General features: G+C 37.0%; 1 protein-coding gene across 2 annotated transcripts; it reads right to left on the minus strand.

Annotated features, from left to right (window-relative positions):
- Nucleotides 1–22387: 22387 nt before the first annotated feature.
- GALR1 (galanin receptor 1) lies at nucleotides 22388–39974 on the minus strand. 2 transcript variants are annotated; one of them, XM_026100739.2, is made up of 3 exons: nucleotides 39206–39974; nucleotides 32123–32188; nucleotides 22388–28771 (listed from the first exon to the last, which is right to left on the minus strand). In XM_026100739.2, the coding sequence occupies exons 1-3, from the start codon at nucleotides 39905–39907 to the stop codon at nucleotides 28454–28456; spliced, it is 1086 nt and encodes a 361-aa protein (XP_025956524.1). In that variant the 5' UTR covers nucleotides 39908–39974; the 3' UTR covers nucleotides 22388–28453. The 2 variants fall into 2 exon arrangements, with proteins under 2 accessions (XP_025956524.1, XP_025956525.1); XM_026100740.2 differs by lacking the exon at nucleotides 32123–32188.
- Nucleotides 39975–72089: the final 32115 nt, after the last annotated feature.

The following is a 72089-nucleotide window of genomic DNA, read 5'->3' on the forward strand; positions in this document are numbered from 1 at the left end:
GGAAATGTTTGCAGGGGAGGTTCAAGGCCATAAAAAACAGACAGCTGAGAAGTCAGGTTTTTTACGTTGCAAAGCAACATTTGTTATGATTCAGGAGCGTATAGAAAAGGCACACAGAGGAACACAGAGGAAGATGCTAGAGATCATAAATAACCTTTGCTGTAGGGTATTTTTCAATAAAGGTCGCTGTCTCTTCCTTTGGCACAGTACACATACTCCTAAGCAGCTCCTGTTCCACAGACCTCTGAAATAACAAGAATGGGACAGCTTCTTCCCACCAACCCTCTTCAGCTCAGGACTCACTGACAGCAGCTTCTTGGACTGCCTCTTTAAACCTTTAAACTAAAATAAGGGCTTTCTGCTTTATTTTCTAGCCCTAGTCATGCACCTTCTTACTTGAGGATGAAGAAAGCCTGCAACAATATGCAGCTCCATGGTACAGAACAACACTTACAGGTTTTGAGTACTGTTGCACTCTTGAACTGCATTGACAAGTCTGCACTACAACGGTTCATACCAGGGTTGTGCTTTCCTTAGCATTTTGGCATATAAGAAGAGGGCAAATATGTAGCAATGAGTCCCTTTTTTGCTGTCCCTGTTTCTGGTAATCTGCAATTTAGGGACCTCCAGAGGTCCAAAGATTGTATCCTTGTGGGGTTTTTTTATTCAGTAGTCTTTGCTAGAATTTGAACAAGTACACAGAAAAGAAAATTATTGAGGATTACAAAGTACCTGGAAATCACATTCAAATTTGAAGTCTCTGAGCTGAAAATAGGGAGGAGGATGGGGGATTGTGGGAACTGTCCTCATTCTTATATTACTTGCTAACCACTCACTTTTGGCATCCATCAAAGATGGGATACTAGGTTAAACTGGCCTCTGGTCTCATTAAGTAATCAAAAGATAGGTAAGCTGCTGGTGCTGCAGGGGCATTTGTTTGATGGGCCAACCCACAGAGGCAAATACCTCTCCAAAACCAGCGTATTTGTATTGATCAGGATGCTACTAAAGAAATGTTCTACCTGTTCCAGAAGACGACAGTTTGACAATTGCTCTGGCTAATTAGAAAGCTTATCAATGGTCAGGTAGAAGTCATGAAATTTTCCTTGTCCCCAGCCTCCACAGTGACTATTAATTCTGGCAGCTTTCCACAGTATATCACAAGGAAAAATTCTCTAATCAAGAACTGAATTAAATGTTAGTTTCTAAAATCTCAAATACTTCACATATAAAATTTAGCATTGCCCAGATCTTTTATTTTATTTAATCAAGAGCTAAAATGGAAGTACTTGCATTTCTAAAAATTAGCTTTTTCCTTAGCTGTGAAATATGAAAGAAGCGACAGCATGTATTTTTCTTCCCCCTTGTATTTGCTAGGTTTTCATTATCATGAATGTCAGGCAAGCTGATAAACTTAATACCTTTTCTTCCCCCTCCGCTATCATAAAGGCAACATTTATCTCTGTGGACAAAATCCTTTTCACATCCATCTTAAAGGACTACTTTCTAGGAAAGCAGGAGATTGAAGGATTCCAATTTATCTCTGTACAATATCCCCCTTTTACTGTTATTCAAATTCTCTAAATCCTTAAATCTATTAAAATGTTCAAATTAACAGGCAATACATACTGCTTCAGAATTATTTTTCCCATGTTCAGGAAGCATTGAGTTTGTAAACAGGTATTACTAGGTCTTTACTCTCCTATTTAGTACTACTGAATTAATAGAACAGTCTTTTACTACTAAAGAGTTTGGTGCTGCATGTGATAGCAAGCACCCTTTCATATCTGTGCTACTCAGTAAAGGACTGTTTTAGACTACCAGCTTAGCTAAAACAATTGTATGCCTACACAGCACAGCATAGTCGCAGCCCAGCCATTTAAGCAGCCCATATGGCTGTTGCTGCCTCCATTTTCTAGGACTATCTCATTTGAAACTCATTCTGATATTATTCCAGAATTTTGCAGTTTATAGTGTAGATATGGGCTAGATATATTTCTGTCATTAAGCAACTAATTATTTAAACACACACTTAATTCCCACTAAATGTTTTATGAGCAGGGACTTAGGTCAGTAAATTTTCAGAATTAAGTTTCATATTTATTTTTTATTGCATTCCATAGGAGCAAGTTAAAATTACTGTCTTTACATATATATATAACTACTTGTGCAAGTAGATAAGATTGTGTTATCCTCTGCGCTGATAAGAAATGAGGTTACTTGCCAGTTAATTACATATTATTGTCTCATATAATAAAATAGCAACAATACATTTTTTTTTTCACAGCCAAGCTTAATTGTAAATACATTTGTCAAGATCTCAAAATACACTGATGATCTGTTTTGTTTTGTGGCTGACTTTTCTCACTTCCCCTTTCACATCTTGCCCTTCCCTCTGTGACATTTAAAGATTGACTTTCCTCCCCCAAATCTATGTCTGAAAGCAATCGACTGATCTTCCAGGGGTCAGGCACGTGCTTTTTTGTACTAACTGTTAATTTTAAAGATGCGGTGGTTTACAATTGCTTTGACATTTACTCTAGAGAATTTGTGCTCCTGAATATATTTACCTAATTTATTTATCCCTACTTGTTTTTGAAACTTAGAGAAAGGCAAAGCTTGACTATTACAAGGTATTGGCCTCCAGTGTTTGTTAACTACTTTAAGGATCCCTGTGCTCCTTGCACTGTTTCCGCTAATACTACTGCCCTTCATTCATACCCTGCCATCCCAACAATTTAGGTTAGAATAGCCTTTGATTTGAGAAAGGCCTGAATACTTAATAAACTTAACATGTTTAATGAGTTTTTTTATATATATATGCATGTATACAACAACAATATATTCATTTACTCAATACTTCTTCAGTATTCAGGCTCTAAGATACCTGAACCATCTGCAAACATTATAGTATAACCAAGCAAAACATGAGAATACAAGAAGAAACAAAAGTTTCAGCTACCCAAAACAATGTCAGCTGAAGGAAAGTCTGACACAATCATTCTGGTGGATAAGAAGAAAACTGTTCCCAGATTATGCAAACAAAAGGAGCGTGTGAGAAGAGCTGGGGGAAGGGAGACAGGGAAAGAGAGAGTGAGTGAGAAAACAAAACTAGAGATTTCTGCAAGTTAAAAGCCTGCAGGCTAGAAATAGGCAAGCAGGGATTGCGCAGCTCCTTTTCTAGTAGAAAACATGTGGACTCAAGCTACCCTCTTTCCTTAACAGTGTCATGATTCTAAACCATTTTCTCTTTGAGAAACAGCAAAGCACGGCAACCTCAGAAGAATCCAGCAATGGCATAATAATATCTTAGCTTCTGGCAAAGAAGGATGGAAAACAAACCGAGTACACAAAACATACACTTCAGGATAGATGAACTTAAATGATTACTCAAATCTACAAACAGCAAAACTCAATTAAAATACTCATTCTCATGTGATCTCATGCAGGAAAATCCTGAAAATTGCAGTGCCGAATAATCTGAAATTGCTATTTGAACTACTTAAGGATAATGCTAAACTTCTGTTAAAATGTATAGCTGCTTGAATATATGAATTGATAATAAAAATGTAAACAAATTAAAATTGAAAATAATTGCTTATATAAATAGGCTTATTACCAGTTTTGTATTTAATTATATAAAGCTGAATTTCAATGGAAATTCAAAGTTAATTAAAGCACACAAAATATTTCAAAATCCTTCGTTAGTGATATAAAACTATCTGAAGTGTATGGCACATATCCTTCACAAGTAGAAGACACAAGAAAGCAAGTTATCAATAGTATGCATTTCAAAACAGTTAAACTTAGGTTTCACTAATAGTTTATACAATTAGATTCCATTAATAAACTGAGTTTGGGATTTATATATCTAGTCCTACTTGCTACTCCAAAATACTTTAAAATGTCAGTCCAGTTTGCTTCTAGATATCTAAGCAGAGACATGCCCCTGTTCAGTATATGGGGGCCTTTCTTTAAAAATGTAGCACTAAATATTTATCGCTAATAAATAGCTTAAAAAATCACAAGAAATTCAGCTTATTCTAATTTTTCTTCAAGACATTTAAAACTTAGTAAGTTGTCATTTGAATTTTAACACACTAATTTCAAAACAAATTCCAGTATAAATGAAATTGTTCTTTTATTCATTTTATGCATGTTGCTCAAAATGAATATTGTGGCTGAGGATGCTGGAATGTCCTGGTGAGTTTTCTTTGGAAAGGTGGACAAGGAAAGTTATTACATTGGGGCTGGGGAGGGAGGTTTGTAACATTCTCTGTGACTGACGCCTCTGTAGGGTATCTGAATTAGCCTGTACATTGCACTTACGTTTTCACTTGGTTTTATTACCTGGATTGTGACAAGATCCAAACTGAATTTGGGAGTAATAGGAAATCTTTCAGTGAACATTCCATGCTAAGTTAAAAAGTAGTTAAACACTCCTGGTGCTTTCTAATAAACGATTTTGCAGAAAGCAGATTAAATTCTCATTGGACTACCAATCAGCTATACATAGCAAATATCTTCACAACTCCAGCCACAAAGCATAGTGCATTTTTACACTTCCCCACATTTTTACTATATGTTTTTGATGTTTAAAATTTGCCTCTTTGAAAACAGTAAAACACAATAAGACAACGGTAAAAAAAGTGGGTTTTTTTACTTCATTTTTGTCCATGTTTGTCAAATTTAACACTTCCCCTAGTTAAATAACTGAATAGCTAGGTCATTTAGTTTTACTAAGCCCAAATAAACTGCTTTCAGGAAGCAGGAGAAAAATACAGCCTTTTCCAATGGAATAACAAATAATGGAGAGAGACAGCTTCTCAATTATCAGAAAACAAACCCGCCTGAAACATTTGCAATCTGCTGTGATTAATCTCAAATATCAGTATCAACAGGATACCAATTATTGCATTTGCAGTACACTTAATGCCAGTACTTTTTCTCAGCTGATCTAGGAGATCAGATAAGAGTATATAAAGGCTGTCACAGGTTCCCAAACTATGGACTGTGGCTATTGGTATACTGTCACGTTGTCCCTAGTTAAGAAGAGAGATTGGGTTAGAGCCTTATATCATTTTACAGACACAGTTAGATGCAAGAACAGTTCAGATATATTATTGCTGAATGCTGAGGAACCCTTGGTCTAAGTATAGCAAAATGTACTGAATTGCCAAGATGGAAATGGATTGGAGCTGGATGGAAATTGCTCTTTCCGCAGCACAAAGGACAGGGCAGGGAAGTAACATAGAACTGATTGTTACTGGAGTAAAATGGGAATGAGATGAGCTATTTTCTTTTAGAAGTTTTAAGGGCTTGAAGATAGAAGCAAAAGTGGTCCCTCAGGATGAGTAAGGTATAGATTTATTTTCTATATAATATAGATGAGGATGGTAACAAAAAGAAATTAATGACCTAGGAAGATTTAATCTTAATCATTGCCCTTTCTAGTGAACATTTCTAAGACATCTCTGAAATCTAATAAGGAGCTATAATTTCACAACCACTTTACAATGACATAAAGCAGACACTGCTGTCAAAAGAAACAGTCCCTGTCTCCTGCCTGCAAGCACTCACTCCCAGCCTAGCATCACCCCTGTTTGTGCAGGCACATGTAGCATTCACGTAGCTATATGCTAAAACTCATGGAGGGATCTGATACAGGTTACACCAGCTTAAAGTGATCGTGAAACTGCCATTACAGTTTTGACTGAGAGTAGAATCTGGTCAGCAACTACTAAAAGAAAATGTGTATATGTCTGTAAGAAGTTGTAAAAATAAATCCTTTTTGCTCCATCTTAAATTAGTGAACATCATACAAAGAATGGTATCTACCATTTTCTCTGGTGTGGCTTTAAATCCATCTGTTCTTCTCTGAAAGGTTCATTTTTCAATCTTTTGTGCTGTTGATATATCTATGTATTCAGTGATCATACACTTTTCTGCAGTTGGCAACACTTGTAATTTTAAACTTGAAGAGAAGAATGAGAGACAGGCCTTTTCAAAAAGATTTGAAACTTATGGATAATACAAGATGTTTTCTCTATTGTACATTATCTACTTCACATCTTTTCTTGGTAAAGGCCATTTACATTATTTCTTTCTTAGTTTCTCATCATCTTTGTTCAAATAAATAACCCCTAGAGAAGATCTACAACAGGCACGAACGGGTGAGGTGTTATTGACATCAATAGCACTAGACAGATTTACTGCAGCTGTCAGCCTGCTTCATTATCACTACATAAATTTGAAGTAGAATCTGATACAGAAAATGTTTCTATTTTAGATTTTCTAAGACAACTAATTCGCTAAACACGAGCAGTTACCTTACCTACAATCTGTCTAAGATTTCAAGATCATTTGATCACAGTAGAAAGTGTCCTCGTATTTACTTGTGAGCGAGAATCATTGATATTTTCACAGGAGTTCTTTAAATCAGCAGAGAAAGGCAAACAAGTTAAACAATGGAAGCAGCAACAAAACACATTTGAACTAGAAATAAAATGCAAACTGTGAAAGATGAGGTGGATGGTCCATCTTTTGATTTCTTCAGACCAGGGTTGGAGCCCTTTCTGGATGAGTGATTTTAATCAAATACAAAGTTACTGGCCTCAGCAGAAGCAGATATGAGATGCATTCCCAGTGTTAATGAGGGAAACCTACAGCTGCAACCACCTCACATCACTACCCATCTCTGCATATGTGCAGACCTTCTGTCTTTCTCCCATTCCTGCCCTTTCCTTGCGAAACATGCAGTAGAGAAAGGCGCTAGTGGTTGAAAGTCTATGACTAGTGTCATAAAGGAGATCTGACAAAAGAAAATAGTGATTCCCCTCTGACCATGAAATGTATTCATGTATAATTATCATTATCCTTTTCTAACTCAGCACATATTACATTCAATCAAAACAGTATATTATATGCTCTATCTGATATCACACATGCAACTTCAATCATGATTAAAACGCTGGCACATTCCTCATGCCTATTAATAACTGTAGATGGATATTAACATTTTGGTAGTAAACAAAGCTGCTTGTTTCATTGCAAAAACCTCCCACTATCACACAACAGAATAATTAAGAATGTTTGGTTCTAATGGCATCTTGACAAGGAAAGGAGGAAAAAAAGAGCTCTGTCAAAACAAACACAGTTTAAAATATCAAAACTTCAACATCAACAGCTTGGAAATGAACCACAACCCAGATTAGAATTTACTATTATTTCTTTTTTAAATTAGTTCTCATAGCTGGTATTTTTTCTTGAGTGTTAATTGTTGTTTTGCAAGGTAATCTCTTTGTAACAGCAAGACAGAGGCTTAGAAACATATGATGCAGGAGGGCACAGTGGGCAAGTGGCCTGTCTAATTGAGGGTGCATCACTTTGTCCCTTCATAAACTTACCTACACAGAGTTTTACCCACTATGAATAGTCCACTGAAGTCACTGGAACCAGTGTCAAGCAGAGTGAAATGTTAAGCAGATATAACACATTATACAGGCTTAGAGCATTAGCATGCCTTAAGGATGCCATTGATAAAAGAATTGACTCTCGCTTTGTTTGGATTCATTTTTGTGAATTGTCACATTGTTGGATCAACCAGGAGGACCAAGTATCAATAGAGATGTTTGGTGCGCAAAGCACATTAGCTTTTACCAGTATTTTACTTAGCAGAGATGTTTTTATTAGATCATATTGTCTTAATTTGCCATTGCTGTCAGTAGAATTTGCAAAGGTCTTCTTTTGCTGTGGGCTTTTCTGGTTGAAGAGGCAAAATTTCTGTCTTCTCTCTCCTATTACTGTACCCTCTAGTTATGATTCCTTGATTGTTAGCATTTACCTCTGGGCACCATTCAATCACTCAGCAATACAAGTTTGATCCCTGGTTAGATGTGAACATATGACTGCATTTCTGTTGAAATGCTAGCGCACGCACTATGGAGTTTATGTTAGCTTATACTTTTATGTGGGTTTTACACTCTTTGCAGGACGGACACAACCTTACCAGCATAAAACTGCTAGCAATAAGTTAACCTGTCAATATTTTCTGAAATAAGACCAACAGAGTGATTTTATATCACATCAGCCCTTTGTATCCTGTGGCTGTGGACTTTCTCATCTTGGACTATGAGCCTAACACCAGATTTAGTCATCAGATCCCATGACTACCTTATCAGCTGGCCTTGATTATATCTGTTTTATGCTTATAGTAATATGCAATGTTCCAAATACCTCATTCCAGTTGCAAACAAAATGCATGAGATAAAATGCACATGAAGAGCAACAGAAATTTAAACGAGTGCTGTAACAAAAACGCAGCTGAATACGTGCTTTCACATCACATGTAAGTTATCATCACACATAAATGTGACAGACATTACCAACCTCATCTGCACTATAGCAGAAGTTAAACTGGAGGCATAACAACCTATTGACTATCTAGAGCTCTAGTTCTATTAATAATCATATTATTTCTCACCCAAACTGATAAAAGTTGAACCATCTATAATCCTCTCATATTAACCTTATTTAATTTTTATTACTTCCTTTGCTCCTGCTAAGAAACAAACAAAAACATTTTAAAGATGATTAGGCAAATACTTTCCTCAGGAACATGCCCCTAGGCTGATCTAATGGATATTGATATAGTCTGGTACACTGTGCAAAACCAGACATCTTTTTACAGTATCCTTAGATTTATGGAGTACACAAGAAATATTTATTATCTTGGACCACATAGTGTATTTTATTTGTTTGTTATACACTGCAGTTGCGAGGTTCCAGTCTTCTCATAATTCAGCTTACAGTGACCACCCATCCTGGCCTCAGCCCAGCCCAGCCCAGCCCAGCCCCATGGTGGTGCCCAGCATCCCCCAGGGCTGGGGCTGCCCCAGCTCCCCCAGGGCTCTGCACCCTCAGGACAGGAGGATGGGCCCTGGTGGCAAGACCCAGCCCTGCCCCGATGGCAGCCCCCAGCACCAGGAGCCTCCAGCCCCCGTGGTGTCCGGCCAATTTAATAGCCTTGTGCTGAAATGCCTGCTCACCTATTAAGAACAAGTATCACTGACTGGTGGGATGTTACCATTGAAATTGTGAGTTAAGATGGAAAGGCCTGGCTTTGAGCAGAACGTCATCAGAAACCATCCCAACAAAACCTTCACTCAAACAAACAGAATAATGCATTTACTGAACAATGTTAACATTAATTGGAGAAGAGGAAACTTAACTTTTATAAAAAGCTTTTGACTAATTGTTTTCAGAATTTCCTCTCATCACTGAATTTGAAGGCTTGTTTAAGAACCAAGGGAAGCTATTACAAAGCCAACTGGAATGTCAGTCTATGCTCCATAGCCATTTCACACTACAGCATCTTTCACGTTTTAACTCCCCTCTCAAGACTAGACTAAACCAAATCATTCAGAGCGCATGTACATTAGCAACTGGTGCAGCACAAAGAGAGAAGGACCAGGATTTGCCATGCCATGATCTCATGTAGTTTGCGGATTGCATGTCCACCCTGAGTGTTGAAGTTCACCCCAGTTGCCTACCCCAGGCACGTGCAATGGGTCTATCCCTAGCAGGCAATATGAAGTAGATTTCCGCACAGCATCTCACACTTGCTATTAATATTGCCTTGCTTTTAATAACAATCTCTCACCAGAGGACCTTGAAGAAGACATGCTTTCCTCCAGAGGAGAGGACCTTCCACTCACCTTGCAGGAAGGTGCTCTTGTGCTTGCCCCCAGGCACAACTTAAGCTGTGGTCCAACAGGAGGAAAACAACTTCAGCTTCACCTGTGTGTGTTCGAGTGTGTCCTGCGTGATTGATGCAAGGCAAATTTGCCACTAAAAAAGAATCTGTCTAGCACTAACGTAGATGCATCTATGGCAAACTGTATGGAGCATAAGAATGTGCCAATTGGAGCTGTAAGGAATAGTTGTTCTATATTATTTCCCCCATCTAAAGGGGAATCTCAGCTTTAATATTAACATGTCTTTGTCCATTTAGTTCACTTCAAAAGATGGCTTACAGTCTCAGATCAAAACCTGCCCCAAATGGAGCCAAATAGAAAAGCCCAAACCTGTCCAAACCCAGATCTAGCAAGAGGAGTAGGAGAAGAAATATCTATCGAATCCTTAAAGGATGTGACTTTGCCATTTTAATTAAAATAAGAGGTTCACAGATATTAGACTAAGAAAGGTTATATGTCAATTATTCATGTCAAGTTAAGATTAAATACACTGTGATCTATTTGGGAAATCAAAAAGTATATATAAATTAGATTTAAGAAGGAAAGGGTCTGTTTAACTGTCCAAAAGTTTCATACACAATTTCTCAGGAAATATTCTTCTGGGCCTCAGAATTCTTAGAAAACCACTGACATTTTTTCACACTAAGCTGATACTGTTGCCAAAAAGATACTTTATTATTCAAGTGCTCTCCTTTCTACCTACCTTAATCCATCCAGACCTGTGGATACAGATATTAATTTGAACAGCTCCCTTATAAGTAAGTACCTGTCAGGAAGAACATACATTTCCTCTCATCTACTCACTGAAGAGAGAAAGAGAACCGTAATGACTGAAATAGGATCCTCTGAACCATGGTAAACCTACCTTATTAAAATTAATATGTGTAGAGGGAAGAAAACGGGCAGCATATTTGTCCAAGTCATTATTTCAGGCTTCAGCTACAGGCCCAAATTTGTTCGTCAGTGAGATATTTTTAGGCTGTGGAGTATCCTGTATATTCCCTGGCTATCCAGCTCTCAGGGAGGACACCGTGCCAAAAAATTTTTCAAAGGATGTTCCTTGAGTAATGGCAATTGCAAAGACTTTCAAAAAGAGCAGTCTTGAGTGGTGGCCAATAGTGCCAAATATGGCATTACACAGCAGCTAATTAGGGGTAAGATCCCCTAATATTACATTATCTGCTAGGAAGGTGTTTCTGAGTGAAATGACTGACAGTTTCTATTGCTTAACAACAAGGGATGCTTATTTCTCCTAAATAAGACTCAAATTCTGTGGAGTATTTTATCATATAAAATGGTAAATACTGAGATAAACCAAATAAAAGGTCCCATTAATAATCCTGCTACCACCTTTCACATTAATTATTACTGGAGTGCAGCACTGCTTCAGAAAAATATTTAGTAATTCAGAGACAGCCAAAACCATTGTCTTTAGCTGTTATAGATTTATTTGTTGGTTTAGAAACATGATCAATCCTCAGATGAAGAACAATTTCACTTCATGCAACTTCTGTCTGGAGAAGCTGAGAACGAAATGTGTCAGTTTATGCAGTTCTTACACTGCATGGATCTGCTCCCTGTGAGTACAGCTAAGAACCATATCTTGTTCATGAGGGAGTAAGTAGCTAAAAAGCTGCTAAGCACAAGCTGTATACCCAGGAATGACAAGAAAACAAGTCAACAGAAGAACAGCGCAGCTTTTGTCTTCATACAGAATGGAGGAAAAGGTGCTGTGCATGCAGCGGAAGAAGGTGGGCAGTGGGAGTTGGTGGGAAAACAGAGAAGCAGTGAGAGAGACTCAGGCATATAGATTTTCCAGAAAGCAGCCTCTGGCAGGGATGAGGAGCAAGAGAAGCAAGGCTGAGCAGAGGCAAAAAGGAATACAAGGAAAAGAACAGAAAAAAAATTTTTTTTGTCGTGCTTTGATTACTCAAAGCAATGCACACTAGTAAACTATGACTGCTTGTTCCTCCCATGTGCAGGATATGTAAACCATCACCTGCCTTTACTTCTAAGCTACCAACAAATTTTCCCATTGACTCCAGTGTACCATATATCTGAGAAGGAGTTTCTTTTTAAGTTTTTCTCTATCTGTGTGCATTTGTGAAGACTATACCTGTTAACTCATAAACATCACATTCAAAATTATTTATTGTTTTTAAAAACATACAATGGCATGTTGAAATAACCTGTGTAGTAAGAGAACTCTGTGACAAAAACATACTTTTTTTGCCCTAAGTTTATCTCAGTAGTAACATGTTTATTTAAATGTCAGAAACGTGATGTCTATTCTAATTATTACTCATTTTGAGTTTGTGCTTTAGCATTCTTTGAACCACACTTTTGCCTCCAAAACACACTTTTAATCACATATCCCTGACCCTGTCATTTAGTTTCTGAGTTCATAATAAACTGCTAATCCAGTAAACCAATAAGTAACTTTATATTCACTGAAAACATAAAAGGAGTTGTTGAAGTATGACTTTATAGTTGTGTTGCTAACCCTTTGCTTATTTCTTACCCTATCTTCCTATACTACACTGGCCCTTTCTAGACTATGCTGCTGTTTTAGGAGGAGTTTGGGAGAGAACATGTTTTTTTCCTCTGAAAGTACAGCATCGAGGACAAAGCAAACTTGCTTCTGGGTTTCAGGGATACTACTCCAGTGAAAATAATAGAATAAATTTGACACATTGTTTAGTATGTGCCATGAGCTAAGGTTGTGCAGAAAAAATTTAAAGCACCAAAAATTTTAGACATCTAGTTTCAGATATTTAATTTCTGAGTAAAAAAAAATTAGTTATCAGAATTTAATCTCTCTCCTCCTGAATTTTCTGAGTACATAACCAATTTATATAAACACACAAAGCAATAAAAACAGATTGTTTCACTGGCTTCCTCCTCCTTCACCCATACTGATGAAAAGTTCATTATTTATGCAAAAATTCTGTGTTTTTATAAATTAGGGCCAATGGATCCCCAAAGTACAGTGACATACAGTCATAGGTAGACACTCTCACCATGAGCAGAAAAGGATTTGATGTATAATCTTACCTTAAAAAGGTTTGTACGCGTTCAAGGTTCCTTTTATGGAGGAGAAATAGGAGTGACAATGCCATACTCCTAAAGCATTTAGCAAGCAGAAGAAAACTACAGAAAATTAACTAGTCAATGACTGCATTGTCAAAGTTAAGCAATCCTGGGCAAATTGACATTGCTGATCTCCTATTGTGCAGTTTTAAAGGATTATTAAGGCACCTTCTTAATAGTTAGTAAGATCACACATCTCTCTCTGGTGCTGCTGATTAAAGTTTAAATTGTAACTAACAGAAGAGAAATAATAGTGACTTAAATCTCTGTCCAGTGGTTTCAACTCTACCCTACACTGACTAAGCCAGTTTTAAAACCCATGACTACTTTTGCACACAACGAATGGCTCGTGTTCAATTGAAGCAGCCATTCAAATGAGTGGTACTCTTTTAATAATGCCAAGAATCTAGTTTAATTCAGAAAGTAAATTCTAACTATGAAATAATAGGTAAATAGAGAAGAATTAAACTGCGGGGACTTAAGCTGGATCTGACAATCGATGGAAAGCTAATGCATTGGTCAGCCAATCGCTAAGGTGACAAGCTTAACCAGAAGTAATGCTACACCAGTAGGAATCCGGGGCAGAATTGAAATCAAACACTTGGATCCTGGGGCTATGTTCCTTGCAACGATGGGAACCACAGCTCCTTGCAGGAAGCGAGCCAGGAAAGCAGCCTGAGAAACTGCTTCAGGCATGACGGCAGTGAGGCAGTAGCAGCCTGACGCCGTGGTGCTGGGAGAGATCCATCACGAACAGATGTCACAGGCGCTGCTGAATCAGAAGGTGCCATTCCAGCGCCTATGGCGTGAGATTGCCCAGGACTTCAGTAGTGATCTGTACTGTCAGAGCTCAGCCATCAGAGCCAGCCAAGAAGCAGGGAGACACATCTCGTGGGTCTCAGAGGACAGCAACCTCGTGTGTCAGTTACATCAAACGAGGGATTAATTCAGGGGACACATCCTCTCTCCAACAGTATCCAGATGGTTCACCGCATTATTGCGCCACTGTTTTCTTGCAGTTTTCTACTGAAAGCAATAGCAATACTACCCTTAGTATCAATAAAAGTAAGTTTAGATGAACGATAAGCAGATGCAAAACAGTAACAAAAGAAAAGAAAAAATGAAAAAAAATGAAAGGAAGCTTTCAGAATACAGCAGGTATCTGATTCCCACAATTTAACCAAAGCTGACTATCCTGCAACTGCTCTCAGAGAACTCTTAGAGGCAAAACCTTGTAATGCAATTAACTTCACTAAAAACCTTGTTAGAGGCAGTGAGGATTAAGCCTGACCAAGTACAGTAAACAGATGCACAGAGCTACATAATGTTTTAGACACCTACTCCAATCTGCCTGTTCCTGATTTAACGGAACAGAATGTCTCGGAGCTCCTAATGAGATGATAATGCTTGCAAAATGGGACTGTGCTGGTGACATCTGTTTGGTGTCTATGGGGAAGCTTTATTTGACTTCAGTTGCTCACTTGCATTTGGTTAAACTGGTTTCTCCTCCTTACAGAGGGATACTCTAATACTAGAGCTGGTAACCACTTCAGTAGGATTTAAGCACAGATGTAGTCAAATGTGGTTGATTTACTCTATTACATGTAAAAGTATACTTAAATTACAATATAAATATAGCAGACATATCAATGATTAGTTCTGAAGAACTGTGATTTAGGGATTTTTTTTTTTTTTTAAACAGAATGACTCATACAAGGAAAGTGAAGTAAGAAGAAAGTACAAAGAAAGTAAAACCTGAAGCAATACTAAGATAAATTTTAGACAACAGCAAAAAGAAAACCAATGTCTTTATTTTCTGCAACTAGTATCAAAGTAATCTGCCAAAATGGAGAAACTGAAACCCTACTTATTTCTTTAAATTTGTTTTACTATTATTAACTGCTATTTCATGATTTTATCTTTTGCCTTCCTTCAGTAAACTCCAGAGTATTAATTTAACAATAACTGATTTTGCTCAGGTGATTTAGCAGATCAATAGATGCAAAAGGAAAAGCAACAGTCTTTTCATTTACAAGATTGACAAACATATTTTAGCAAGAAAAATTTTGAATGAAAGTAGTAATTTTCTGTAGTGGATAAATTATTGCATCTGGTCATTAAAATCTAAGAATAAAGGACACAGAAGATGGTTATAAATGGAAAAGTGTTAAGGGTTTAAAAAAAAACTGTGAAGTTATGCAGTGAAGTGTATAGAAATATCTTCCTTATAAAAAGAATCAACTTTCAAATCACTTTAATAAAATGGACACTTAATTTCTGGTAAGATTATTATAAGTGATGCAAGTATTCTGCTAGGGTGTAATTTTGTCTCAAAGGCTTTTTCATCTGAGGAAAGACATGTTGTTCTATGTGTGAAAGGAAACGATATACACTCTTAATACAATACAGAAGCAACAGGAAGTTCATGTAAATTTTGAGCACACAAAGGAATTTAGATGCTTGTAATACAACAGTATGAAATGTTGCACTGAAAGCTCCTTAAAGCATTGGACTAGATTCTCAAGCAGTGCAAGTTGCTAGAGCTGGTCATTACTAGCAGTTTTTTGTTTGTTTTAACTTACATTTGAAGTTCTCTCTTTGGAGGTGGTCCCAATGTCTCCATGAGCAGAAGTAAAATATACTGGCTGATTCGTCACTAAAATCTGCATATACAATAGCAGCAAAGTGCGATAGTTCACATGATTTAGTTTTCAGAGCTGCATTTGCAAGATTCATGTTTTATTAGCTTAATGAGAGCAAGGGAATTAAGTGTAACTCTCCAGTTATGCTCTGGGCAACTGTGGCAAAACAGAGCAAAAGGGATGACACTCAGCCCAAGCACATCTTTGCCCATTTCGGGAGGTTCCTAAGGCTTCGTTTCATTTCTTTCGCTCACCTTTATTTCTATAGCGTGATATTACACTCACAAATGCCTCCTCTCCATCCTACAGCTGCTGAGTAAAGGACAGTTAATTCCAAAGTAGTTCATACCAAAAAAAAAAAAAAAAGGAGCAAAGTGCATTAGAAGTTATCAGTAGAGCTATAACCATAATAGGAGGAACACTCATAATATTTGCATGCAGATTTGAAAAGATACTATTCATGGTGATAAAAAAGCAGTGTTTAATTGAATGAGGTAAAATACATATCAGAAAAAAAATTATATAAATTGGTACTGAATTCTCACAGATTCGGTCAAGGGAGAAAAGCAAACCACAAGCTTCGGTTGTTGTTCAACTCGAAGTATCCAACTGCAGATATCTCCTACATGTAGCTACTTTTGCAGTAGTCACGTATTTCAGGAGATTAATCAACAAGAAACTCTAGAATAGAAGGAATTAATTTGTCAAACCAATGATATTCCCATGGAATAACTGACTTTATCAAGTTTCCTGAGAAAACTGGATAGAGGAATAATAACGAAGTATTAGAAAAATGAAAGAAGATAGTTTTGTGCTAAGTAATGTTTCAAAAGTGTTTGTCTGGAAAGAAGTCAATAAAGCTCTTAAGAATTTTATAGCTCCTTAAATATTAAAATAGTGGAAATTATATTCTTCACTGAAAGCCAGGACTTCATAACCTTTCATGCACTCGTATTTCTAGGAAGATTATAAAAAGTCTTTGATCCTACAGTCATTCTTGTTTGTGTGTGCATTTAACATTATTACCTCGTATAGTCCCTTAAAGCAAGTGGAGTTGTTCATAGTAATAAAGTTGAGTATGGAGATAAGTGTTTTCCTAAAACCTTGGATCTCTGATGTAGAAAAATTATTTTATGTTCTTAATAAAATAAAACTCCCTTAGAGTAAGTAGGAAATATAATAATAATAATATTTATAAATATTTTAGTTACATGAAAAAGGAGTATTTCATAAGAAATACCATTTTCACAACTGCAGTGAAAACAAGGGATGCACTTGATTCAGTCACCTGCATAAATATGCAGCAGTAATAGATCAGTTCTATCCTTAGCTGTACAATGCTAATTTACTCTTTGCCTCTCACAATGACGTATAACAAAGTTTTCAATGTTAGAAATAGCCTTAAAAAGGTTCTTCCTCTTCTTTCCCATAAACATAATCCAAAAGAAATGCAATTTTCAGTAACAGTGTTATTGTTACAGATTAGAAAAGCAGGACATAAAAGGGCATTCAGTGCTATGAGCTTTAATTTGATTAATACACACCTTTTTTAGAAATCTGAGTCAGCAAGCAAACAGTATGTTCAGTTTGTATCTTTTTAGCCAGGAGGAATTAAATACAACAAATATTATGCATACATAAGGAGAAAAGATTATAGTTACATTCTTTAAGTCAAAGTTTCAAAAAGCAAAGTAATGTACACTGCATAGTTCCTATATCAACCATGAAACAATCATTTTATTGCAATGCTCTTTAACACTGATGGAAGTGCCTTCACTTAAAATATAAAAGTCAGTATCTGACAATGAAATGACTTTTAAAAGCAGCTGTTTCTTCTATGAAAGGCCCTCTAGTAGATGAGTATAAAATGGGAGTAAAAGAATATCCGTAGTTTTGACTTAGTTCTCCATTTTCGTTTTCCACATATGCTTTCTTTCTCAGTGAAAAATTTTACCAAGGAAGAGCTCTATATTCTACCTAGCTTAGCACAACTAGTTGAACACATATTTTGAAACAACCTAGACTTTTCTGGGTTTGGTATCTGCAAATGTAAACAAGGTGAAAAATATTTGATGAGTCACACATCAGCTGCTGAAAGACTAGTCCACAAATCTTGGAAAGAGTATAAATCAAAATTCAAGACTTACATGCATTTCAGAATACCTGTCAATCAAATATTACAACAACAAAAGTAGTAATAAATATATATAAGATATATATATCCTGCTCCCCAACTGTAGAAGAGACAGAGCTGAAATAGCACTGCCACAAGACTTGGGACACATGACTTTTTTCTCCAGGTGTGTCACTCGCTTGCCCAGCATGCTTTGCCCAGTCACTATGCCTCCATTTTCCCCATCAGAAAAATGGGGATAGTAATGATATCAGTTTCCTTTGTAACTTTGTTCTTTGTGATTTAGAAAAAAAAGCAATTATATTTAAGAACAAGATATTATTACTATTACACTATGACTTTCAACCTTAGGCTCTGGTCTTGACAAGTTAGATAGTAATGGGCAGCATAGTGAAATGAGAAAAGTGCCTGCCTTATGGCACACAGATTTACCTAGGTAATGGAAGAGATAATAAAAGCGAACTTACATATCATGATCTGCGTTTTCCAAGTGATTTGGAAGACCTGGTGCACATAGTAGTTTGTGGATACTATTGTTTATGTTTATCATTGGGATTTTTACAGCTTTGAATCACCACAGATTTCAATGCAATTTGGAAAGCAAATAGTGTTGCTAATTTACCTGTCCAGACTTAATTTTAATCTGCACCTGATTCTGTACTTTGCTTGCTAATATTACCCCTTTCAATTAGTCGCATGTATACTTCCTTTCAGCTTCCTGGAAGCTGCCTTTCAGCTTTGTAGAGCACTTTTAAATAGCCATGATGTTCTTCATAAAAGGCGATCAGGTCTCCTCTTCCAAGCACCAAGTACTTTGGAACTGTTTGAGATGAAAGACATGACGTAACTATAGGGCAGGTAGCACATAAAAAACCCTGTACATTTCAAGGGAAAATTGGTAGTCATTTTCAGAGAGTAAATGTTACCTAAATTGATATAAATTCTTCATTTTTGAGGATACTTGCCATTTCTTAATCCAAATGTTTTGCAAAACTGTTTTTTTATATATCAATAGTAAAGACACAAATAGAAAAGCAGGAAAGGACTTTGAATGGTATACTTAAGAGTGGCTAGGTATGGTAAGACTCAAATTAGAAGTGGGAAACTCCATTTACTTCCATTTGTACTCCATTTACTTCCATTTTGTACTCAACTAAATCACTGATAATAATGCTGCCTTATAAAAAATGGAACAAACTCTTGCTTTCACATATTAATAGCAACTATTGCATAAATAATTTAAATACAATATTCTGTTTCAATTGGAGTTATAGAAAGCTTCTGGATGTGGCAAAATTAGCAAAATAGCAGAAAGATATTTTAATGAGGACTCTGTGATTCATGAGTGATTTTCTAACTTTAGGCTAATGATTATCCTTGGCCTGGAAGTACAGTATGCTTTACTAGTTGCAGAGGGGGCAAAGAAAAGAGGACGCCATTTCACAAAGAACAGTGAGCACAAAACATCCTCATATTATTTCATCCATGGCAAACTGACCATGAGCTTTTTATCTAGGCAATTTTTTCTATCCATATTCATGATACAGTTCTGTATTACTTTTAGCCTTAGAAATTTTCTGGCATGGGATCATAGTGTAAGTAGTTATTTCAAACAAATTTCAGACATGAGCGACAAGAGAGAAAGTAATATAAATATGATTTTACAAGGTTTATTATAGACATAAATAAATGTAAATATAATGGCACAACTCCAGAAGGCTCTGCTCATGCGTTAGACTGATAAATTGCCTACAAACTGCCAAGGAAGTGTTGCATAGGTAAGGGTTGAATGGTGGAGCCCTAAATACATCCCATTCACGAATACCGTTGTTCTTGAACATTTACTTTCTCTCCTCCCATTCTCTCTTTTCCTTTCCTGGGATTAATAATTAGGTGCTACTTTCTACCTCTTGCACCAGGCCATGTTATCAGGATACCATCAAATCTATAGCAATATAGTATGCCTTTACAGAGAGAGAGAACTCAGAGATTTATTTGAATAGCTAGAGCAAGATGAATGCCACCTAAAGGTGATAGATGGCAGAAAATGGGTAGAAGGGAGAAAAGACATTCCCTGCGACTGCTGTGATATTGGAGAATCACAGATTTCAGGGTTGAAAGTAAAATGGCTTCCTTCATGCTCAGGATCCCAGTTAGGCCACTTACTTACCATGGACAACACAATCTTCTTGTTCTTCTCCTGCAGTACTCAGAATCCTGCTCTGCATATGATTTATTAGGGAGTTCCCAGAAGTCATGAAAATGGCAGAGCCTGCTTGCCCATCAGCCTTTCTACCTCACAACCCCATACAAAGCATTGCATGGCAGGTGGGCAGGCTGGGAAGCAGCGTATCTGAGAGGGAAGAGATACTGGCCTGAGCGTGCATACCACATTTGGTAACGCCCAGCTGGTGACAGCAGCTAAGGGGGCACTTCTCCTGAGTGATAGGGAGCATTTTACAACAATCAGGATAGGAGAGAATTTGAAGCTCTTATTCCCAAAACTCACAAGTGACAGCCAGAATTAGTCAGGCTTTTTACTATCTAACTAGCCAAGATATATATCTCCCCAAAATTCAGACTACTCTCTCAGAAATGCCATGGCAGATGATGTGTGTTCAGTAAAGCACTAATCTTTACAAGGTTTCATTTAAGCTGAACTGAAAACATTATTGTGAAAGCCTCTAGCCTGTTAAGATTTCCAATGTAATTTCACGACAGGTTGGTAAATGTCTGAACTTTGACTTATAAAGTGAAATGCAGTTACTACCAGGTGTTTCAAATGTGCCTGGTAACTGTCAGCTCAGAATTGGTCACAAAAACTCTGAATTACTATGCAAAAGTACTGCAGAGTGATTACATTTAGAGTAATTATGGCAAATAGTAATTAAGCAAAATAAGAAGAGCACATAGCACCACTTTACTTCTCTAACAATGGCAATCCTTATGCCAGAGATTTTCATCAGCTTTCTCTATCATCATAAGACCTTTTCAGCATGTAGCCCACTTGTGAAATTATTTTATACACATCATCAGATGACCACTTTTAGACTAATAGCTTGATTTTATATCAGCATAGCTATCATACTACTAATCACAAAAATAAGGGTAAGAATGCAACCAGACTAAGGCCAGAAAGGGCTACTGTGATCATCAAGTCTAAATACTAACACAAACTGTAGATAGTCTCATATGACCACCCAGGCCATATTTTGTGACTTAAATACATAAAATCTTTTGGAGAAACATCCAAACTTGATTTGAAGCAACAGAAATATACTGCATTTATTGATTAAGCATTCTAGGGTTATTAATACCCACTGCTTAAAAAAAAGATGTGCACATTATTCACAGATTTAACTGTTACAGCTTAATTTCACTGTACTGAATCTTGCTAACTCATCCACTCATTTAAGAGTAGCATAACATCAGATATTTTGCTATCTGTAGGGATACAGATGTATGTGATATGATCAAGTCACTTCTTAACTACATCCATCTAAGCTAAAATTACTGAAGTTCATCACTGGGTTTTTTTAGAACTTCTAAGAAATTGCTCTGCACGTGCATCCTTATTTGCAGACACCTGCCTGCAGAGGTGCTCCCAGTGACACAGCCCAAGGTATTGCCATGTTCTGAATTTACAGTTCCAGAGGTTATGCCAATTCTTTCAGTCACATAGAGTTGGAGATTGTGTTTAGTTGACAATTTCAAAACCAGCATTTTTCAGTACTGTAATCAATTTTTTTAAAGTTTGCCTCATGTTCTTCATTCCTAAACATACGACTTTTCATTTTACTGTATTAAAACTAACAGTTTGCTTGTGCTAGATGTGCTGTGAAATTCAATCACAACACCTATGTCACAACTACAAGCCACCAGCAAATATTTTATATTTTCTTTCCAGATATTAATATTAAACTTAACTGCATTGATAAATTCTCTACAGGTATTACAAAAAACATCTTTTAGTAATAAATAAACTGAGATACATAGATAGGTTTTTAGATTTCTCAGCAAATTTTAAATATGGTTAAATGTTTATCAGGGAATGGAATAGCTATGCAAAGGTATATGGAGATGGTACAAACTCCTCCAAGGGGAGAAAGCCACCCTTACAGAAATATTTCTGTAAATGAGACTCAGTCTGAGTCCAGCAAATATATTTGCCCAAGGTGGACCCATGTATTACAAGTGTCAAATACATACACATATACAAATGACTGTTCAAGAACTGCACATTTGTGTGAAACTGATAAAGTACATTTTAAATATGTGCTGTAACATTTACTTTTGCTTTTAAAAGTACATCTCATTAAGCGTAGAACTGATTACATCCTGGTTTCACACTCATGTGGCTATTTTTACTGTATTGAATAGCCATTGCTTTATGTTAATGCAATTCTACACAAAAATACACACCAATTTGATTGCCCCTTCCAAAAGTGGAGCCAAATAAAGGCTTTCAAATAACAAAATAGGCTTCAATTTCACATCTTCGGAGAGTTTTGTTTCTTTTCTCAACTAGATGAGTCTGCCTCTGTTTGTCTCTTAAGCAAGACACAAATTTACAGAGATTGAAATTGAGCTTAAATAACAAATATCACCAATTTCCATCAATTTCAATTGATTTATACCAGCCTGAATTCAAGAAGAATCACACCTCCTGCATTTAAGTACTTGAAAATGAGAAGGTTTCTTAAATTTTTAATTTTTAATTTAAATTAAAAGTTAAATTTTCATAAAGGTATTTTCAACGCACAATAACATCTTGTCACAAAACCCTATTAGAGTATAGTGTACACATTTTTTTCTGAAAGTTTATCTGAGGACATTGCTTTCTTTTAAATATTACATAAACATTTGGTAAGAAAATCAGTTTATATTTCAGTACATATTATATAGAGAAGCAGAGTTGGTACACATCTATTAAAAATCATTTTAAAATTCATGCAAAGTACAGTATATCTTAGAATGAGTGCATGTTACTTTACATCCATTATACACCAAAACAAACACAAAATTTAATTTTCTCCTCTTTAACATTTGTACATGTACTGAATACATAATACTAATACAAGCTCTGTAAATGAGAAACTGTCCTTTTCTCTGTTTTTATCCTTTCTCAAAACACAACAAGTATCATTAGGTACAATGTAACACATCATACTGTGAAGCAGTCATGAAGATCATTATGTCTAAAATAATACTTTCACAAAGTTATTTTATACAAAGATCCATCACTTTCCACACAATGTGGCATTTAAAGGAAAATGTGTTGCACTGTAATATTTAATATACAAAGCTTAATGCTTATCTCTTGGAGATAGTGATGTTATTTTGTAAAAATGAGGATATAATAGGTTATGAAAACAATAAGATTAAGCTGTTAAGTGGTTCATGTGTACAAAATGAAAGTGAATACAAAGCTAGAAGGATCAGAACTTAAGACATTTCATTAAAATACCTTATCTTGCCAAAAATTAACATATATTTTCAAAATCATTTGTTTTTTCAAAGCTTTAAATTTAGAAAAACACTTCAGAAGTATTTGCAAGTAATCCCCAGTGGATTTCATCATACAAGATATTAAAAGACTGTTAAGTTTGCAGATTGTAGAACCTAATCACAAATTTCCTTTGCTCCTTATAGTCATAATCTATTTCACACATTATTTCCATGCAGTTTTGTCACATATTTATAATTTACTGTAGCATATGATTGTTACTGATCTTAGACACAAGAAAAAAATATTAGAAAACTCTGCACTTTTGGATACAAGATAGAAAGTTTAAGAAATTCTGAATGTGTTTACATTTACATACATTATGTGCTTATCATAAATGTTTAGTAAATACTCTTGACTGAAAACTGTGTAGTTCAATGATTTGCTTAAAAGCAGCCATTAAGCATCAGCTTCTTTTTGAACTAAAATTGGTTACACTCTTCAGGATAAGTTAAATGGGTGATATAACTACCTATAAAGTTAGCACTGCTGAATGTACAGGCCAGCAAGTCCCCAGCACTTTTCAGGGTGTTTTCACTTGATGAATATGTTTTTTTAAGGGCTGTTTAATTTTTTCCATTTTGCATATCAATCCTTAATCTGGTTTATATATAGCAGTGCATAGTACACATACCATTGCACACTTATATCCCAGGTGATGCAAAATATTAAAAGCTGTATTAGTTGAAGAGCACAGTTGTGTAATTTGGTGTTCAGTTGTCAATCTTAATCATTGTTAATGTTAGCTCATAACACATACCCACAAATGACCAGGGTTAATGTTGAACGAATAACCTTGCCACAATCATTTCTAGACCTCTTTGAAGATTAAATTTCACAATTCCCACTTTCTATCAATACAGTGTTTAAATGAAATTTCTGCATCGTTTTAAGGCAAAAATGGTAAAAAACAAGACAAAACAAAAAACCCCCCCAACATTCTGCAGTATAAAAAACAAAATCGACTAGAAACCTCCTGCACTGTCCTAGCACAAGCTCCTTCAGAAGATGGAAAGAACTGAGCTCATTTCTACAGCTTGCCAACAAACGCACAATAGAGGCCCTCGCTGTTCGTGGGAGATGCTGCAGAGCTGCAGCAAGGCTACCTCTCTGTGCCTCGCTTCGCCGCTTCCCTGTCATCCACTCTGCTGAGAGAACTACGGAGAGCAAAGGCTTGTTCTAAGTTGCTCTGCTAAAGTGCATTTTTAAGATAGACAGAACAACTCCTACTATTTAGTCTGATGGGACATACAACTTCTATCATCAACGCTGAAAGTGCATATATATAGCATCTATTTTAAACTTCTAGAGATACTGTGAAACACTGCACAAAGATGCAGCATTTCAACAGTATACACACAATAAATTTTTAGAGTTTACAAAAACATGCGACTAGCAGCTTCTATTTGGGAACCCTAATTCTCTCAATTTAAGGCCCACACAAATTTAAGTATGTACTTAATTACACACACGTACTTTGCTTTAGTTAGCGAGGAGTTTGAGGAAATGTCCCTTTTGTCTCCTTTTTTTGTACTAAATAATATCTTCTCACTAATACAGTAGTGTTGAATTCAATGGGAATATTTATCTTCCTATCAACAGAGAATTCAGCCCTGGCCAGAGAAATTATTTATGGTTTTTTACCTCAATGTACATGGAAATTAACATTTCTGGTTGCAAACACATAATAAAGCATACTAGTAATAAGCAAGGCAAAACTCTTGCCTCCCCATCCCACAACAAACAGAAACAGACTTAAAAGCAGATATTCAGTTGCAAGGGATCATTATACTCAGCCCCTGATTTCTCTGCCCAAATTAGCCATGTTTCTGGCACAACATCTTCCTGTGCAACTGCCCAGCTACTCAAGGATTAGACATGGCTCGCAGCATATATTAACGCTGTTTTTACATTAACATCTCTCTGTGCTGCTGCTAGGTATGTAAACCCTTGGTAGACAGGCTCATTAAGATAAGTGTTTTAGTGAGGAAACTGAGCCTTGGAGCCTGAGCTTTCTCTTAGAGTTTACAACACGGTATATCCCATGAATATAATGAGCAAGTGAAACAGAATTACCTGCACCTTGAGGCTTCAAACCACTCCTACCATTTTTTACAGCAGTTCCACCTTCCCAAAGAAATCTCCCCATCTGTTTCAGGAGCAGCCATTCTTCTATGACTCCTCTGAAAAGCGAGGTGGAAGTTTTAGTGATGCTCACAAGCAGCACCGGGTGGTGCCAGAAGCCTTACTAACTATTCCTGTCTGCAGTCCTTCCCCACCCCTTCCTCCTCAAAATTTCAAACAGATGAAGCCCCATTACTGACTATCAAACATCTGTGTTTAAAATCATCTAACACTAAGAAACAAAGCCTTTTCCACATGAAACAGTCAACTTAGCATCTAAACCTTATACAGTTCTTTATTTACATTATAATTTTTTACTTGCAGTAGTAAGATCAGAAGCATTTTTTTAACAGGAGAAAATGTAATTTTCCAAGCTGTAGGATCACCTAATATAACTTTTATAAATTATAAATTGAGCTGAAGTCTGTTAGTGCTCTAATAATGTTGCTGATCCGTGGCACAAGACCACATTACATTTACTTGGCACTAAATCTTTTCTGCAGAAATCTATTGTATGTACATCTCTGAAGTCACTTGTTTTATTTTTTCAGTGGGAAAAAATTAGAGATTAAGTGATATAAAAAATGTGAAAACTCAGAGTTAAGGGTGGCATGAATTCATGCAGAATTGCCAGGTTTTGTATTTTTAATTACATAGCTGGTCCATTAAGACTAAATTTGTATTATAAGCTCTGAAAAATCTGAAAGATCAAACAAACTTTAATATTGCTCAGTGTTACCTAACCTCAAACCTAATTCAGAAAATAGTTTCCTGCACAGATGAGCCCTTCCTCTCCAACTTTCTAATCAAGCTTTCACGTATTTTGTGTTTGCAGCAATAACATCATACTACTTCATATGAAAGAATGGACAGAAATATCATGCATGAAATAGCATGTATTCAGTATTATTTAAAGTAGATAAGGTTGACATGTGACTAGACATTTTCATGTGAACTAAACCTCAGTAATTTAATTATTGACTGAATTTCTCAGGTAATGTCATAGTTATCTTCTATCAGTTTGAAAGTTTTCTTAAAGTAAGTCTCTGGAGAAAAAAAGAATTTGACAGATACTGGCTGACACTATTTAATGTTGTACTCAATGACCTGGACAAGGAGACAGAACACACTCTCAGCAAGTTTGCAGATTACACCAAAATGGGGTGCAGTGGTGGACCCACTGGAGGACAGGGCTATCTTTCAGAGGGGCTTTGATAAACCGGAGGAATGGGACTATAGGTATCTGAGGAAGGTCAAAAACAGTACATCCAAAGTCCTGAACCTTGGAGTGGGACTGACCGGGTGCAATTCTGCAGAAAAGTACAAGTTCTGCTTGTAAGTAAGAAGTTGAAAATGAGCCAGCAGCATACCCTTCTAGCAATGAACCATGTACAGGGTTGTATGAGCAAGAATCAGCCAGCAGGAAAGAACAGTGATTAGTCCCCTCTACTCAGCAGTTGTGAGGCTGAATAGCTCTCACATCTGGAATATAGCGTCCAGTTTTGAACATCCCAGTTCGAGAGAGGGATGATAAATAAGCTGGAGCAAGTCTGGTGGAAGGCCACCAGTACGCTTAGGGGACTGGAGCACAGTACATGGAGAGAGACTGAGGGACCTGCATTTGTTCAGCTTGGAGAAGGCTAAGGGGAGAATTTAACTGCTGTTTTCAGGTATGTCTTATAGAGAAGACCGAGCCAGACTCTTTTCAGAAGTGCATAGGGAAAAGGACAGAAGACAACGGTCACAAGGTGCACAAATTGAGGGTGATTAGGCACTGGCACAGGTTGCCCAGAAAAGCTGTGAAATCTCCATCCTTGGAGATTTTCAAGACTTCCCTGGACAAGGAACCCATCTAACTCCAAGGTCAGCCCACCTATGAGATAACCTCGAGGTTCCTTCGAAACTAAATTACTCTGAGATTCTACAAATCTCTAAAAAAAGCCATAAAAATGTAAAAGCATATCTTACTCCAGCTAAAACTCATGGAGATGCTCTGTCAGCTCAGATGGGAACCACATCAGGTGTTCTCAAAGATCCTGAAAGACTGTTAACACCTGTGACTGAGTGCCCTTCTCCTATTTCTGTAGAGGTTTACAACTTAAAGACATATCAGGAACTGACAAAAAATTGAAGAAACTGCTCATGTTATTTCAGAATTTACAGAATTGGACCACTTATGTTAAATACTGTGCACTGATTTAAATGCATCCTTTTTAATTTTTCCAATTTAGAACTATATGATATCAAACCCCTCTTAGAATTTGATATGCAACGCTATTTTTAAATACTTAAACATTGCCTGGAATTTCTTTAAGAAACATGGATATTTTGCACATTTAAAACTATATCTCTATCTTGAAGTCTATAAAGTAAACAAAACATATACATACACACACACATATGTACGCAACACCTAAAGAAAACCTTCCCTCAGGGAGACATGAATCTTCCTTTGATACAACTAAATACTTAAATAGCGTACACAAAGGTTTTGGGTGTGCAGTCAGGCAAAGCATAGGAAGGGAAAAAAAGTCCATGATTATTCAGTATGTTACATTAAAAACACAGCTAAATAGATAAAACCCCAGCATTTCCTCTCTAAAGCAATTGCCTTAACTTGTACACAAGTTATTTCAATGCAGAATCAGAGCCCATGTTTACTTTAAAAAGAGAAAAAGTCTTGTCAACGCAAAATCTGAAGAGAGAACAAAAGTTTTAGATTTGATTTGATATCTGAATATTCCTCCCTGAAATCACAGTACTACACAATATTTGTTATATCTTTAAGACAGAAGATTTAGCTATCTCTTCACTTTTATGGAGTAAGATGTCAGAAAATTCAGTTCAGAACTGCACAACTACTTGTCCATATTAATGCATCTTTCTTCATAGACATGGATGGTGCATGTTGTATTTGAATGTTCATTCACTGTATGCTTAATGAATACAGACGTATCACCAACATTTTTTCGGAAATATCTTTCAAAGTTCTAAGAGCTTCATTTGGTTAAAGATATCTACGATACAAAGGATCAACGCAGTTATCTTTCATATTGGTTTTACAAAGTTTTGCTACAAACACAATTTCAGTAAATTAAATACCAATTATCAAGGTAAAGCTGAAAATAATGCTCATTGTGCTTTGTTTTCTAGAAGTCTAGTTCACACAAAGGAAAACCCAACACACAGCACTTTTCAAAGTTCACACATGTGTACAGTTGGTAGATGGTGGTGTATCTATCCGACTTTTATTTTCCTTAGCATCATTCAGAGGTGACTCATTACCTATCTGGCATTTGAAGACTTGTTTGTAGGCCTTCCTAAAATTTTCAGAGAGGAATGCATATATAATCGGGTTCACAGAAGAATTGCTGTAAGCCAGGCAGTGTGCAGTTACTCTGAAGAGGAATGAGGCTTGAGTCAGTGGGAAAACTCCAAATTCAGCCCAGAGATGAATCACATGATGTGGCAGCCAGGATATGCCAAAAACCACTACCACCACCATCACAGTCTGTGCTGTCTGAGACAAGGAAAGAAAACAAAACACAGATAAGCACAGGTATAAGCACTTGATGAACCAGAACTGCTTCAAAATCATTATTTGTGAAAGAGAAAAATACTGAAAGAGAACGCACTTTTGAATACTTATTAATGATTTTACTTCATTACTTCTATGCATTTTATTTTATGTAGTGAACTACTTCAAAAAGGATGTAAGCCTGGAAATTCCATAGTAAACAGGAAATATATAATTTTCCTCAGATGTAAGGAATGACGTTCCTGGTTCCCTGCACAACATCCTAGCCTTTTCTGAGGTGGACATAACCTTGACATAATAAAATGACAATATGCGTCTTTGGAATATCTAATCCAAATCTAAGGAGCTGTATTTTAATATGGTGCACAGGGATTTCTGACCAGATTTTAAAGAGGGCTCTGTTATATATGAAGGCAGTTAAGTGAAGTAATTCATTCTCTGAAAGAGCTTAAAACAGTCAGACTGATTTTGCTCAAGTGTCTAAACAAGGAGCAGAGGCTTTTTTGAAAGTCTCTCTATTAAGCATAAAATTTCTGTGATGAGTGATACGACAACATTCTGGGATGCAACTAGGAAAAATGACAGAAGTTAGGAGCCTGAAATTTTTGGCCAATGCATATTGGTTTTGACAATCTGGAAACTGAAGTTGGCCACCAAACACTGAATTTAGAAAACTGTAACGTAAAGAGTAAAATTTCCTAAATGCTGCCTCCTGACTCCATTCTTACTATTTTCACAAGGAAGGGCCATTAATTTCACTAGATATATTACAACAGCTAGAATATCAGTATAGAACATTTCAGGTCTTGTATATATTTCTCCAGGGCACAATGTTTTCTTTAGCTTTCATTTACTTCTTCAGAAAAAGCAGTTAGTGCTCTGCAATTACTCAGCAAATTAATACCCATTTCTCTAACAGGTACCCCTTTCAACTGAATCACCCTACCAGTATAAGCCTAAGATTAATTCTAAAGCATATTATGTTATGAACTACTATAATTACTGTATTAACACTTTACAACATAAATTGATTTTTCAGATAACTTAATCCCTTCTTCATAGACAAAACTAACTCATAACAGTGCCCGTGGAGTGATACCAATTTCAGCACATAGAACACCTAGGTGTTTTGCTAGTTTATTGAACCTGGTCTATACTTACTTGAATTGATTAATGGTGAATGATTATTCAGACTGACCTATCTAATCACAATATGACTTAACTTCTTACAGCAAAAAGGTTTAATTTCTATGACAACAGGACAAATAACTGTCAACAGATATTGTTGCTGGTTAGCTAAATCTCACAACAGAAACCAAAGAACATTACATCTATTGTAAATATAATTTGTTTAGTCTCAAAAATCTGTCTTCAAAAACCATTTCTCTGTTGAGTTTAGGTCAGTACCCACTAACAAGGAGCCATACAAATATTTTCTCTTTCAGCTCTCATCGCAAAAAAAATGTGCAAACAAGGAAGCATAAACTAAAAGCACTTCATTCTCTGATCCTTTAAATGTATGAAAATCACTGGCTTTCAACAGACTGTATAGATGCAACTAAAAGCTGATGTTCACCATGTGTCTCTCATAGCTATTATGCTTACAGTACATCATACCTGCAGAATAAGTAATTATGCATAATGGACTGAAAATCCTTGCAACATCTGTTTTATTCCATTATTGCTCCTGAGCCTAATTTCAGAGCTTACCTTTAAATCATCATCACTATAACTTGCAACCAAGGCAACATTAAAGGGCAACTCTTGTTTACCTAATGAGATCTTGCTTAGGGTTTTTTATTAGCAAATGAAAACCACCTGAAATAAGATTTCAGCAGTTATGATTTTTACATCAGTTTTGTGTGACCAAAAAGCACAAAACCCCCCAGCATTTAAGCACGTTTGTATTTTTCATTAACTTTTTTCAAACATATGACAAACTACTTTCAAGATTCTACTATTGAAATTTTCACATAGGTTTGAAGAAAGTTAGAAATGAAGAATTAGGCCTGAAATGCAGAACAAATTATGCATTCTTAGCAAAACAGTGCAAGGAGAAAGATACAGTCACCAGCAAACGTACACTAATGAGAACAGAGTTGCTCTAAAAAACATGAATTAGGCCTTAGGATCAGGAACTTACTTTTGAAGTAAAAAATGTTTTGTGTTTCTTTTTGTTTGGTTTCTGAACCCAGGTATGCCCCAGCAGTCTTGGACATACCTGTAATGCTTTCCTCTGCAATATGCAAGCCAGTTCATAAGCTAGATCTGACTTTTATTTCCAATTTCAATACTTAGCACTTTGAGAAATACAAAGATATTTCCAGGTTGACAGTAACTTACCTGAGAGGAGAAATGGCAATATATAGACCACCTTTGAAAACTACACTTTTGACCTTGATGAGATTAATTGCATATACATATATATTAAGCATTCTGCTGAATCAGGGATATACTGCTTTTAATTCTAGGGATTAAAATTTATTGCTTTTTTTCCCAAAAATTAGAGAATGCATAAATAATAGATTGCATGTTCACTGATGAGTCCCTGTATATCTCATTTACACTGCAGAGAGTTTGCATGACCATATGGTAATAGTGATCAGATCAAATGAAGAGCTATAGCCTTAAGGTTTTTTCTGACTCCATGTTCATAAACTGAGAAGTTAGTCAAATGATTACTGTGATCAAATCTCCTCAAAAATCAGAACCACATTATATTATATGACAAAGTCACTATATAAACACATATTTCAAGTATTGTGCAAAATTGCAAAGCTAATGTTTTGCTTTAAAGACCTTTCACAATTCTGCTTGCACCCAAGACTTAAGTCTTGAACATGAGAGAAAAAAAAGGTTTTATGGAAAATAGTAGAACTGCAGTGTCATGAAAGTCTCTTATTAAACTCCTATCATAAAGTACAATAATCCTCATTTGAAAGTCTCATCATAAAACCTCAAAATGCTTCATAAAATATAAAAAAACATTTAAAAGGCAAGGGGAAAATGCTGGTGAGCCAAAAGAAACATTTCTATTAGAGACAGGCAGTCTCTCAATATCCAAATTTCAAATACTTCAAAGTCCAAAGCACACAGATTTCAGGTAATGGCTTGACCCACTGCGATGGAAAATTCAGATCAGAAAAGATTCCAATGCTGCCAAGTTCAGGGAGACACTGAATATGTCATCAAGACACCGAGTATGTCATCAAATATGTCATTTCAAATCCTTCTCTCCCTTACATCTTTGGCAACAAACAATATAGTACCAAATAAGCATATCCATAAAACTAAAATATAAACAAACAGGAATTGGTAATGAAAACAATCTACCTTTTTCTTGGATGCTTCTGACTTCTTTGACATGTTTCTCAACTTTTTATGCAGATGATTAAGAACCTGAAAAGATTAATTTGCATCTTGTATTTCATCATTTTCTAGAATTCACAAAACATATTTTTAGACTATGTCTGCAGTACTGCATGAGTTGCTTACAAATACCGATGATCCAATTTACACATACTAAAAGTGCATGGTATAAGATCCGAAGGAATTACGTATGTGAATCTGTATGAATTAACAAATTTGTGTACATCACAATTTAATTCTTATATAAAAATACAGATGTATCACATAACAAATATATGTTACAATGAACAAGGCAATAAATGGATACCTATCCTGCAACTAGAATTAGCAATCATTCTTCTTTCATAAAAATGTCAGTGCTTATTAATTTAGATTGACCTTTACTGCATGTAGCATAAAAAGTGTATGTTTTGAGTCAGAGCTTTTCTGAGTCACCTGCATAATTTGCTTTCTTCAGATGGATGTTTGGTTAACATAATCAAGATGTTAGTCGTATGTGATCTTCAAAAAGAAGCCTGGGCTTTTAAAAATATTTTACACTATGATACACTTATCAACAGTTTGAAGTTACTTGTCATGTACCTTTCAAAGGTCTTTCTTTTTAATATGGCAAAATTATTTGTCATCCAACAATAGGGTCCAAATTTTAATGTAACTTTAAGATTTTGGATAGTGGATATCAGGAATGTGCTCTATCTGCAGCTATCATTAACTGAATGTAATATCCAAATGGCATGACTTGCAGGTACAAAGAGTTGGAGAATAAGCCCTTCAGCTGAATGTGTTTAACAAGTTGTAAACAATCCAGTATCAAAAACTGTGATATTTAATTAAACTCAAGGATTTAATTAAAATCTGGTAAAAGGAAATTTTTGTATATATTGCAGAGTCAGATTACAGAGCTCAAAGTTACATGATGATGATGTTAGTCACACTTTACATAGCTCAAAAATGAATTAAGAAAAATTAATAAATAAGATCATCCAGAATTAAAGCAAACATACACTTAAAAGATTTTTGAAGGAATATACCACTAAATTTTAGGGCTTAGAAGGAGACTTCATGAGATGGGGAAGAAAGTAGAAATTCTCTTTCATCATTCAGGGAAGTTTTCTCTGTTTTCTTTGGTATGTCTGGCTAACCACTATCAGGACAGGACACCAGATAAGACAACCTAGAGATTTCATCCCATGTGGCATAAGCCTTAGAAACATACATAATGTGTTAAAATAAAACAGGATGGTATTTGTGAATGATTGTGGCTCACAAGTGGATGCTATTTTTAAGTGACTGCTCTTATCTACTATGGAATCACAAATAAAAAATAAGTAAATAACTTACTTCTAACATAGCTTAATTAGAAACGTAGCTCATTTGTGCATGTCTGTGTACTGATGTGCGTGTGTGAAAGACTCAGACCTGCATACATAATACCACTCTGTCTTCTGAAACACTAGCTAGGCTGCTACCTGGCAAACCTGAATCGGTTTTCTCTGAGAAGCTCTAGCTTTGGCTGGACCCTTCTTCCTTGTCCATGAGAACGCAGACCAGAAGGAAAGGGCAGAAAAGCCCCCAACATCCAGCAAAGGACCAGGGAGACGATCCTCTGGCTCTGACACCCTCCATTCTCCTGCTGTCACAGTGTCAATGACAGCTGAGTTGCTTAGCCCATGAGTGAAAATGTAGAAATGAAAAAGAGCATGGGAGAAAGATGGTGAAATTCGCATCCCATCACTGCTGCTTCACCTAACATACCTACTCCCCCTCACATAACTTAAAAGAAAAGGCCATTTCTACTGGACTTCTCCGAAACCTGTCTCCTGCCATGCTCTCAACTGTACTGTGATTTTCACTCAGAGTCCAATACTACAGTTGGATAAATTTGTCCCAAAAGTCAGAACTGCAAAATCCTCTTTTAAAGTTATAAGCATTCTTTTGTTGTTGTTCTGAGACTTTTGTCACACACTTTTGCATGGCATCTCTCTCCAGTCCAAAGGAAGATGCAGTAGTCAAAGCTGTTATTTTGGATATCTTGTGGTGTTGTGAAGATTTAGATGATGACCTTCCAATGAATCCTTCTCAACTTTCCCTCTTTTGGGTTATATACATATTTCATAAAATAAATACGTGCAGCCTCTATAATGAAAGCATCCTAGCTCTGCATGGTAGTGTACCAGATGGTATGCAAACCAGTAGCAAGAAACATAGGCAGAATGTAATTACCTATCAACAGCAGTGGAACAGTACTCAGAGACCAATAGAAAAGCTGTAGAGGAATATTAAGGGTTATGTTTGTGTACAAACACTACAAGGCCAATCAAAGACCCCTTTGCTCACAACCCTGTTCGAATTATTTATTCGCTGGGCCAATGAATAATCTAGTGTTTCTCCAGTAGCCATTGCCGCTTCACCTGAGTGAATAATAATTCTGTATTTCTATATGTGCCGCTTTTTCTTGTCTCAGGCTCTTCCCCAAAGGAGCATGTAACTCACAGAATGAAATACTCACCTTGCCAAAATATGTCAACGATCTTTTCTAATAAGGTCTTATATCTTAAAAGAATTCAGCTCTGTGGAAAAATTAACTCTTGGCATGAAGCTTTTCTAACCACACCTTTCATGTATGTGTTGATGAGAGAGTGTATCTGGCTCTCAGAAGGAATAGGTTTTCTTTTTTCTGGAGATGAGGATGGGGTTCTGTGGGAAGAGAGTCAAGCTCTTGTGAAAGAGGATGTAAGAAGACTTGTATGATCACAGAAATAAAAGGCGTTCCATGTTAGTGCAGACTGCACTACCAAAACTACCACTGCTCACATTTGGGAGGATTTTGATTTTGCCTACAAAGGGACTGTTACCTATTTGGGGTTTTTTTGCAGTTGTTGGGGACTACCTTCAGACGGTTTGAGGATTACAAATAGGTCCCAGAGCAAACACTGAGGGACTATGACCAAATCAGGATGAAAAGGGGATTTTTCAATAAGGGAGGGAAGAAAAAAAAAAAAAAAGCTTAAAGCATCTGTGTCTATTCAGGCTTGAAGTGTCTGTACTTATTCATATATGTCAATCAAACAATATAAAAGTTTCAAATCTGTGTTTCAACGCATATTCCCTACCTGGCAATATATAATCATTCCACTGGCTACACCTTCATTATTTGTTAGTTCATCCATTTAAAATCATGCATCAGGAAAGCCTGCCCAAGCTCATTATCTAATAAGAATGAACTGCTTGTTTAACAGAGCCATAATGTGAGCATTACTGAATTTTATAATATGAACCTGATTTAAATTCTAGTGCCATTGCCTGCTATCCATTTGTTAAAGTAATGCTGCTACTTCTATTGTCACAACAGATCTTTCACCCTCCTCCATTTAACAGTGTCTCTAATGTGTCATAGCCTTTTCCTTTACAGTGTAGATGAGCACTATTAAAATTTTCCCTCACAGCAAAATTTAAGATATAATAAGTTAAGCCAAGAACCATATAAGCTTGTATTTTATGTTGGGGCTCCAGCTTTTTATGACTTATTTTTAACTAGCTCTATAAATCATACATAACTTTCTTGAATTCAGAACGTTAAGAACGATTGGTAGTAATGGAAGCAAATTTCCTCTAGTATTTCTTAAGGTAAAAAAAAAAAAATCCCTATGAAGTTTTTAACATTATACATCTATAAAAGCAAATTATCTTCACCATATAACTTTTCCCAGGATTTTCAAAGTTTGCTAATGATTTTACGTGTCCAATCTACAGGCCTGAAACAGGCTGGACTTTCAAGGAGTGAAGCCTCATAGGTGGGAACTCAAAAGCAGAGACACCCAAAATCAGTCGTCACCTTGCACTACTCTGGCAGATGACAACTGTTAGAAGCTCACTGTGAATCTTTTATCACTTTGGCCTTTAAAAATAGATTACTGAACAAATGTTACAGCAATGTTACAAAACACACACAAAAAAACAAACAAGAATTTAAAAAAATACTGAATATCATGACAAGCCATTTCAGCATGTCTGTGGTATGCAGTGTTGCGAGTAGCTCAATAAACACTGTTCCTCTGGCTGGAGAAGTAATCTTTAAAGAGCAGTTCTGTGAGCACTCAAGCCAATGAAAGGTGTTTTCCCATAGATTTGTGTTTTCTTGACTATGTGTTCCCAAAATAAAGTTCCTCCTACACTAGCAGGTAATACATAAGACTCCTTTCCTGTGTGGATTGCCTGATGTCTAGTAACACTTAAGGACAAACTGATTCTCCTCAAAGAAAAAAGAAGACAGATAGTCTCTTTTTACGCAGTTGGGGAAATATCATTCCTTCTGATATTTCCATTCCTCTATCAAATTTGGTTGAAAGCAGCCCATAGTTATTTGCAGTGGAGAGGAAATGGATAGCTGTACACACCTGATACAGAGCATGGCCTCATAAATCTCTGCCTTAAGAAAGCATCACGTGAGACTACCAGCTCTGATTTTGTGGCAGGACAGTTCTTCCAAATACTTACCACTATTTTAGGATTTCCCTAATTCCTAACACTACTGTTGTCTACTGCGGAGAGATCCCAGTAAAATATGAATTGCTCCTAACGTAATTTAAACAAAGAGAAAGAGAGAGAGAAAAGGAACTCAGCTCCCTATTACAGTGCCTAAAAAATGACACTTTGAGAACTGAAAGTTCAATTTCAATTTGCTTATATAGGAACAAAGAACTGCCTTTAAAAAGTCTGGAAAAGGCAATATATTCAAATAGAGAACTGCATCTCTCCTTTGTCTAAATCTACTTTATCAGAAGATTGTTATTTAGCAGACCCACAGTTCATGAAAATCAGTTAAGTCCCTAAGAAACTAATGCATTTATCTTTATAATACTTCTGAGGCTATTACACAGCAGTTATCCTTTAACCCTGTGTGCGCTGAGCAGTCAAAATGTCATAGTATTTTAGCAACATTAATAAAAGCTCCCAGTGACCACTTTGCCGGAGACCTCTGATAGAAGCAATGGCTTCAACGAATTCAAAACTCCCAACTCTGATTTTCGATTGCCATCATCCTTAATTTCTCCCTTGCTCTGCCCAGTGTGCCAAAGTATTGCAGCTGGAGGTTTGCCAGTGGTTCTTAATGAGGACAGGAATGAGCCTTTATGCTGCAGCATATGAATACCTTCAAGACCCTTCCACAAGGCATAACATTTTTCAGTTTTATTGAGCCACGGTAGAGTAGGTGATATCCCTAGAATTCATCCTGTTAGGTTGGATCATCCAGCTTGATGCCACGGCAAGCAGGATCATACACACAAACTCAAAACATGCCAGTCCTTAGACCAAGCAGAGGTGAGATCCTAGTCTGGCAGCAAATTAAGAATGAGATTTTAATGCAATTTATATTCACCTTGATTTTATTAACTTGTTCTGGGCATGTATTTCACATTTGGGATTTCTGTTAAATTACACATGGTCATAACAATAAGAAAACACCTGCCTTACTATGAGTGCACTGTAAGAACATAGTGTGTTCTGCTTACTAAGTTTATATTTTGTTTAAGCATATTTAAATAAAACCTTACTTTTTCTATACTATGCAGGACAATCATAATTTTGAAAGACTTGTTTTCAATTTTCTTTCATGTAGCTACATTTTAAAGGCTGTGAAAATGAAGATGTTTTGGCTTTTAAAAATCTAAATAGTAATTCTTAATGCTTGAAAGGCCTTTTCTTCCCATATTGAGTAACAGTTTCAGTATTTTCTTAAAACACTGTGATGATCTAAATCTACAGCAACAGTCTCTTCCCCCACACTGCTCACAGTCATATTCACTACTGTAGATGAGAAGCCTGTTTCTTCACCCCAAGGAACTGGAATTCCATTTATATAGGAAAACTGGATATCCCCCCTCCCTCCCTTTGCCAGGTTGCTCTTGTTTCATTAGAAACATTAGAAATGTTGTGCTTTGAATTCTGCATAACTCAAAGTTTTATCAGTGCAGAGTTGTATGCCATTCTAGCCTTAATTTCTACATCACATTTAAATTGACGTATGAACAGAAGATAAAATTATTCATTCAAATTAAACACTAAACTATTACTACATAAATTAAAACTATTTAATTTGCTAACTGAAGAACTGACTTCTCAACAGATAAGTAGTCCTTATTTGCAAGAGCAGACCTTTTGTCTTAAATGCAGATTACTTCCATGACTACAGATAAATCCTGCTACTAGAGGGCTGATACAGGGATGGTCCAAGAGGATCTCTACACAACTTGGTAGATAGCAATCTGTACTCTACATCCGATCTATCAGCAAGGGGTGGAAACTGCACCAAAGGCTGCAATTAGCAGTAACAGAGAACACGACCGTTTGCTGCAGCAGAAAAGTCCTTATGTAGCTCCATTCAGGCACTCTTACTGCTTTTTCCTGCCTGGGTTACTGCTTCCTATCACTACATGCCCTTGCTGGAGGCAGAGGTAAATCTCCCATCCACTTCACCCAGGGCAAGACAGAGCTCAGAGAGACCAGGCAGCATGGTGTACTTGTTGCTCTCAACACTTTGACTGGATTAGACCAAATTGGTGGGTTCATACTAGCTTTTTAAGTGCATTGCATTTTAAAGAATCACAACGCTTTGTCTGAAGCCTGAACAACTTGTTGCTTGGCTGCACTTTACTTGAGTTTAACTCTTTATACACCACAGCAAGAAAATAGAGTTGTGTTCGCAAAGAAAGCAGCAGGGCACTGGGGCTTAACACTTTGTGCCACAGAAATCTGGCAGAGGGTACGCCAGCATTTGCCTGCACAACCCTTCCCCCAGCACAATGTGCGTCCTCACCTTTCTGTCCTCCCCAACACACGTGTACCCCCAGCCATCCCTTGGCTGTAAAACCTGCTGTCTCCCCTTGCACCACAAACTCCCCCCTGTCCTGCTGCATCACACCACTGTTGGCACCTGACAGCACCCTGTCCCTCCACATCCCCAGAGATGCCCCCACATCCAGATTGGGCTCCATGGGCACCCACAACCACAGCCCCCCACCACCATCCCTACCCGCCTCGCCCCACCTTGGCGTAGCAGAAGGAGATGAGCAGTAGTGGGAGCAGGTAGCCAAAGACAAATGTGCAAACCACGTAGACCTTCTTGTGTAGTGGGTTGGGCCACTGCTCCCAGCAGAAGGTCTGGTTGCTGGCATCGCGGTGGAAGAGGTGCTGGTGGTGCGCCACAGGCGAGGCCATGGCGAAGGAGAGCGCCCAGATGAGCCCCACGCCCAGAAGAGCGTTGCGGGAGACACGCAAGGCCGAGGAGCGCCGGGAGTGCACGATGGCCACGTAGCGGTCCACGGACATGGCTGAGAGCGTGAAGATGCTCACCAGCATGGAGACGGTGAAAAAGTAGTGGATGAACTTGCAGATGAAGGCGCCCAGCACCCAGGTGGGCAGCACATAGACCGTGGATTGGAAGGGGATGCAGAAGAGCAGGTAGGCCAGGTCGGCGATGCTCAGGTTGAGGATGAAGATGTTGGTGGTGCTGCGAGGCTTGCCCGGCTTGCTCCGCGCCAGCACCGTGATCACCAGCGAGTTGCCCAGCACCCCCAGGGCGAAGATCAAGCCGAAGACGATCAAGGTGATGAAGTTTTCGATGCCGATCCCGAAGAGGGGCTTGCCCTCCGCCTCCGGCAGCCCGGAGAGGTTGAACTCCCCGCGGGACGGCTCTGCCCTGGCGCCGGAGCGGTTGAGGGGCGCCGCCGGCGCCTCCCGCAGCTCCATGTCGCCCCTGCCAAAGTTTGCGGAGCCGCAAAGCGGGGTCGCCGCTCCCGGGCAGCGGGCACCCGCCGCGCCGCGCCGCGCCGCGCCTCGGGGACGGCCGCCGCGGCCCCGCGCGGGCTCCCCGGCCGCCCCCTCGCAGGCAGCTGCGCTCCGCTCCGCTCCGCTCGGCGCCGCTGGCTGCGGCTCGTCCCTCCGCGCCCGCCGCCGCCGCCGGCCGGGGGAGGCGCTCCGGCCGCGCCGCCGGGGCCCCGCGCGCCGCCGCCCCCGGCCCGCCCCGCGCAGCGACGGCGCCTCCGCGGCTGCCCCCGCGCTGCTTGATCGGGGAAGGCGAGCAGGGCGGCGGGTTTTTCTTTCCTTTTTTTTTTTTTTTCCTTTTTTTCTTTCCCGGCTGTTAATCGCTTCCGCGGGGCCCCGCGGCGCGGCCCCTCCGCCTCCCGAGCGGCGTCGCTCGGTCCCGCTGCAGGCAGCGGTTCAGCTCCGCTTGGATGGACGCGCTGGAGAAGGCGTGTGTTCACCCCCGGGCAGGGGCTCCCGGGCGGGGGGCCGGCCGTAAGGGCCCGTCCTGAACCAAGCGCTTCCTATTCTCGCTGTCTGCACCTTGCCCACAGGTTGTTATCAGTTATTGCATAATGCACTTTAGTTCGCAGGACAAAAAGAGGTGGAAACTGCTACTCTTTGAGGAAAAAAATAAAAAAAGAAAAAAGTCTGGCCGCTTTTCACGTTCAAATCATTAGCACATGTTTCAAAACACTGTTACTGTGTTACTGCACGTCACTTTATAGCTGAGGAATTCAGACTCGGAAAGCTGCAGGGAATTCTTCAAGGTGTCAAAATCTGAGCTGCAGAAAAGCTACTTTTTTTCAGAACTGGATGAAATAGCCCATTCTGCAGAATATGGACATGGGTTCACATATCCATTCACATACACATGTACCTTGTCAATGAAACAGAATTTCTTGATAGTCATTAAACATTTGTTTTCAAATTATTAATCAGTGGGACACGTCTGATTATACTGTCATTTTATCTCTCTTCTCTAGGGATTATCTTCACTGCTAATTGTTAAAAATACTTTCCATCCATGATGAAGAGTGCACACTGAGCAGACTGGCGAAGGTTAAAGCTAGGAGAGAATATGGCTTTTTCAGATTGCCTATTTTACATTTCCTATTTACTCAAGAGCTCAAAGCTACTTTACAGCAATTTTAGTATGGGAGCAGTAGGCACAAACAGACCTGTTCAGATGTGCTTTTCAAGGCAATGAGCTTTTAGCTTATTTTGCAGTCCACAGTTTGAGAGGTTTTTCCTATGTTTCTTTATACTACTTACATAGCGCCATTTCAGTAGCCATAAATCAGCTGACTCTAGAGTGGCTGACTTCTGCAGATCTAGATGTGAATTAAGCCTACAGATGATCTGGTCCATTATGTCCAAAGTAAAAAATTATGGGAAAACATAATTCAGTTCCTATAGAGTTGAGAAATTCTTATTTGGTTTGAACTGTTTTCTATATCCAATGTAACTCAGTTTAGAAGTTACAAACATATTAAGTAAAAATAAACCAGTAAAAACTTCTAAAAGACTTGATTTTTTTTAATGTGAGCATAATTTATCTTTATATTGACATGTTAAATTATTGTGTAAACCTGCTAGCACATACTTCTGCTCCTATAAAGGACTTGAGAATGGACATTGCTAAACATCTCTAGAACAAATCAGATACTGCAGACATTTGGGGAGTACTTTGAGTAGATTGTCAAAATAAATAGAAGTATATATACATTTCCTTAGTGTTGCTGATGTTTGTGTCTACCGCTTTGAATTCCTTCACATGATGAGATATAAGAAATGGCCACTGCTGTTTGGCTTTTGAATTGTGTTTTGTTGCCAGCCGTGACTCTTTTCTAGGATGTCGGGAGTGAAACCTTAGCTTTGCTGAGGTCAATGACAACATTGCATTGATCGCAATGCTCCATCTCACATGCTGCATTAGTCCTCTTTGCCTGTGCTTCTTTCCATTCTCTTTCTCTGAAGAAATATTATCTTTTGAATAGTATAGCCTGCAAAGTGACCAAAGAATATTAGATTGTTTTGCAGGCAACTAAGCAGGAAAAGTGGGTACAGAAATAAAACAAGATTTAAGAGAAAGCAAATTAAAAAACACCATTTGGGTTTGGTTAGGAAAGCTGGCTCTATCACAGTTTTCTTAGATATTTTATCGTCAGATTTGTAGCTCAAGCTTTGCTTTTCCTGGCATATATATATTGTAACATATATAGTACTTAATAGACCGCCCTTGAGCATTAGGAAAAAATCCAGAGGGCACAAACACATAACTTTTCCATCATAGGAAAAGAAGCTGACAGAACTACAGGTTTAAGCTTTTACATCAAGAAAGGAAAGCACACGTTGACAGCATTCAGGATCCCTGCTAAGAATGATGTACAAACCAGGTGTTAACATCTTAATCCACTGTTCTTATTATCTAGAGTGAGTAAAAAGCTAAAATTTTCTTATAGTGAAAAGTTCCAAAGGGAAGGTTCTTACAAATTTGGTGCAAATAACTATGTAAGTATATAAATTATCTGAAAAAGTGGAAGAAAAGCAGAACAAAATTTACACCACATTTTAGGAAAATAAATTTCATCTCCTAATGAAGGAGATCCCTTTAGCACCTTCCTTTACTGAATCTAGTCCTGAAAAAAGGACTAGATCGAAGCTGTCAAAGCTAGAATGGCCTATGAACTTCAGAAAGAGCAAAACTAGATGGGTCGGGCAGACGATGGCAAATTAAATGTAATCTTCTGTCTGTGGCAAGGATCCACAGCCGGCCTCCAACAAAGTATTTCGGCTCTCAATTTTCCATAGCAATCAGTGGGAAAATAGTGGGAGAAATCTAAATCTAATCTCAGTGGGAGCTGAGAATCTAAATACCCTGTTCAGTCTGGACCTACATACTTATGCCTGAATGGCTTTATCAGGAAGAAAGTACTGAGAGAAAACATTGCAACCATGTCCTTTCTTTTCTTCACTTCAACGGCTGGGTTGGGTACATTACATTTATATGGTTCCAATAATAACAATATTTGAGTTATGCTGGTAAACTTTTAGTTCAGAAAAACAATTCATTATTTAATGACCCAGCAGACTGATTTAAAATATAAATTATATTGTAAATGCCTTTATTACTATGTAATGGATTGATAATAAAGCATATAATAAAAGTAATGTTACTAAAATGCACTTGTACTTCACAATGAGCTTTTACTTAATGCCTCAGAAATAACAAATAGATTGCATATATTAGTACACCTTTCCTTTTAGGAAAGTTTTTAGTTATCTTCCCATTTTTCATTTCTAAGATACACTGAGTAAGTGAAGCACAAAAATCAGAGCCTGATTATGCACACACACATATGTGTCTTCATACAGTATGTCATGCTACAGGAGTAAAATGCTTATAACAGGGCATACAAAATTTCTTCAGAAAAGTGTTTCTGTAAAATCTGTTTCCTCCTGTATAAATTTTCTTTTCTTTTTTTCCTGGACTGAAGATGGAGCTGGAGTTATGGTTCAAGCCTCTAAACTGCACCACAGTGTCAATACAGTTTAAAACATATTTAAGCATGTTAGTAGCCCAGAAAATTCCACAAATATTTTGACAGCTCAGCCCTTAGCTGATTCACCAGATTCATTTGCTGCAAAAATATTGCCCAGCTCCAATTATTTTCTGTTTATAAAACACAAGGTTGAAAATAAACTAGATTTCAAGACCGACATTGTTTCTTTTTATTTGTGAAAAAAGATCAAGCATAACAGTCCTATCAACTGTACTTCATTATTTGTGTTTGCCATAGTTTCTGGAGTGAAAATTCACATGTGAACTTTAAATATCATTCAGAAGCTAAACTAAAAGTTCATGATTCATAACCCATCTTTGACTTAGCTACTATAAAATTATTAGTACGGAAAAAGTCAAGTATTTATAGACATTAACTTGTCTTCTATCTATATTCTTGGGAATAATGTAACATTCAGGTCATAGATGTCAATACATGGAAATTTCCACAGTGGAGAAGTATCACTAATAAACTCTGAAGTTTATTGCTCCTTGCTGACATTTAGAAAGTAGTAAACATCTGCTACTATTCATGTGAGAGACATTGCCATTGCATCTTAAAACTTGTACTGACTTTTCTCTCCTAGTTCTCAATTCAACTTCCTAAATATCAGTTCTAAGATAGACCTTAAAATACAGACAATCGAATGCAGAGGACTAACTTTGAAGCTATAGTTTCCAAAACTCTGCCCATTTTTGACAAAGTGTAACCTTATTTTTTTTACTTCAAATTAGTATTTTAAACATACAACTTTATAAATTAAATTTACTCAATGCCCAGCAATCTTCTCTGTAAAAATGACAAACGTTAATTTTGCCATGTTTGAGCAACACGCTCTTGTTTTATAGCTGTTGAAAGCTCATTACTTATTTCTCTTTATTTGATATGTGACAGTTATGCCACAGGATGGTTTTTAATACTGGCTGCAGAAGCAACTTCCCTAAGTGCAAAAGCACAACTGTGTTTTATTTAAAGCAGACAGAATTAACACCTGAGTTTCCTTGAAATAACAGAATCGAGAGTATTCTAACAAACACTTGCAATATTTTCTTATATATATACACACACATACATATATATATATATATGCATATAGGCACATACATTTGCTATCCATATAATACGTACAGTGCAATAGAGCAGGTTCTACAAAACTCAGGAGAGTGCAACCAGCCTCCAAGCCGTGGGCACTGGTTCTGCAGAAGTCATTTAAAAGGACACATACTCTGCCTTCCAGTAGCTTCATAAAATGGGCACCTGACTGGTGATAGTGGAAGAACAGAAAGAAACAAGTCATGCAAAATGAACTTAATGTTTCTAGGTATCTTCGAACTTCAATGTTTCCAACTAAAAAACAGAAACACAAGCTGGAAATGATAACCAGGTGGGAGACATCAGAGTTACCTGTGCTAACAGAAATGTTCATGGGAAGAAGTAACTTGGGAAGCACAGCTGCTGCCTGAGCAGATGTGTGCTGCCAGCAAAGCAACCAGGGTTTGCAGGCTGCTTTATGCAGGGCCAGAGCTACACACAGGAAAAGTAAGTAGTTGCCACAGGCAGGAAACAAGCTGATGTCTGCAAATGGCCGTGGCCCTGTGGCCCAGCCCTAGAAAGCGTGGATGCTGTGGTTGCTTTTGGTGCCAAGGGATAAAAATGGGTGCCTAGGAGCACAGCGGCTGCCCGAGAGTGGGAGAGGGTAGGAGGTTGCCACCAGCAGCCCCCAGCTCATTGCTGGGGGGCAAAATCCTGTTTGCCAATGCTGCTGAGGAGCCTCGAGATGGCTCCAAAGGCAGCTGTGCAAGACAGAAGAATAGGCGGGAATCACCACTTTTCTGTGGGCATCATGTTACAAAGAAAGTGTAAATTATCCAATTTTGATTGCTAACGTCAAAAATTGTTATATGGATGCCTACAAGTGTTAGTGAAGAGTTTTATGTTTTCCAGCAAAGTGCTACAATTACGCCCTTGTAACTACACAACAGCATTGTGCTGATGCAGAACAAGCTTTCTGTAGACAAAACCTGTTGGGGTCTTCACTATTTCCATTAATTTTATATGGCAGACTGTCATATAAAATGTTGGGCAGGAAGAGAAAGCTCTAAGATTTAATAGCATCCATTAGACTTACTATACAAATTACCAACAGATCCTGACTGCTTTACAAAACATGTTTCCTGTCTTCTAGTTAAATAAGCTGACAAAATTAATTTCTGTTATGGAGTTCTACAGACAGCTAGAAGGTTATTTTATGTCAGAGGTTTGTATCCTTCCCATCACCTTACTACTGTTATGACTTTGGTTATGTCAGAATTAAAGGAAAGGATAATAAAATATAGAGACCAAAATGAAAAATTCAACACAGAAAAATTAGAAGTCTGTAGTTACCATAAATCTTAGCTAAAGTTCTTGCAGAAGCCAGTTTTCAATTCAGCTGTCAGCTTTCAGGGTTTTGGCACATCATTTTCCTAGCTCTTGTTGTTTTTCTGACTGAACAAAGACTGTTTTCATTTTCAGGTAATTAGTGAGACCTTTTCGTTGCAGTGGATGGAGGCAGCCTGAGCTTGATTTTGTTTTGAGCCAGACTTTTCTGCTTTATTGATTCTGGTAACTACCTGTGCTGGTGCTTATTGATTTAGGCTCAGCTGTACAGTATTTTAATTTGTTCTGGGTCAGAGCTTGGTTCAGAGTCCAGAGCATTAGACCGATTCTACATTTCTTTGTTCTGAGTGTTCATTGGTGATATTATTACTTAGATTTTATTTGGCATTTACAGTAAACATAGGTGAGGTTCTCTTCACCTCTTTCATCTCACGGCAATCACTGGGTATAGGCAGAGTGACACGAAAGAGTTTTGCTGGAGGAATTTCTAATCTAAGTTGCCTACATTTCAGAAGAGGGCAAACAGAAATCACAGTGAAGAAAGATGAATTATATATAATCAGTCTTCATAGATAACTATCTGTTTATGCTTAAAAACTGACGGTCGAAACTCCGCCAGCTTTGTAGTTTTAGTGTTCAGCCATCATTTACCATTATAAAGCTTTTCACTATTATTAATTTGTATTTCTGCTGCTGCAATTTAAGCATGCTTCTTTCTGATGTGTGGATATGGAAAACAGTTTATTCGCTTCCCTTTTGCAGACCCCTTTTAATATTGCAGCCTCACAGCCCTTGGTGGGGAGAGTTTGGATTCCCAGGGGTCCGTCCAGCAGAGGAGTTTGGAGGAGGGAGATTGCCCAGAACAGCCCAGATTCTTAGGCTTGTGCTTCTGGAAGGGAAGCTACAACTTCTTCATAGCAGCGAGGCCTCTTGACATACGACGATCATTTTTAGAGAATTCAGAGGATCAAATTGGCCGTCGTGAGGAAGCTTTGGAGACATCGGGGTCCTGCTTCTCCTTTCTCCTGGGCACAGCCCAACCTTCTGCCTGCATCGCCATCCCCAACACGGCGTGAGAGATGCTGCAGCTGCTCTGGATTGTCAAAATCGCAAAATATGAATACCTTTAGGATAACTTGAATGCCATTTCCTGCGTAAGCAAGAAATTGTGCAATGATTTTGAAAGCCCAATGCTTTGGAAAGGGTTTCATTAACAATGGTAGTGCACTTTGTTTAAAATCTGAAAATGTTTTTAAGTCCCCTTCACTTCACGTATCCTTGAAAAAAACACTTATTTTCCCTCGATATTGAATAATTATTCTAACTGGCAAGCCATATAAATAGTGTGTGATCAACCTATTAAGTAGGAGAGAACAGCTGGCATATATGAGATTAAAAGAATCAACATCTGGCTCTTTCAGAATATCCTTAAAGAAAGTATGTCTCTAATATCTAGTGTGCTGGTATTTAATACATTTTCCCCAATTTTTCTTCTGGCTGAGCTTTTCAGAACCTTTGTCTAGAAAGGTGGGAAATGATACCCAGTATTTTCTCTTTATATTTAACCAAGAGACAATAAAACTTCATGATACTGGTAGAAACTGACAGAATTCAAAAGAACACTAGCAGATAGGCAACAAGATATATCTTAAATTTTAAAGTAATGTTTAAGAAAAATATATTTTATTCAATTATTATTATTATTTTCATATCTTAGGTACTTAACTACTGTAGTGATGAACTGTGTGCATCTGTCAGGAGATAAATGTTTACTATATTTTCTTTAGTATTTAAATATACTCATTTTCCTTTGAGTTTTAATTTGTTTTTATCATTAAGAAGACAAATTACTTCATTTTAGACTCAGCTTCCTGGCTTGTTGCTATTCCTTTTTTTCCCCTCCTTTCTAAAATGTTTTTGAAGCCAGCCTTTGAACCTTCTATGTTTGAATAAAAAGTTCAGGTTTTGAGTGCTAATTACCTTCAGCTTCCACTGGTAACTCAGTAAGTAAGCAGTGCCCAGCAACTCTTAAGCAGGTCACAGCACCTGGTCAGTAATTACTGAATTTGTATAACTTTATGAATATGTTTTTATTTGTTCAGTAGCAGTTGACCCCGAAGTTTCTTGAGGCTGAAATCTATTATTGATATAATTTGGTACGGCTCGACTGGCTGAGATGATGCCATGTCAGTTTGTACTTATTTTGTATCTGAGTCATACCTTTTATAAAAAGTCATTTATAAAAAAAAGAGAAACATTATTTACATATTTGTTTAAGAACTTAATAAAAATTATAGTGGCTAAAATGCAAATTATTTAGTTTTGTTATGGTGACCAGTGTTCAATATTTCTTTCTATTTAAAAGCGTAATTAAAATACTAAAAAATGAGAAAAGTATGGATATAGAAACTAAGCAATGAAAACAATTTTCACTGACTTCAATCTTATTTCTCATACTATGTTATTTGTACATTTCTCTTAAAGACTTTTAAAAGAAAAATATTTAAAAAATGCACATAGAGTGTATCAGTAGCTCCCTTTATGTTGAGGTTCATTAAACGATTTCTCTAATGAAAGCATAATTTAGTTCTTGAAATATCTTCTTTTGCTCTCCTTAAAAAAACATGTACGCATTGGGACCATGAGGCTATTGCATCCGGATCACCAGGCTACTGCAACTAGCAGCTGCAGTAGTTAAAACATTTTACTAATGTGAACTTGGGTGGTTTGTATCTGTCATTTGCAGTTGATTTCAGGAGATAAAATTAGCTCTTCTGAATTTTCCAAAGCAGAAACCTTAAATGATGAATAAAACAAATATCTCTTCTGAGATCCAGAGAACCCAGAGTAGTGTTACTTAAAGCCTCACTAAAGGTTACCCAAATTTATCCTTTATTTATACTTGGGGGATTTGGTACTGCAAGATTACTGCATTTGTCCCATTATTTTACATTGTGATCTCTTCTAAGAATAAGATGTTTGCAGTACAGGTTCCTTACCACATTACAGAAAAAAATGTATGGCTCAAAGAGAAACATAATATTATATTTTAATGATTTAAAAGAATGTTTTTGTGAGTTCTACTGTCTTAGAATAAATCTGTGCTAGGCTTTTATTCCACTCATAAAAATTCTGAAGGAAAATTTCAATGCTTGATATTTATTTTCAGGTTAGGTTATTAAAAATAAATCATTAACTTCACATTTCTCTCAGCTGTTTAGCAATCACTAATCAAATGTAAAAAGCCCTGGCCAACTAATACAGCCTGACCTAAATCAACTGATACCAAAGTAACTTGTGGTCCCTTACACTGACTTAGCCATGATATTAATAATTTCTTTTTGTATGTATTAGTCATCCCTAAACAGAAAGATTTCATGTAAGAATTAGAAGTAAATTTGTGTAATATTTTACATATCATTTTCTGCAAGAATTTAACTCTATTTGCAAAAAGTACAGAGCAATGTAAAATTGTTAAGGACTTAAGTTAAGCTCCTCATAGAGCACTGCAAGAAAATAGGAGAGTTGTGCTCATGGAGAACGCTGCAGAGCACTGGGGCTTCTTAGCACTTTGCAACAAGACATTCTGGCAGAAGATACCCAGGCATTTGCTATAAACAGCACAGTGATCAGTTGGGTACTGTGCTTCCCAGCCTTTTCATAATAGCTACTGCCACGAAGTGGGTACTGAGTGTATTTATCCTTATGTGTAAATGGATCTATTTACCTATTTCATCTACCTATCTATAAATACATATTTTTAAAAAGCTTGTATATATGTAGGATATGTTTTAAAGAGCGGGTAGAAGATATGATATGATTAGTGATATCCCTACAAGTTGCAGAGCAGAAAGGAGAAAATATCCTTCAACAGTTCTCTGTATCCCAACTGCGCTCAGATCCAGCAAGAATTAAAGATTTTTTGTTTTTTGTTTCTTTCTGCACAGTATTTTGCAAACTGTTTTTGTATGTCATGAAAGTCTGTTATTTGTATACCATGAAAGCATTTAGGATTTAGAATAGTCATATGAAATATGTATTGATTTCTCAATCTATATGTTTTTATTAGCTCTGTACTTGACTGGTTCTTGAAAATTCTGAAGAGGCAAAAAGTGTGTGCTTGTATCTGTGTGTATATGTATATACGTATATACATATATGTGTGTGTATATATATGTATATACAATTTTAAATGTCAGAAGCCTGTCCTCAGTGAGGAATTGTTTGTCTTAATTCTGTTCACCTGCAAAGATGATGCAGATAAGACAGACTTGTCAAGCATATTACCTGTGGTCTGAGGCTGGCTTGTGCAAGGTTTCATGTGGTTTTCAGATTTCAGATCATGCTGATTTAATAAAAAGATTCACCATATAAAAATGATCAATACTGACATTTTAATTTAAAAATAGGCAGCTTCTTGTTCTTGTGGCTTTAGACTTGGCTTTCCGTGGAATTAATCATGGAAAGACTTTTAGAGCTTTTAAAAGTAAATGTTAGTATTGAAGTTCCTTCCAAGATTCCAGCCAAAAATACTCCCAGGCTAGTTCACAACATCTCTGGGGCCAGGAGAATATCCACATCCACATACATTTAGATGTTCTGTCTGGATTATTAGTCCAGATATTACATGATATTAACCTACTAGTTAGTTATATTATCTAATTCTCACTTTCCAAACCCCAAAAGGAGTTAAAAAAAACAAAAAAGAGGATTAGAGTCTAGATTAAAGAACAGTAGACTATACAAAGCCTCATACATCAATAAATCTATCATTTCTTAAATATTATTATTCTTATTATTAAAGCAAGGAAATGCTAGCCAAATCTCTGTTTTTTTGTATAAAATGTGGCCTTGAGAGGAACGATATTGTTGTTCAGGTAACCACCAGAGGGAGCCTGGTTTGTCTGTGGCGAGAAAGAAAAACGTAGAAAAGTGGCAACTCAAAGACTGTGTTTTGAAAAAAGTTACAGAGCGCTAATCTTGCCTTTTGTTTCTAGGCAAGAAGCTTTCACACAAGCTAAAGTTCCCATTGATTTCAGTAGTGAAATGGGTATGGCTGGATGGTGTCCTCCCAAAAGAGGACAATGAAGATTACATGATGCATTCTCACTTCTTCAAAGGGCAAGTATAGATTTTTTTCTTTTCTAAATTAAAGAGTTGGTAGTGTTTTATACACACAGTAGCCAAAAGGTTTCCTTTTAAAAAATGATAAACTTCCCTAACTTCTCCTAAAGGCTATCTCTAATTCAACATATATAGCAAAGTAAGACATTAGATCTGAAAACTCCAAAATATGTTTTCTTCTTCTGGTACTGATAACATCCCTTTGATATCACAATGGTAACTAGAGAAACTGAGGTGGCATAGCTGTATAAATGCAAATACAATATACATAGATGAAAACTTATTTCTGAATATGATTTTCCAGTTTATCAATGGTTCAAAGTCAAAATTATCTGTCGAATAGAATGAGATAACTGCAAAAAGCTGCATTTCAGTCGTATTAATTTTAGCAGTGATCTGGACTGTGGAATAAAGAGTTTACTCGTGAAATTTGTAGACAACACTGTTGTCAATACATTCAAGAACAGGCTTAGAATGCAAAATGATCTTGAAAAAAGAACTGAGCATCAATGTACCTCCTTTGTGGAAGAGTAATAGCTACACAAATACAGGTTAGGAAGTGATGTGTTGAAATCCACAGTAATCCCTAGATCTTTTTCAAGCTGGACCATGAGTAAACAACATGATATTATTGTGAAAAAGGCAAATACATACTGGAATATGTAAATAAAGCTGTCTTCTAAAATTCTGAGCTGAAATAAAATAAAATGTTTTTTGACTATTTTACCTTATGCTTTATGAACTGCTGAATATACATTAATAGAAGTTAACATTTGCTGAAAGTTTATAAATTTCTTTAGGTAAAACAGGAAGCAAAAGCTGCTTTATTCTGTTGCACTTAAAAGAAAAAGTTATGGGTAAAAAATTTTCAATGAGTACTAATATCAAAATGTATACCAGGACAGATAGAAAGAGAATTTGTCTTTTGGAAGCACTTAAACCAGCCACCTGTATTAAATTTTGAAGATGAATTATTTTAGAGTCTGAAGTTTTCATCAGTGTATGTGGGCACATATTTTTTTAATACGAAGAGCTAGGATCTGCATGTGCAAAATGGGATTTACATTTCTAGATGTGAAGGGCACCAATCAGCCATAATTTTCTCAACAGTTTTCTCAAAGTAATAGATGAAGTGTGGGACCACAATTGCAAGAAATGTTCCTTTCAAGAGATGATTGTTTAAGCTGATGAGGTTTGGGAGGTTTTGTTTTTTTGATTTTTGAGAAACCATTTCATGAAGAAGAATTCAGCAACATCACTGCAGCAAATCCAGATTCCCCCGTGCAAGGGTATGGACTCACTTAGCAGTGAGTTGAAGGATGTGGTTCTCTAAGGTATTCCAGAATTTTAGTGGCTGGGATTGAAATTACTAATGAAGAGACAAGTTAGCCTTCAGCAACTCCAAATCTTTTCAGAGTGGTAGGCTGGTCAGTTGTTATGGATGATGGACCATCCCTTTAGTGTCAGGCTCTTCCTTCGAAGTAGCTCTCCACAAACAGGGAAAGCAGAAGCTTATTATAATATTAAAACATGTTTTATTTTCAGTAGTTTTTTATACAATTGTATTCTGAATTGGACAATAAGCAGCCATGTGAGTGAATCTCCGCTCACTTGCAGAGTGGCACTAACACGGCCAGACTGAGTTTGGGCTCAGCAGGCCACCTCCCCTCCCCAGTCCAGCACAGCGCTGCTCTGCGGGAACGCGGCGCCATTGATGCTGCTTAGCTCAGGGAGCTCGGCAAGGCACCCCATGCACTGCCCAGCCTTTCAAGGCTACAAGAAGGGAGTCTGATAGAGACTCCTTTTCCTCACTGCAAGTATTCCCATGGAGCTCTGCAGAGGGTTTGGTTTTTCATTCCATCACCCAGCACAATGGATACCACAATTCTAATGCTGTCTCATAAAATTAATGCTGTCCTTTTCTGTATTTTGTAAGTCAGAGGGGAACTGAGTTTTCCTACTTCATTGATTTTAAATACATATCTAAGGAAAAGGAGAAATCTTTAACTTTATTACCATAGCCTCATTAATCATGGAATTTGTATGGAAATATGTTTGCTTTTCTCATTTCAATTGTTTAGAAGTGCCATCTTGATGTAGTATTATGAAATCTTTTAATTGCATGTTAGCTCATCTTATAAAACTGGTATTTAAGAAAATTGTGTTAAGAATTTGATTATAATCCTATTTAACAGCAGGTCAAGTACTATTATAACTGTAGTTGTAGCTAATCTAGTGAAAATACCCTACAAGAGTATTCAATAATTTATGAGTGTACGTGCTGGCATTTTGACTGCCACTCAATAGCTGGAGTTCATAAAACTGGTAATGACTGCATAGTATGAGAAATATGATTGCAGTTTATCAGAAGAATCGTATTTTCCTCTCACAGATAAAAATTCCTTTTTATGTAATATTATATCCTCAGTTCCTAATATCTGAAAGAATGCTTACACCTTACTCTCTGAAAAGTAGAGGAAAGGTAGAGTATACAGTGTTATTTGTGTCACTGCTTATCATCAGCTGTTTCTCTGAGAGATAGCAGGTACTGAATAAAAAGTAAGGCACTTAAAAACCTTGAAGACTCCGGGGAAGAAATAGGGCTTCCATGTGCCAAGCCTTATGTTCTCTGTATAACGGTACGGTCTCTCTGATTCACAAGTTGTTTCATGACGTGACAAGATCCATTTCCAAAGAACGACAGATTGGGCTGAGAACAGAAGGGAAGGAATGATTCTCTGTGGTTAGAGTTTCTGCATTTTTTGGTAAGAAACAGTAAAAATAGTAGGACTTCTCTTTGTTCGCATTCTCTGTTTCTGACCAGAATTTCGTGCTGGATGAGAGATGGAAAAAACCAGCCTATTTTACATATTAGGACTATCCAATAAGACTCTCGTATCACATATTGTATTGTGATGTACTGTTTGACTTCCTAACCAGGGCAGAATGGACTGATTCTTCAGCTTTAATTATGTCTGTAAGTGAGAGAAAGGAACCAGCTGCACTGTGGGGAAGGGCTCGCAGCTGGAAGACCATGTCTGCCAGATGTGGACTCAGTTGCTTCCTTCTATGGCAGCTTTTTATGCAATACTGAGGAAGTAATCAGTATCTGTGTTTTTCCTCCTCTGCACATAGCGAATTCCCAGAGTTTTTCAAGTGCTCAGATACTTTGCTGGTCAGAGATGTCTGAATACCTAATGTAGAAAAGATAAGTTACAGTATACTTTTTCTTTCCAGGCCTGACAGTAAGAAGTGGACTGTGTGTCAGTTCCCTGCTCATGCTCATGAGTTATAATTTCTCTAAAAGTGAGCAAGCAAAAAGAACAGTTTCTTTGTTCTCACAAAGTGAGCTGATTTAAAAATAATAAAAATAACCCCCTCTCAAGCTCCAGCTTCAAATTGCAGCCTCCTTTAAACATGAAGCTGTCTGATCTTCCCCCCAGATTGCCTCTTTTTAGCAATTCTAAAATATCTTCTGAAATTTATTTATCCTAAAAATGAGACATCCTTCAATTTAAAATTGCTTTAACTATTCCTAACATCATTGACAAGTCTCTGTGATCAAGCAATATTTAATTACTTCATACTTTTTAAAGACAAATATTCAATTGTTACTTGAATAGTAATGGAAAAAATACCTGTACATATAGCTAGTTCTATCATGGCATATCTTACTAATTTCAGTAGAACTCACAGAATAGCTAATCAGGTACGTAAGTATTAGTACCACCAAACCTTGGAAAATATTTTATTAAAGCATTCCCAGGTCCTAATTTCCAAAGCTAAATAAGACGCCCTTATAGTGAAGAGGTTTTAATTCTCTTTTTCCTTTCCTTCCAAACAATTTACTATAAACAGCATTCTATCCCTACCAAAAAAAAGTTTCATTTCAATCAGCACATTTTTATTGCTAACAACAGTCAAACCACTGGAACTGGAGTGGAAAAATGACTTATCACTTGGGAAGATTTATAAAAGAGCACTTGTTGCCTTTTGTGATTGGGAGAGCAAAATCATTATGGCTCACTTCACAGAGGAAGACTGGGCTGAGGTCAGCTCTTACAGAAGTGAGCATTAGTTGACTGCATTGCATATGACATTACAATCTGTCAGACCAAAGAAAAAAAACACACAGAGATGTGACTAGAAGCAAGAGACACCAGGGAACAGCTCACTGATTACAGCTGCATATCAATATCCTGAAACTCTTTCAACAAAGGGAAACTTTAGGGTTGATTAAAAAATTAAGTAAGTCCTACGCAAATCCCTTCACTAAGGCAGTCTTGCAACTGTTCATTAAAATCCTGAAACGTGAATGTGAACTGGTAGTAGAATAAACCTCAGGTGTATATTAACTCAAGGATCATAAGCAATATAAAGTATAGTAATAAGGAAAGGAACAGTACCCCAAAAATAAATGGCAGTGAAAATGAACAAAACGCCATTTAATAGAACAAGCTCCAGTTTATCAGTTTCCCTGAACCTTTTTTGTAAGATCGATACAGAAGATATTGCTTATATAGATAACCAATCAGTACTGCAAAAAGAAAAGTCAATTGATTCTGCAGCATTAAAGTCAAAGGGAATTTTTCCATCAAGTTGCTTAGAAACAGGATCCAATGCCAAATCATTGCCATTTGGTTTATTATGGTTTCCATGTTTTCTGAAAATGAAGCCCAAATAATACTAGTCAGGAACGATGTATTGTAGGGCTGATACAGCTGATATATTTTTAGTGGCTGATTTGAACACATGAGCTGCCATCTTTGTGCTCAAACTCAGAACATATTGGTCAAAGAAGACATGATGTAGCGGAAATTGTTCCTTGAGAAAATTCTAATTTTAGGGTTACTTTCCTGTAAATGTCTATTTCTGTAGGGGTTTTTGCTATTCATATAAATAAAATTGCTGCATTGCTTCTCTTGGATAATGTTTTCCTAATCTCTAATTATTGAGAGGAGACTGTTTATGTTGGAAAAGAAGTATCGCTGATTAGTATTTCAAAGGCAACCTTAAATCTGAAGAAAAACCAACAAGAACTCTGGAAAGACAAGGGAAACTGGTTAAAAATATTGATCCAGTAGTGATATTAAGCAGCTTAGTGGTACTAAATGCTTGGTGTGATGAAGGGACGTATGAATAGGCAGAAGTGAGCTCTATAACAGCAGCAGATGAAATCAGGCTGCAAGCTACAATGCTAGATGCGTGAGAAAGGGAGTTAGCAGGCATAACAGCAGTTATAGCAACTTTTACATTTTGGATTCTTCACAGTATTTTGAACCATCATGACCAAGAACAAATCTACGTGCTTTCAGAAAATGAGCCTTTCTTCTCGAAGAACCCATCTGCTTCCACATCAATGACTGGCTGAGGTATGGCAGTTGCCTTTTAAAGGCTAATCGTGCTTTGGCTGCAGACTGTGTATGCAGCAATTCATGCCATGGAGTCAGGGCCGGCTTCAGTTCACAAGCAAGTTTATTAGACATCTGTTATTTCAAGAGTAGTATCCTTAGGCCAGCCTTCCTCATTAGCATGTACCTCATCAAGGCTATGGACACAGAATGCACAGAAATACAAGCAATATTGGCAACAACCATTATACTGTAGCTAATGCAAAACTTGACAGTATCTCAAATATTTTCAGGCAATGAATCAAATCCTTCTTTCAGACCAGTGCCAATCCACTGAATTAAATGCCAAACTGGGCCCTAAAATCTGTTAGAAACATTCATTCTCTTCATGAACTACATGAAGAACAGATGAAAGTTTCAAAAACTTTTTTATTCACAAATGCAATTAGAATTAATATTAATAGTTTAAGAAATATCGCACAATTAATGAGTGTCTTACTTTAGCCATCTTCCGATTTTGTGAATTTTCATCTCAGAACATCAATTTTTGGATAATGCAAAGCTAAATGGTATTGAACTCTGTCAAGTTCAGGCCGATACAAAAATACTTGGAGGATAAAATGACATTGCTTAATTAATTATCATTATTCAACATGGGGGATCCATAAATGCAAAGGCAGAGAATCAACAAATGGTTTCCTCTACATTTCAATATATTTTTGAAGCTTCACACATTGAGTTCCTTCCATGCTGACCATACTGTAGAACCATATTTTGCTGCGACATCTGGATTCAAATCTGCTGAATTAAATTTCTCTCATATACACCAGGAATGAATTAGCTTCAACTGTGCTAAACTCTAAAGCCATTAACTTGAGCAGAAATATCAGTGCAGATCAATATAGAATTGTCAAGCTCCCTGCACAATAAATTGTCTTTGGTATTTATTTTAAAGGCTAATATTGCCTTAAATGGCAGCTAGAAGCTAGTCTGTTAAAAGGGCAAACCAGTGCATTCAATAGAAGTAAGAAACTGGATAAAGAACTATGTGCAAAGAATAAAAATTCCTGTAGTAGGGGAAGGCAATGTGTCCAGATACCTTTGGGTGAGGTTATTCACCCTAAAGATGTGGGCCAAGTTCAGCCACAGATCTGAGCCTGCATAAATTAGGCCTTGCGGATTTACTCCTGATAATTCTTGCCTAAATTATTATTGAGAAGGAAACCCAGGGAGTCGCTTAAGGTGTATTGACATTAGCATTTTAATTTGGATCAAAAGTATGCTTTTGAAGCAAATTCCTGGGGTTGCCCCTACCTACATCACGTTGGTTGTCCACACTGGGGCATTTCAACATGTGAGAAGGGAGTTCATCTCAGCTGAAACTAAGCATACTGTGAAGGCAGATCGATATTCACTGTATGGGACCAGACTAGAGCGAGGTAGCAGTAAAATCCCCAGAAATGTGTGTACTGTGGAGTTTGGGTCCCCAGCATTAACAGACCGGCTCTCTCACTGCGACACATTAGTTGGTAATACAGATGCAGCCATAATCCAACCTCTACCTGAAGGCAGGATCAAAAGTGTCTTTCCTCACGCTTAGAGCAGTGGTTATTCTGAATCACAGGTTAGATAATGTATTGGATCTCGGCCCAAGTTAAGCCCCTTAGGAAAAACATGGATACATTTTATACTCAGTACTAAGTAGAATAATTGCAAGTTTTTGTTTCTTGTGAATAAGAGTGTTCATTGTGAACAAGTATTAAGAGAGTCACCTAACCAGCAGTCGTTCAAGACTGACATTTCGTTAGCCTGAGCATCCCTCCTGAACAGGTTTTGCTTGGAGTAGCGAGTGTCACGCTCAGCAGTGATCTGCCCCTGTATTTCCTTAACTGAGAGTAATGAGAAACAATAAAATAAAATTTGAAAATAAAGGAGCAGCTGAACAAACATTTTGTAATTTGCATCCTTATTCAGTCAATGACACTATTATTTGACATGTAAAAAATAACAATAATCAGACAGTTATCTTGGCCCATTCTAGTCTTTCATAACAAAAGCAGTTTTATAAGACTAATCTTAGAGAGATTTAAAGTGGTGTTTAGAAGCGAGTTCATAAGAAAAACAGATTTGAGCAGTGCTTGCCTGAGTACCCCTATTAATCATCCCTGCTGAAATCTGCTTAAGCTTCTCTGATAAAGAAACATATCTCAGTGGGAAACAATGATGTTTAGCTTCTTGCATTGCTAGAACCACTTAATGAGTTATTAAAAGTCAGGCCCTTTTATGTTGAACTTTATTAATTACATAAAAAATAGAAACAGCAATAAACCCAGATACTATTTACTTCAAACTCATAATGGCTTACAATAAACTTAGTTCATCTGTGAAAATTAATAATCAACTGCAGCTGTGGGTCTGTTTTAAAAAAAATGCTGAATATTTTCCCTTTTCTACACATGCATCATACAAATGCTGTAAAGATGTTTAGAAATAATGAACAGAATTGAAGATGATTCAAATTCATTTCTTTGTCAGCTATATATGGGAATTCAGGTCTAGAAAGGACCTCCTAGGTCAGTGCATTGCAGGAAATCACTGTGGAAATATAAAGTACATTCATCTTTTGGTATCATGGAGCAACAGCAGTATCATCATTATTACTGAAGAATGGCTTCCTTGAAAACATCCATTTTTCACCCTTTCTCTTTTGCTTGGTCCGTTGAAAGAATCTAAAAAAGGTGTGACAAGTCCATTCTATGATTCTCTACCTAAACTTTGAAACTTCTGGTTTTATGCATTTCATTTCCTGACTAACATTTTGGGGATGGAGAGCTGTGTGTGCACAAACCTATTTTTCAGCCCAGGGAATGGGAATGTTTCAGATCTTATTAAGCTCAATGACACAAAAATGTTAATAAGTATAAGATGCTACAGAATATAAAATCAAATTCATGTAAAAACAACTGTCCAAAAATAAATCTGAGGAACCAAAAGCAACAGAGGTTTCTCCATCCAGAACAGAGGCTTTACTCACACCCAGAATTCAGTCACCAAGTGCAAACTTCAGTGAGTACTCACCTTACTTAGCAGCTACCCACTAGTCTAGACATCACCTGTGTAATTTTCCTAATTAATTAATACAGCAACTCTGCATTTTTATGGCTTCAGTTTTTAAAATCAAAGACTTCTGGATCAAAATTTGACCAGTTCAGGCATCCGTTCTGGTATTTTCCAAGTTCTATTTGATATAATCCTTCCAATTTCTTATATCATCTTGCCTTTGCTTCTAGAGCAATTTGAATACTGACCCTTGAGGAGCTTCCTTTGTATCCAAAGGAGAGACATAATCAGCAGCAAAGGATCCCATTCCTTATACATCACACCAAAACTCACACTGGTCAATCTAACAGGTAAAATTGATTAGAAAAGCAAACATTTTCAAGATACATATTCAAAGTAGCTTCCCAGTAATTTAGATGAATGGGAATATTCTGATAAAATATATTCACATGTATAAGGCTAAGGTCCCTCACTCACTGTTTGTGTGATTCAATCATTTAAAATATGGTGGCCAGGTAAAGCTGCTTAAAAGCTCTTGCTGGCTTGCTCACTATGACAGAAAAAGATTAAAAGAAAATTCCGGCCAAGATCTGCACTTACTTATGAGATAAATATGCATCACTGAACTTTTAATGAGGCAGCTTTTTTTTTTTTTTAATGTTCAGAGACTGCCTAATTCAGGTGCCTGCCCTAGGGATCTAAGCATCATATGTAATTAACAGAGAAAGAGAAGCTTTGGTAAAATGGCCTCCAGAGGTCAACTCTCTGCTGACTATCCAGGAGAACTGGCCTTCTCTCCTGTGCTAGGTGCTTACAGCAGCGGATGGTATGCACCACACTGAGAAGTAAAGAGAAAAGTGAAAGAAGACGCTCTCGAGTTCCCCTAGGTTAAAAACATTGAACGCTCAACCCAATTGCTCTCACGTATGTCAAAAGTCAGTGACAATTTGTTGTAAAAACACCACCTATCGGAAAGATGATATACAAATGATAACTAGAGTGCATTACACTGATAGATTCTTGTCTGCTTTTCTACTCTGTATGCTTGTCTCATGTAACGTGATTCTGAAAATTAACCTAGCCACCTTTGGTACGAGTCTTTTTGCTTGATTTACCAGCAGAACGTATCTATGGATGGTAACTACAAAATACCGAAACCAAATAATGATTTATTTTTATCCTGTGAGACCTTACCTACATGTTGCCAATGTATTTATTAAAATAACCTGCTTTCATTTTTTCAGCCAGTCCTCAAAGAGCTACGCTGAGATATGTGGCAGATATTTTACAAATACTGAAGTGAAGTGGTCAGTGCACTATAAAACCAGGAAAAAAATCCCCTTCTCCTCCTTGCCAAATTCATATTTCTCTCTTCATATTTTGGCATATCCTTTTATTTCTATGCTATCACAAAGTACTTAATGTTTTTACAGACAACCAACTGCTGTTTTATTCATAACATTCTCATTTTCACTCTGTCCAAAAAATAATGTTCAAGTAGTTGTGTACTTCCTGATAGATATCAGATTAAATCCAGCTATAGTCCCCAGAGTTTCAAACACATATGTTTGGGGTCTCCTATATCCATTTTGGTTACATTAGCCCATATGGCCTATAAAACAGCAACGCATGACCCTGATCGCCCTTCTCATGGCAAAGACGGCTCAGGAATGAGTGAGGAAAACTGAGGGATCATTCTGGAGTATGGATCATTGTGCAGGACCTGGGAATCTGGCTGACAGAGGGAGACAGCCTTGGGCTCAGCCTCTGCACATTTCAGCTGAAATACTTTAGTAACGTAGATCTATGTTGCTAATCTTCTAATCAGCCAAATGTTTCTATACACACTGGGCTATGGTGCACCTCTAAAAACAAGGTCTAAAACCATTTTATAAACATCTATAAACTACTGACTCCCTTAGCTACAAAATAAATAGTATCAAATTACTTTCAGGCTATATTAAATTATTTTAGAGAATAAGAGAGCCTACTAAAGGGTCAACACTTCACTATTTAAAGTCAAGTTGTTAGTGTTTAATCAAATCCATGTGACAATCAGCAATAGCATAATTTTAATTCCTGATTCAGTGTTACATTAGCTTTTTGTTCCAAAACATATTTAAAAAATTGATAGTGAGTTGCTCTTTTTATAAACAAACAAAACAAGCTTCTTGAATTCCACATTAACGGATTTTTTTCATAGATGTCAGCAAACTAACAATGGGCTCCATAAATATTCAGTAAAGACACTGGATTATATGGCAGACCTGAAATGGTAAAAAATATCTCTACACTACTGATATTTAAGTAAACAAAAAATGATGCTTTTTCCCAGCACTGAAAAACTGCAAGACACTTCAATGCTTGCAGCTGGATTCCTGACAGAAATAAGCAAATAGAATCATTTGTTTCTGAAAAGGTACCTCAGAGAAAGCCCCTTAAGGTAAAGGGGAGGCAGATCTGACAAGAAAGATTTCCTCATGTCCAAAGCCTTTTTCTTCTTTCTGTGTATTCAAATTCAGAGGATGACAGTATTGCCAGTATTATGTGACTACCCGCAAAACTGATGGCAAATCTTCTTGCAAAGTTTTGAAGTTGTTGTACTTGGGAGATATTGAAAATATGAGATCATGCTTTATAGTCTCAAATTTCTTTTTAGTTCTTTTTGTTTTGATAAACCTGGTAAGACATTTTTTTCCCCTTGAAAACTATCAAGAGCACTAGTCAAAAGACTTCAGCACAAGAACCTCTTTTCCTTGGCTAATATAATCGCTTGTCTGTGCTGAAGAATGCTTTAAAACAGCAGACTTCCTGTGCACTTTATCAGATTTTTATGAAGTATTCTGCAGAAATTTTTGAATGCAGTAGCTATTTTTGGGTGATACCAGACATGTAATTTAAAAGGCTACTTGCCTGTTTCTTCTCTGAAAGCCAAGTACTAAATTGCGATTTATGAACTCATTTTCCTGTTTATCCTATTCTGCTTCGTCTAAATGATTGTCACTGATTTTTTTTTTCCTTCAAACATGCACCTAAGTGTAGTTGTAAACAGGGTAAGCCAGCCACCCAGTGCCAATTAGAATCATATTGAAATTTGTAGTAGGCTTTCTATTCCCAAATTCTTCTTCTTCCTTTTTTTTCTTACCAGAACTCATTGAAAAAAAAAATAATAGAGAGCTCTGTGGAGCTCTTGGAGGTTCCTTGGAGCTTTCTTAAATATCACAAAATAATCCAAGAATCTTATAATCCCACTGCCTTAAACAGTGACAGTTCCGCTAAAAATGTCTTTATGTGGGCAAATGGCTTTTTTCACTTATATCCATAAGATCTGTAATAGCATAAAGACATAAGGGAAAACAAGGTCAATGTAATTAAATGGTGTTTTCTTGGCAAGATAAACTATGCATAAGGAGTCTTTGGTTTATTTTCAGAAGGACAAACTATAATACTATTGTCACGCAACCATAACTTCATGTTAAGTGCATATTTTTAACCTGAATTATTTTAAAGTATCTCTTTTTTCCCAGTTTTGTCAATTTTACTCTGAAGATCTGTTGCATAGTCTGCTTACGTAAAGTGCATGTTCTGTGTATGATGAAGAACAGTATTTTTTAAGAAAAGTAATGCTGAAGAGAAAGAACACTGGAAACCACAATTTAGAGTTAGTTATACTTAGTCATTCTTTGAAGAGGAGAGGTTCTTTTGAGATTTCCTCAAGCAGGGAGTAAAATTAAAAGGCTGCCTTAATTTGCCCCAGCCTTCACCTTGCAGAGAGTAGGGAGCTGTTGAAAAAGTGTTCAGTCTCCCTTGTGTCTTGATTTACAGCTGATTTCTCTACTACGAAAATCATTCAGAAAGTGTTATTATGCATGTTGTATTTTATTCAAGCAAAACTTCTGTGTGTGCATATATGCAACGCTTGTGTCCATTGTTGTGGTAAGGATTCACTGACTGAAACTCAAGAGTTCAGAGGTTTCGGTAGGAATTTGCAGAAGTCACTGGTTTTATTTCTTCTTTGTAATGATGTTGTCTTCTGCAACCACAGATGTCTTTCAGCTACCTAAGAGAAGATTCTGACTGAAGATGATATTCAAATGACATTGTTTTTTGCCAGATAATTTTCTCAGCTTGGAAAGAGTTAACTTTCTGTTAGGACTCAGTTCATACCTAAATTGCTTCTGCAGATTATAGTTTGAAGTGTTTTTCATGAACATGGAGTATATTAGGAGCAGTTATGGAGGTGAAATACCAATTTCAACTTGTTCTCATCCTGGTAATTATTTTGCTCACTTTATCTTGTTTGTTGGGTAACAATAATTGCATTATTAATATGCTTATGCTGATCCCTTGTGCAGCTTAGTGGGTTGCCTTCTCTCCTCAGACCGAATTTATCTTAAAATCAATATATTCTCCTCAGTCTGAAAAAGAATTTCTCATTTAAAATTCAAATGCAATATTCATACTAACAGACCTAGTGCTTTATGTTGACTTCTTATAACTGTGGTAGGCAGTTAATTCCTCAGAGAAGCTGCATAAGCAGGAACTGTTCTCAGCCATCTCCCAAAATAGCATGTGCACAAGGCAACTTTCTTGTTCTGCTGAAAGTTTTGTCTTCATTTTTTAACTTAAATTGTAACTAAACTGAGATGAAGGTTGGCTTTTTTTTGTAGGAGGCCACTTCTCCTTTCATAAGAGGTCTCACTGGATTTGACTGCACGGGTTGCTCAGCATAAAAAACAGCAATCCAGGATAGGATTTGGGGATCTGGCAACTGAGCCTAGCAATCATTGCTTATTTCCTGTAGTAATTTCAAAGGCAGTTGAAAACACAACAGATCTGTGATGCCTCAAGTTTTATGAACCTGTTTGTAACCTCAACACTTGTGGCTGCCTTCCTGCTAAACACAGTCTGAGTGACTCTTCGTGATACACTTGTGTGGTGAGGAGCAGTAACAGCATCAGGCAGTTGGAAAGGACACTTTCTAAATAAGTACTAGACTTTCTTTTATAATCTTTGATTTGGACACTTAAGAATAAGACATCAACCAGCAGGAAAATATTCATTTCACCTATAAATATCTCTGTAGTTTAGAATCTTGGTTCATCTGAAGTTATGCTGACAATGAAGTGTGTCGACCCAGGGGGTATATTTGGATTGTGGGTCAGAGTCATCTCAGGGGGCATCTTCCCCTCTCTCTGTACAGAACTACGGAAATCAGTGGGGCTGCTCACACAGAGCCTCTTATTTTATCAAGCAGAGAGCTACTGGCAATGCAATCTCTCTAGGAGTACCTCGGTTTGCTGGAATTATTTGTTCTTGTGTTTCTTGAATTTTTAATTTGACTTTCCTGGGGATGTGTTGGCGGGTCCTGGGGAGGATTAGTTGGGAGAGTTATACTGGGCCTCTTACAGAATTTTTCTTCATGAGGCAGAGAGCAGGAGAAAGGGCATGGGGAAGGCAGGACGGAGAGAGCACTTATAAGGATCAGCCTGCTGCATTTAAAGGTAGTGCCTGTGAACCCGCTCCTTATCTCCACTCCCCGTGGAAAGGACGTGGTGCACTCTGCAGCAGGACCACTTCTGTAGCCACATATTTAGCTAATGCTATTAACTAATGCTCATTATATTAGTTATTTCTGCTCTGCATTCGACAAGGTACCACAAATGGTCCTTTCTGGCTATGCTTTTCAAATTGTGACATTTTATACAGTGATCCAATTTATTAATTTTCTTTGTATATTTAAAAGAGAAAAAAATCCAAAAAAATCTCGTGTCTTGTTATCATAGTTTTTAGAGTTCTTCTGCATGTTTGTCAGCTGCTAAAGAGACATGACAAAATCATGATAAAATATATATTTACCTAGTTGAATGTCATTGTATCAAAAACATGCAGTACTTTTCAAGGAGTTTTGTACAAGTTATTTATAGGAGATTATTATCTTTATAGACACCTGAACAAAAGGTGTTCTTAATGAATTTCTTCTTTATTAATTATCCATTTCTTTTAAATCTCCATGGTGCTAGAAAAAGCTTTTGTATGATTCTGTTTGGTAGGGTCTCTTGTGCAACTCTCATCCTCTATTCTGACTGAAAAACATTTGATATAATACATTCACTCCATTGATATTGAAAACTATCTAGGCTAATAGTCTAATGACTCCCAGTGAAGAAAAATATCTTTCCAGTGAACATATTTTTCTGTGGTTTTGACGGTCTAACATTTGGTCTCTAGGGGTCGGATGGGAGGAGGTTTAATTTGTAAATTGGCATAACTACTTACGTACACAACTGGATATTGGACCTTTTGTTAATGGATATATGTAAATTCTTGTCATCCTTGGGTAGAAATGGAAAGAAAGGGTACGTAGAAAAGGAGAACAAAAATTATTTCCCTTCATAGGTAGAAGTAGAGTAGCTTCTACAGAAGGAGGGTCAGCTTCTATTTCGTTTGCTTGTGAAGTTTTTCTAAAATCTACCTCAGGACCAACAGAGGCATTCCTAGCATGTAGGACAGGAAGGGGAAAATCCTAGCAGGAACTGTAGTGAATTTGTCTTTTAAAGTGTTGGAGTGGAAGAAACAGAGACTTTCAAGACTGTTAGCTGGCTTGCTTTGTAGAAAGTCAGCAAAATAATCTATTACTGAACCTGTTTAAATGACAGAAATATTCCAAATATATGTGAGAGCTATACATGTAGTTTCATCAAACTACCATTTCCATATTTAAACACTCAGATGATAGCTGTGTTTTTGTCTATACAGAACCATTCTGCAAGCCTGTGAAACAAAAGAGGAAGCATGCAATCATACATGCCATGCATTTTTTTTTTCTTGCATTTACTGTCAGGAATAAACTGCCAGCATCAAAGAATACAAATTTTCAAACTTTAGTAACATTTGGCACGTCAGAAAAGGTTACAAAACCAATTTCATTCCAATGTATTTGTCAGCCATTATTTTCTGATATATCTTGTTTTTACTATGTGCTGACAGAATACTGTTAGAGATGGATTTTTCTGCAGCTTGATCACTTCTGAGTAAATGCTGGTTTTCATCTCAAAATGCCCAAAGCCACATATCTGCTTTATTTTTTTCTTGAAATCAGAGCTGGCTCAAGTGTCTAACTACAGGTCAATAGACCATGTGAGCAGTAACAGGCCTGATAGACAGACAGATGACTCATATGTCTAAAGAAGATATTGTCTAACGTGTAGTCTGTGCCTTCGAAAGACATAGTAATGCAAGGGTGTCAGGCTGTACTTTCTCCTGCTGTTTTTTTCTATGTCACTTTGAAGCCTGATCCATTTTGTTATCTATGTGAGATTCTTCAAGTATCATATGAGTCAAGACAGCTATTATCAGTGCTCATAGAGGAAAGAATATTTCTTTCTGGAAAATTATTCCTATTGTATTTTGGCTGTGAACATCTAGCTATATCACCTTCAGAGAGAGATGTGATCTTCACTACTTGCTTTCTACCAAAAAACATATTAAAATTTAAATGAAGACTAGAAGGAGGTGATACAGAAGTGCAGCAAGTTAATGGAGGACTTATGTTGTGGGAAAAACAAGCCAGCGTATCTTTAGCAAGCCATCGTATAAAGGCCCTGTAAAACATGCTTGGGACAGAACCTTTGAAATTTATAGAAATTTCCTCTAAGGATCACATAATTTAACAGAGAATACATTTACAATAGTACATTTTCTAGACAACAACTTTCTTCATATTTCTACAGAAGGATTACAAAATATACAGGGGTAATGCCATTCCCTACTTCGAGCCTGTATGATTTCCCAGTGAGAGTCTGCTGGGCAGATTGTACTGTACAGTGCTTCTTAGAAATGCTTATGGAAAAAACACCACATGGAACTGCCTATGCTAAGAGTTTTCCTTATCTTGAGAGGTGATAGGACCTTTGATATAGTCCATGTTTTCTGTGAAGCCTTGTCAGCTTTGCTGATGGCTGCCTGTGGGGATAAGTGAGTATCAGGGACAGTGCTCTATCTTTAGTCCTTAATGCACCGAAGCTAGTGCAAAGTTTTTAGTAGCTTCAGTGGAAGGAACACCAAAAGCTTTCCTCAAGGCCTTTCGCTCTTGCACCAAAATTTATCCATGGACAGCAAGCCAGAATTTTGTCCTAGTTGCCTCCTCATGCCAGTTTACCAGATAGTATATCTTTTCTTTCCTTCTCTATATACTAGTCATCATGAACCCAAGGCTGTGAAATAATCCCAAAGTCACATACTTGATATATTTTCTATTATTTCTGTTAGAATGTTTCACTTACTATAAATCAAATCACCCAGAAAAAAAATTCCTAGCACGTGCTGTTTAACAGAGTGCACCTAGCAGTTGTTTCTCTTATAATATTGGCTGCCTCTTATCTTTGACACTGAAATTGGTGTTTGAGAAAACTTTACAATATGCAATTAGCATTCCAGGTTAATTGCAATGCTATGTGAGTTGAAAAGTGCTTGGGACATAAGGTAGGCAGGAATGATACCATCTTCTAAAAATGGTCAAGGCAAGAAACGCCTTTTGTAGCAGAATTGGTTTTATAAGGAAGAGTGTGTTCTTCCTTCTTGTTCTTGTTCAAAATTGGAGTAATGTCATATGGTTTACTGCCCTTAATTTAATCCTTTTTATTACTTGGAATACCTGCAACAACTTGATTTCTTTCCACTGACCTTTCAAAATTTGTCTTGTTTTTCCTTTCATCATTAAAGATGACATTTTGAAAACAATCAGAGTGTTTGTTCAAATTCTCAGGTCCATTAGAAGACTATACACTCATTCAAAGTATCCATAACAAAAATATTTCCTCTGAAATTCTCAGGGAAATTACACCAAAGGAAATCTTCTGTCATTAGGTTCAGAGACATACATTATAAGGAAATCCATGAATACATGTTGGGGGACATTTAAAAGAACTGTTAGAAGTACTAGAATAATTAAATGGAAACACTGAAATGATTTTTTAAAAAATGTTCTACCAGAAATAATCATTTTCACACAAACTGGCAGCCCATGAATGTCTTTTGTGTTCATATACAAATGTGAACTGTGTCCTTTCCTTAACACACAAAGACATTTGGACAGCATAAAACTCTGTAAATAGAGGTAGAAATGTGGTCTTTCAGCTCAGTCTTTCAGTCTTTCAGCATGTTAGTTTAATGAATCAAGAGTCAATAACATATCCTATCACTGTATTAGTCAGGAATTTTGGCAACTGTCCTGAGCTATTTTGCACCAAATTCTTGCTTTCTTCTAGTATTTTAGGTGAAATCACAGACATTGCTTATGTATGTCAGACAAAAAAAAAAAAAAAAAAAAAAAAAAAAAAAGACTTACTTGTCTTATCTTCCTTTGCTGTCAAACAAGGATAATATTTTTAGTATGGGTGTTGTGGGCTTAGCTGGTCTTTTTATATAGCCTTTCCTATGAATGTTCACCTCGCCCCTTTCCCTTTCCCTTTTCCCTTTCCCTTTCCCCTTTCCTTTTCCCTTTCCCTTTCCCTATGGATATTAGAACTGGTTAAGACACAGAAATTTTATTTCATGAAAATTTTTCACATTCTTAATTTCTTTATAAATGGTAGCAAAGACAACTCTAAAAATATCTTTCTCACAAAAAAATACACCCTTTCACCTAGATAGTTTAATTTCAAAAAATTGAAGTGCATTTTAAAAATAAACATTTCACTTTAGATATATCATTTTTATTATATTTCATAAAGTACCATATTATGTACTGCTATTTGGAACATCTTCATGAAAATTACACTATGCTGTGCAATTAACTGTGTCATGAATTAATGTAGCAATGAAATGAATTTTTTGATATAATTTCTAAAATTTTCTAAAACAAATCCATTTTCATTCACTGAAGCTCCATCTGTAATTTTTTTGTTGTTATTTGCAGAATTTTTTGCCCAAACTTGTATGACTTTTTTCAGAAAAAGACTTAATTGAAATGGCAGTTTGATCCAAAACCTATTATGAGAAGACTTGCTGACCAGCTTGACTGCTGGGCATAATCTTCAGCAGAGCACTGCCTGATGTATTTGCATTAACTGCCAGGGTAGGTATATGGCGTAGCACAGCACATACAGAGCCTGGCAGGGCCCTGAAACTCTGCTGGCAGCAAGGCAGTTACCGCTTTTATTAGTCAAGTGCACAGTAAGTGCTATTATTTTTAATGACAAACTGTTTATTTCATTCCTCTTATGCATCTTTTTCTATGCACCATTTCTCCTTGTTTAGCATGTTGGCACCATGGTGCAAGGCTGAGTAAAGGTTGCTATTGCAAATTAACCCATTTCCAAGCAAAGACGCCAAGCTTTTCCCACAGCATACTGAGCTTTGTTTGAAAGAAATCAAGTGAATTCACATGTTCTGTAAGCACAAAGACTAACATCTATTTTCAGATTATATCATCACCGAGAAGAACAACATGTTCTCCAATTAATGTTACTATACTGCTTGTGATAAAAGATAAAACTCAAAGCACTTCTTTGAAGGGGAAGCTCTATTAAAATGTATTGTGAAGAAAGCCCACAGAATTTTATTCAAGTTTTATAGAAGTCTTAGGAAAATCATTCAAGTTATAATGAAGATTATTTTTACATTGTCTGAAAAAACCTATACTGGTTAAGAGTAAGGCTCGTAAGGCCCTTACCTACCTCCACTGATGTCATAGAAGGTGGATTGAGCCCCAAGTCTGTATTACATGATGGAGGATAAAATTATGACAGCAATAATATTTGGTAGAGCAAAACAGTAGCACCTGCAATTTAGATGGCATGTGAATAGACAAAGTTGTAAATTAATGGAAGCCAAGCTAAATTAGCTTACAAGTATATACATAATACATAAAAAACCTCACAGATATTAGTGAAATCATTGTCCTGGTTCTCTCTCAGAAATCTGTATTATACTGAATTTGCACTTTTCTGTCCTATTCTTAAATTAATGTATGTAATCACAAAACTAGCTGAGGAAATAGATTATGGTATTAAAGGACATAAAATACCTTGTGAGGTTTTAGTTTTCAGGAAACCGTTGATAATATAGAAATATTGATACTTTTTTGCATTTTTCACTCTTCGTACTTTAAATCAGTTAATTGCAGCAACGAGTGGTTGGTAGGCAGGGTAAGCATTCAGCATTTAAGGCATGACATATGCATGTAAGTTTATCCTGCAGCATGGTCACATGCATTTACCAGAGATAATTGGTAACGACTAACTTCTCTTCCAACACAAAAACATTCTGCCACCATTTTTCTCCGGAATATTTGCAAGATAGTTTGCTTGCAGCACCTGTTTTGCACCTCTATGCTATTTCCTGGGGAAGACAGAATTTTATCTTGCCTTGAGGGCCCATGCACCAAATATTCCATAGTACTCTGTGGTCTGAGCAAGTCTGACAAGCCTGATATGGCCCACAGAATAGAACAGGAGTTTCTTATGCAGAACTGTTTTATCTGAGAACTTCTGGCCTACTCCTGACTAAAGGGAAAATTCTTACTGCCAGCTGCAAAATCATCCTCATTCACAGGGTGATACAAGCAGAATGCCTTTCACTATGTCTCTTTCCGATAGCGGAGAATAAGAGAACTGATACAGTATGAACTTTCTATTACTGCTCCTACTGCTGGCACAGTCCCTGCACAGCTTCTCTAATACTACCCTAGTACTAATACTAATTCTATATGCAGTGTAACTGCACTGTTTATTCTGCCTGAGAAGCTTGATAACCCATGAATATAGGAAAGATGGTGTTAGTCTCAGTCAGCTGAAAACTTTCTCATTTTCTATTGTGTTCTAATCTGAGAAAGTCCCTGGGTGCCTTTATTATTTAAAGAGGTCATGGGAGTGTTACACACTCACTAAGGACATGCACTGTGAAGTTTATATCTAAACTGGTGGGCCCACAATTACTTATGAGTCACCCGCTAACCCTGTGTCAGAGCAAAACCCCTTCATATGTCAGCATATATGTGTACATGTGGATATGCACAAACATACACTAGCCCCATATTTTGTTTTTCATGGCAATAACATGCATGCTCAGGCTAGAAAGACACTGTGGCATGTTCATCTCTCATGGATCAGTCTTGGTGCAGCCCCAGAATTTGTTGGCAAGTCCGGATGAGCTATTGTTGCTACAGAGAACTGATGTACAGAAAGAGAATGGTGATGAGCTGGATGCAGAGAATACGGATACCTCTCACCTTGGGAAAAGTGGAGTCCAACCCAGCAGAACTTCATAAACCTCGGTAAAACCTCTCTTGATTGTTCTGTCTTAATAGCGACATGCATGCAGCATAGCACAACTTGTAACAGAGAGGCAAGGTACCACAACAGATGCAAGATGTAAGAAGTTACAGTATGTACCAACACGTAGTTTCCATACATATAAATATATACATATATATGCACACACACTTACTAATGTTTAAATGCATCACAGAATTCTCATGCATTTGTCCACCTGCAAAGTAGCACTCTGGGATTTTGCTGGCTATCCGCAAACTTGCAGAGATAAGCATATGAGAATTCAGTCTTAATGTAAAAAGGGGCCTGTAGGAGAAAATTACAAGGCCTTTTACAAGACAAGGGCCATTTTCTCTGTTTTCCAGGGTTTAAC

This window comes from Dromaius novaehollandiae, chromosome 2 (assembly GCF_036370855.1).
Source record: "Dromaius novaehollandiae isolate bDroNov1 chromosome 2, bDroNov1.hap1, whole genome shotgun sequence".
Taxonomy (NCBI): Eukaryota; Metazoa; Chordata; class Aves; order Casuariiformes; family Dromaiidae; genus Dromaius; species Dromaius novaehollandiae.

What these genes read in the sequence shown, in the direction of transcription:
- GALR1 (XM_026100739.2), bottom strand. Translation starts at nt 39,907, where the DNA reads ATGGAGCTGCGGGAGGCGCCGGCGGCGCCCCTCAACCGCTCCGGCGCC. An exon ending in TCTCCTTCTGCTACGCCAAG is followed by an intron (nt 32,189 to 39,205) that starts GTGGGGCGAGGC and finishes TAATCTTTTCAG; the next exon opens with GTTCTTAATCATCTGCATAA. An exon ending in CAGAAGCATCCAAGAAAAAG is followed by an intron (nt 28,772 to 32,122) that starts GTAGATTGTTTT and finishes TCCTTGTCTCAG; the next exon opens with ACAGCACAGACTGTGATGGT.